Genomic DNA, 72,089 nt, shown 5'->3' with positions numbered 1-72,089 from the left:
ATGCACAATAATAAGGTGCCCAGGTGATGCAGCCCGATGCGATGCGATATCGAAATCGGAAAATCGGCGATATGCTGTCCATGTCATATATAATCCCTATGCAGCCCGACGCGATGTGATATCGGCTATCAGCGATCGGGGGTTTTAAACGGTGTCAATACAAGAGGTTAAAGCTCTCCCCGATGGCCGATTGTGATAAAGCGCAGTTTTCAAAAAAGCCGTTAAGTGGAGGAATATTATGATCCATTCATATTTAAAGCTTGATCTGTTAAGCAATCATTCACCTGCGCTCAACCGCCAAAACATCCATAGCACGCTTAAACAGATCATTCGGCCGATTAATGATATAATGTGCATTTAAGGGGTGGCAGGTTTTAAACGGCCATTTAATGTAATTGTAAGATCTTCCCATGGATTGTATCCGCGACCATTTTTAGAGTTAATCTCTCAACACGATTTGATCAATATATCTTTCCCATATTGGATTTTCATTGGCATATCTTTGCGTTATGTTTATTTTCGCCTCTGTGCAGAATTCATCCAAAGGAGAAAGCTCAAGCAAAATGGGGATTAAATCCAAGAAGACCACAGGCACTTCCGCTGCGCCAGCTGCAGGACAAGCTGTCGTGGACGAAAAGAAGAGATTGATATCTGATACTACATGTTCGGGTCTCGACAGAGTTACTTGGCAAGGTACCTACAACCTGATTGAAGCTGAAGAACCAACAGTGACAACAGTAGAAGCTACTACAGATTCTACTCGGAAATATGAGGGTACTCTCAAGGACTTAGCCGACTCCTTCCTTCACCGGATAGCAGCCAGGGAACAAATTCTCCCATACATAGATGTAGTGCGGTGGGCAATTGAAGAAATCACAATCCTGGATAGAACCTTCAGCACCAGAGATGGGAGAATTTTCGGATCGTTCAAAGCTAATGATTTGAGGCAAATGTATCATTTTCCTGAGCCAGAGAAGATATACAATAAGGCATTCCTGGAAAAATTCTCAAACGAGAACGAAGTTGAATCCGAACCCATCCGGGATTGGAGACAAAATCCAGCCAAGCACAAACATGAATCTTCCGGTAAGTACTCGGTTGATTCTCTGGATTCTCCTTATTGTTATGCTGGAATAATGATGTGTAGATTATGGGGATTACATGACTCTGCTAATTTTACCATAGAAATGGTTCCCTTAATGGAAGCAGCATGCAACAGTGTAATTATGGATTGGTCCACTATCCTCTCAGACAAATTAGCAATAGCTGTGCTTGAGTTTAGAAGCAAGACCCGTATTTCTGAAAGGGTAATTCCCCCATTCTACTACAGTGCCTATATTCTAGATACCCTGTGTTTTAACTCTGAATTCCCCATACTCGGCTGGAGGTGGACTGCACAAGACCCCACGCCTATTCATATATATCATCAGAAATTGTGGAAATCTTCTTATAAACATCATCTATACCAAGTCTGTAATGGCTTTATGTTGCCTATTTATTATTCCATTTTCGATAAACCTGCTCCCAAGATTTCTTATCAAGCTGGAATTGATTTAACCTCAATAGGTAGATGGTTTGGAGAGGAGAGGTTTACCTACATAAAAGTTTTTGGTAGCCAAGCCAAACCTCATGTCCTCCCTTTATACATACCGGATAAACTGCTGGCGAGGGAAATTTCTTACCAAATCATTGCTGAGAGTGTTACACAAACGCTCAAGAAAAATAAGAAGCAAGGTTGGCCCTCTTTTCCTTTGAGATGGGGTGTATATACCTTGCATGATATCAAACATGCAGAAAAGGAAGCTACAAAGATTCAATCCTTAACTCTGGCGACTCTCCCAAATAGGCAGTTTGATCGAAACAAAGTTGCCTAAACTGCACTAGAACAAGCTAAATTGACAAGATTTGACCATAAAGAAGATATGTTTTACGACCTGTTCTCTTCAGCTGAGACAATAAATTAGGTTAACGCATTCACTAAAGTGAAATATAATGATGAAGGGTTGACTGAATTTAATAAACTTAGAGAACAGAGGTTGCAAACCCTGCCTCTAGATTTACTAGCGACAACCCCAGCGACATCATCAAGCGAGCCTGATCAACACTAGTCAAAGGAACCTCCGGTTATAACAAAAGATCATAAGAAGGAACAGGAGGAAAAGCAGAGGAGAGAACAAGAAGAAAAACAAAGAAGAGAGAAAGAGGAAAAGAAAAAGAAAGAACAGGAGGAAAGACAAAAGAAAGAGCAAGAGGAACAACAGAAGAGAGAGCAGGAAAAAGTGTGGAAGGAGTCCCAAGCCGAAAAGAAAAAACAAACCACCATTGATGTCAATATAGATACTAGTATTGACCCTAAATTTCTCCAGGAATGGAAGTAATTTGATTCCATCATCAGTGGGTTGGAATGTTCAAAGGATACAAACACTTCCAAGACAACAGACACACCGGAAATCACTTCATCACAGGTTCTGAGTGGAACCAGCAGCCCACCCATTTCTAAAGAGGTTGAGATAATACCAAAAGACCCCTCCGACCAAATAATTTTGCAGGTAGAAGATATTCCTCCCTTGGATGTCTTCTACAGCCCAAGGCATAAAGCAGTGGTTAAACGATAAAGGAAAAGAAGAAGGACTGATCAACCTTCCCTTTTCCCAGAGCAAACTGTTATGGGCAATGTGGTTTGGAAGGAGGAATTTGACCCCTCCGATGACCTGACAAAACTGTCGCAGTATGCAGGAGCCTATTCGGCAGCGACAATTAATAAGGCATCGGAGGTAAGTCTTCTACTGAAAACCAAGGATCAAGAGATTTTCTCATTACAGGTAGAGTTAGTTGAAACAAAGCAAAAAGCGGAGCAGGAAAAGTAGTATTGTTGACGCAACAGCAAGTAAACGGTCAACTAACTCAGCAATTGCAAGCAGAAAAACAAAGAATCGACCAAAGCGCAATCCAGAAACAAAAAGAATTATCAGAGGCATTGGCACAATTGAAGGCAGCGAATGAGCAAATGATGAAAACAAAAGATGAGCAAATTGCTCAATTATCATCACAGCTCGAGAAAACAAAGGGCGTTCCACAAGTGGCTAAATTTAGAGCAGAAGCATTACAAATAAACATTGCATTAATATCCCAAATTAAGCTTCTTTGTCAACAAATCGCCCAGGCAGAGCCACTGTGTGAGTTAACAGCATCCATAAATAAGCAAGTAGAAAAGGCCATAACTGAATTGGATCAAGCCAAAGAAACCATAGCTGCATTTCTTGACTGGAAAGATTCTGATCAAGGACAAGCGGCGAATTTGCCCAGGATCCTAGAACCACATAAAGATATACTCTTCACAGAATGGCAGTCCCAGTTGATGAAAGCAGAGAGGGTGACTTTAAGGTGTAAATCAACTTCTAGCAATTTAGTTGAGTTAGTCAATAACAATCTCTACTTATCAAACATGATCTCCCAATGCACACCAGGAAAGTTGACAACAACGAACACATTGGAGCAATCATGTTATCCTGATTTAGAGGAAAAGGGGAGATTAATCGCTGGGATTAACAGTTTAACCTGGGACACATATTGGTTCTTCCTGGTAAAGCTGCATACACAGAGAGCCGCCCTTAAGTGCCTAACAGATGCGATCGGGTATATGATTCCCGATATTCAGGATGCCACCTATTCCACCCAGCTCAGCTCGCGCCTCAACAAACCTCCTGAAGTAGAGCCAATGCTTGCGATAAGTCAGCTCAGATATAAAGGCAAGCAGCCTACCTGATGAATCATGCCACCGACTGCCAGATCACTGAGAAAAATAGGATCAAAATTGATTGATGCCAATTAAGTAGGATTTCTGTTTTATAGATAGGTTGATTAATTAAGTATTTATAGACCCTTTCATTGTTTTGGAAAGGGTCGTAAAGTTTTGTACCAGACTTAAAGACTGAAGTTTGCACTATTGTGCTTCAATCAATATTCTTTTATGAAACTGGACCAGTTGTTCTTAATTCAACAAGGAGGCTTTTATGCAATTGTGCACTATTGTCTTTGTTGAAGGAAGAATTACAAGTAGTGATTGATATTGAAGTGTCAAGCAGCTCATATGGTATTTCTATCTATGTCTGAGTTCATTCCTTTCATATGAATTGTTACTTGATTATCCTTGCTATTATTGATTATATGCATGCACTTTAAACAACAGATCTATATTCCTTCCACTATTGGATGTTTTATGATGTGCCTTTATTTTAATCATGTATATGTCAATGTTATAAATGATGAGTGTGGTAATATTGCTTTAATCACTTTGCTTAACTATTTAAGCATAGTAATCATGAATGAAATAATGTCCGTGTCCGTTAAAGGGAGTCATCTATATGCTTGTTTATAGACATAGACCATCAAGCGCTGCACTTTAAAGCTCAATAAGTTCCCGGGATAGGTTATAGTTCTTGTATTCTTGTTAATAGATTTAGTTATTCGCCCATCATAAGCTTAGTTAGTAAATCATCCATTCATCCCATTTATCCACTTCTGGGAAACTGGTCCCATTATCCCCAGTCAGAGCCACCATCCCAAACGGAAAAGGAGTTGTACTAAGGTCCGGACAGGGTGGTTATCCCCAATGTTGTTGCAGTGATTTTCGAGGCTTCAACATGTACTTACCTCGCGGTCCTTTGAGGAAGCATGATTACGCCTTTGTATAGCTAACTGAAGTATCTACCATGAAATTCGGTAATGAATCATCCTATAATTTGATCGAGCCAATGATCAACAACGCATGTGATATTATCCTTTGATGCTTCCAATTTGTACACCAACTCTCGGGCCCACACAATAGGACTATTGAGCTTACGTCTTCCTTGGTTATCTACTAACTTTATAGCTATCCACTCATACAACTCAGTAGGGAAAGATGGGAAAATAATTTTGTGGATCTTTGTGTACAGGTAGCAATCTAACGACTCTTCTTTTTATATTCATGGATTCCTACTGTCTTGTGATACAAACTTGTGAATTATCTTGTCCAACCAACCTTCTATTTATTTATTAATTGGATTCCAATGATATAACATAAGACATCTCTACGAAGATTCCAGTCCTGGCAACGAAAACATTTGTTAGATTGTTGCGGCCTCACCTAGGATCAGAGTTAATTAGCCACACAAATACCTATACTAATAGCCCTTTCAAGAACACTCCACGAAGTCTGGACTGAGATCTCACCCAAAGGCACTATGGGGGGATGATGGAACAAGGTTTCTGCACCCTTGAGATATTTAGGGGTTGATTTAGTCCAACTGTGAATACCTTCGCACAAGTTACTTCACGCACTTCACTAACCTGTAAGGCCTTTGCGCCCTATTATATGTTCCTTCATGCAGCCCTAACTAGTGGCTAGGAGGATTCCATGCTACTAGAGCAACAATCTACACTATTTCCTCAAGTTGCACCATGGATCTTACTTATCTTCTTATAGCAATTAATTATCTTTGCATAACATATACCTTGTATTATATTCACTTACTCAACACATTTATATAAGTTCGCACAGTAAATAAATAGCAAACTTGCAATTCATACCCAGTAATACATAGAACATGAAAAGATACACATAAATATGATAAAACTTCTCCTTATTAATGGTTCCAATGGTTACAGACTCGACGTGCCGTGCACACTCAGCTATAGGAGTCTGTGCACTTAGTTGCGGACTACTACACCTCTGTGCACTTCGTTGTAGAGCCTTCTCCTACTCTACAACTTAAAGACACAACTCTACAATTTGTCTTACTGCTTCATTGATTCCTTAGATAAATGCCTCTTTACACTCAGAGGCTCGCTATATTTATACAATCCCATGGTCCGCGGACCATGGGTATATCTCCTAAACTGAAATTATATTACAAAAGTGAGGGCAGACAACCCTCTGACTCTATTATAGCTTCACGCTCCGTGGCCACAAATTGTGGAGTCTTTACAATATACTTAGTCAAAATTTGGCCTTTAGGCCCCAAAACCTTCCTAAGGGGGATCCCACACTCAACATTTCTTTGGTCATTAATTGGTTTCAAACGATGACTAAAATTTGCATATATATGACTACTAGTAGCTAATTTAGAGTATGTTATAGGATGACCAACATTTTGGTCATTAATTAGTTTTCGTGAGGATTCAAATAGTAATATATTTTGTTGTATATTTGGTCATTAATTTATGACCAAATTTATGACTAAATATATTACTAAATGTTAAAATTTAGGAAACTAATTCATGACTAAGCTAAAAATGAATAAAAGTTGGCCATGTTATAAGATATTATAGATTAGCTACTATTGGTCACCGAATAAAAAATGGCCATTTATATGAAAAGTTTAGTTCTTTATTTAGTGACTAATTAGTCATTTTGTACTAGTGTAGGTTGACATAGGTTTACTCAGTTGACTAGGTCTACATGTGTTTACTAAGTTGAGAATATTTACTATATTTACCTATGTTAGTTAGGTTTACTAGATTTACTTAGCTCACCTAGGTTTACTAGGTTGAAAACCACATTAAGGAAGTGGTTTTCTGGGTTTAATAGGTTGACAATCACATTAAATTATATCTATAGTCAAACATTGACAACCATGGTCAAATATGCATACCATGGTGAACTGTAGGACAACATGGTCAACAATTTCATCCATCGTAAAATTAAATCAAGAATGGACGCCCACAATTATTCATGGGCAACCATGTTCACTATGGTTAACATGATCAACCATAGTCATCATGGTTTCTGATATACATCTATAGCTACACGTTGATAACCATGGTTTAATAAGCCCAATAATGGTCAAACCAACTCCTCATTGATCAACCATCTTCAAACTAGCTCAATAATTTTAAACCATTGTAAGCCAACTCAATAATAGTCAACCATATTTATCTATAGTTAGACATTGAGAATCATGTTCAACCATATTAATTTATAGTTAAAAATTGAAAATCATAGTCAACCATTTTCACCTATAGTTACCCATGGTCAACCACGTTCTCCCATAGGCACCCAAGGTTGACTGTAGTTAACCATGGTCAAATATGGTCAAAGAATTTTATGTTGTTAATCTAATGAACATAAGTTCACTTGTAATGTGATTGAAAAATATTAACGATTCATTGTGATAAAGAAATTTTGACATTAAATGTTATGAAATCAGCTCACAAAAAGATATAAAAGATAGATCAATGCCTTAAGAATTCAGCCTCTTCAAGTTGCCAACCTCCTTTAAATTACACAAATGAACAATTCCTAGATGATTCAAATGACAAAACCTCCTTTATATATATAGAAGTCTAAGGGGTCACAATATAACCAAGCCTACCTAACAATAATAATATAAAGGTACAAAATAACAATAGTGGGATTCTATGGGGAACAATAATAATAATAAGGGATACAATGACAATTGTAATGGGGGAATCACTAGTATTATAAGGACCTAACATGCCCCTCTCAAAAAAATGTTTTCCTCAATTTCTGAGTAGTTCTGGATGCTTTTGTATAAAATTCTCATCCTCCCATGTGGAATCTTCAATGGGTAAGTTCTTCCACTTGATGAAATACTCTATAATTGATCGATTTCACAGCTATCGAGTTCTTGTTTCATTGAATGCTTCAGGTTCCAATATGATTTTTCCTTCCTCATCAAGTTTTGGAAATATTGTTTGAATGAGAATCTTGTCATCTATAATCTTTTTTAAGCATGAAACATGGAAAATTGGGTGCACTCGATAAGCTGCAGGAAGCTCCAATTTATATGCCATAGTACCTATCTTTTGCAACACCTTGTATGGACCATAATATTTTGGTGATAATTTAGTATCCTTCTTAGCTTGCTTGAGGGACATTTTTTTATATGGTTTTAGCCATAGGAATAACCAATCACCTACATCAAAACTTCTTTCACTACGATGTTGATCTTCCTTCTATTTTATTATATTCTTCACCAAGGTGAGGTTATCCTTTAAGAGTTGGAGAACTTGTAGTTGATGCTTGATGTGATATTCCACTACTTGAACCTTAGAATTTTCTCTTAAATATGATGTGATGGGTGGTGTATGATATCCATAAAGTGCCATAAATGGGGTCATTTTTGTTGTAGTATGGAAGTAAGTGTCATACCACCATTCAACCAGAGGTAACCATTTGACCCATTGTGTCCATTTATCAGATACAAAACAACGAAGATATCCTTCCAAACATTTGTTTACTATATCAGTTTGCTCGTTAGGTTGAGGATGCTAAGATGATCTATTAGGTAAAGGAGTAGCAAGACAAGAAAATTATTATGTCAAAGAATTTGCAGTGAAAATGGGATCTCTGTCGCTTACAATAATCTTTGGGTTTCCATGTAGCTTTTGAATTGTTTCCATCAATGCAGTAGAAACTATACTTAGTTTAAATGGATGAGATAATGAACAAAAGTGTGTATACTTGGTAATTCTGTCAACTACCACCCTGATAACACTCTTTCCTTCATACTTGGGTAAACTTGTGATAAAATCCATTGAAACCTCCTCCCAACGTTGGCTTGGAATCAATAAAGGTTGTAATAATCCTGGGGTCTTAATTGTTTCAAATTTATTTTGTTGGCAAAAAAAATTTCCACGACAAAATTATGAATATATGATTTAAGGCCATCCCAAAAAAAACCTTCTTAACCCTGTGGTAGGCTTTTAGAAATTCTGAGTGCCCTCTTAAGGGAGAGGTCTGCAATTCCATAAGAATCTTTTGTTTTAGTTCAGAATTTTTACATAGGCATAATCGATCCTTGTACCATAACAAATCATTTTTCCAGCTAAATGTATCATATGTATTTGGATCTTGTCGTATCTTTTGAATGAGTGCCCACACTTCCTCATCATTCTTCCATTCATCCCTTGCTTCATTTATCCAATCTGGTTGGATAATAGAAATGGCACAAAGAAATGCTTCCACATCCCCATTCTTTCTTGAGAGTGCATCTGCCACAATATTTTGTGTCCCTTTTTTTGTAGATGATTTCAAAGTCATAGCCCAACATCTTTGTAACCCATTTTTTCTTCTCTTACAAAGATAATCTTTGTTCTAAAAAGTATTTAAGACTATCATGATCTGTTTTTACCTTGAAGTGTCTTCCCATTAGGTAGGGTCACCATTACTTAAGTGCATGTAGTATTGCCAACATTTGCTTCTTGTAAATAGCTTTGTATAAATACTTTCCTTCGATTGGATGACATTTGAAAGAAATGGGTCTTTCTTCTTGCATTAAAATGTTACCAATTCCATTTTTTGAGGCATCACATTCCATAATAAAGGTTTTTGTGAAGTCCAGTGTAGTTAAGACTCGTGCTTGCAACATTGCCTCTTTAAGATGTTTGAAGGCCTTTGTTGCTTCTATAGTCCATGAGAATGCATCTTTCTTCAATAATGTTGTTAAAGGTGCTGCTATTCTCCCATAATTATTAACAAACTTGCGATAATATCCTGTCAACCTAGGAAATTCTCGTAGATGCTTTATGGATGTGGGAATTTTCCATTCCTTAATGGTTTAATTTTTCTAGGGTCTACCTTAACACCTTCATGAGATACAATATGACCTAGATATTCCACCTCTTGCAATCCAAAGGAACATTTGGAGATTTTTCGATATAATTATCTCTCCTCCAATGATTTGAGCACCATGTCAACATGTTGGACATGATCCTTCCAAGACTTGCTGTAGATTAGTATATCATCAAAAAATACTAACACAAGTTTTCTAAGGAAGGGTTCGAAAATTGAATTTATCAAACCTTTAAATGAAGAAGGTGCATTAGTAAGGCCAAAAGGCATGACAAAAAACTCATAATGACCCTCATGAGTCTAAATGTTTCTTTTGTAATGTCTTTAGTCTTCATTCTGATTTGATGTTATCCTGAATGAAGATCCAACCTAGTGAAGTAAATTGATCCATGCAATTCTTCCAATAATTCATCAATGATAGGAATAGGAAATTTATCTTTAATAGTGAGCTTGTTGAGCTCCCTATAATCTGGACACATGCCCCATGATCCATCCTACTTGTGAACCAATATTACTAGAGCATAGAAAGAACTTTGACTAGGTTGAATTATACCAGCCTATAGAATTTCTGCAACCATACGTTCAATTTCACTCTTTTGGAGATAGGGATATATGTAAGGCCTGATGTTTAGAGGAAGACTTCCTAGAATCAAATTGATAGCATGATCATGATCAAGAATAGGTGGGAGGCCTTTGAGAGTCTCAAATACCTTGGAATGATTGTCCAAGGCTTTTTGGAGATCTGGAGAAATGGGTGATTTCAATGTGGGAAGCTCTAGTGGACATAATTGTGCAATTATTCCTCGTTGTTCTTTCCTTAGAATCTTTGTCATTCCATTAGAGCTTATTATATTTCTCAGTTTCCATGCGATACTCATTAATTCAACTTCCTTTCCTTCTGCAGAGAATTTCATGAAAAGTTCTTGAAAATTAAAAGCTATTGTACCCACGGATTGTAGCCATTGGACTAATAGTACAACATCAAGACCATCAATTGGAATGGAAACAATTGGGCTATTCAATACATATTCTACCATCAATAGCTTGATATTATGGCACTCTCCTAAACAATTTATGGTTCCTCCACTTGCAACCATCACTTGACATTCTGGTTCTGGATATAGGAAGCAATTCAATTCCTTGGCTATCTTACAATGAATAAAATTATGGGTACTTCCTGAATCAATCAACACTATTACCTTTTTCTTCTTGATATGCCCTTCTTTCTTGGTAGTTTGAGGAGTGGTAATTCCATCCAATTTATTACAAGATATGATCAGACTCATTTCTTCTTTTTCGAGGGTCTGTTCCTCGTGTATATCCTCTTCTTTTGAAATTTCTTGTTCCTTTTCTTCCTCCTCTTCACAAGCTATGTAAATTAATTTCTTCTCGGCACACTTATGACCTTTAGTGTATTTGCTATCACAACTGTAACAAAGTCCATTTTCTCTCTTTTCTTCCAATTTTTGTGGTGTCAACCTTGTAGGTTTTGGATGGCTAGGGATAGAAACACTTCCATCTTTATGATTGTGAGTGGTAGGCTTCCTTGTTGCCATAATTTTTCTTTCCAGTTTTCTTGCCAACCTGAATGCCTTCTCCAATGAATCTGGTTTCCAATGGTGAAACTCGTGTTAGATGCTATATTTTAAAGCCCATATGAAGACATCAATCCTATGATCCTATGGCATATCTTTTACCCTTATATTCAATTTTTGGATGTCCTCAATGTGCTCCATCATTGAAGCCTTTTGTTTGAGAATTATCAATTGGCTAAAAAAAGTGTTGCTTTTTGTAACCTCATAATGTGCTATCATTTCATCCATAAAAATAGCATAAGTAACAGTTTGTTTATAAGAGCAAAGCGATTGATACCATACAAACTGATTTGGTTCCAATTATAAAGTTCCAATGTGTACCTTTTGTGTGTTTTGCACATTATGGAGGTCGAAAACTTGCTCTATCTATAGTATCCATGTTTCGGGATCCTCCATCAAACTTCCTCATATCAATCTTGGAACATGGTGGTTCTTCAATTGAATTTTAGAGTCTATGAAATCATGATTAACATTTATTTTGTTCTCATCATGAGTTTCCATTACTACCCTTTTACCATTAGTAAGCATTTCTTGTAGAAACTTTGTCAAATCTATCTTCAAATCTTTCTTCAAATCTTCCATGCTTGTCTTCAAATATGTCTTCAAATCTGTCTTCAAATCATCCATCTTAGCTTCCACGCTGTCCATCTTAGCTTCCACGCCATTCATCTTAGATTCTACGCCTTTCTTTAAACCATCCATCTTAGCTTCCATGCCTTTCTTTAAACCATCCATCTTAGCTTCCATGCCATGCATCTTAGCTTCTATCTGTTTTTTTAAAACATCCACCTTAGGTTCTATTACTTTTTGTGTGAGTGAAATTTATTGCAGTTGGTCTCCTAATTTTGATATATCATGTTGCATTTCTTCCTCTTCTTTGTGAGTCATGCTAGAACTTTTAAGTTTCTTACTAGGTGTTTCCATTTTCTTTCTTCGGGGCATCAATTACTGATAATAATACTTCACTATTCCCTTTAAATTCCTTCAAACTAATTTTTCAAACCAAGCTTATGAACAAATTTTAAAAAAACTACACACATTTTTTTCCCACTTTGTAGTAGATTGATATTGAATCTAATGTATTTCTGTAATTTTGGATCTCCAAGGTCTGAAATTTCATCTTTCGGTAGCCCTCTGAGTAATATTTCCAACTCCGTAAGTTTGATCAAGATTGGATTCTCCAATGAAGAGATATGGCAAATATCCCATGATTACCTGAGTATAAACTTGTTCGGTAGGGAGAACTTGTATGACATGTCGCAGGTCACTGTTTCAAGCATGGGTTCTAAAAATGGTATCCAAAAAACTATAGTGAGACCTCTTTTTGAACCTTCTGACAAAAATTCAATCTGATGCTCAAAGAGAATGTTATGACTATTTTCCCAAGGTGACCTATTTGGAATGTAATTCGGGGTCTGCAAAAACCCTAACTTCCTCAATTATATCTCTAAAAATATAGCGAGACATGATCTAGAATTTGGAGCCAAGATTCAGATCGATTTCTTCACAAATGGGTTTTTTCTTAAAGTTCTGAAACTTCGTAGAGAAATCATTATAGTGAACATTCCATGATGACCTATTTTACATGAAATTATGGAGCTTGCAAAAACGCTAAATTCCTCAAATCATATCTCCAAAAATATAGCGAGAAAAGATATGAAATTTGAACACGTGGTTAAGAATGGTTTTGTCTCAAATTGGACTTTTTTTCACTTATGAAATGTCGAAGAAAAAACATATAGCAAAAATTCCACAATGACCTGTTTGGAGCAGTGAACCCCTAGAATCCAAATCTCTAATACCAAATATTATGATACGAGCCCACAAAAAGATAGAAGAGATAGATCAACGCCTTAGAAATCAGGCTCTTTGAGGGGGAAACCTCCTTTACATTAAACAAATGAACAATTCTTCGATGATTCAAATGAAAAAACCTCCTTTCTATATATAGGAGTCTAAGGGGTAACAATATAACCAAGATGACCTAACAATAATAATATAAAGGCACAAAAATAACAATAGTGGGATTCTATGGGGCACAATAATAACAATAAGGGATACAATTCCAATAGTAATGGGGGAATCACTAGTATTATAGGGACCTAACATTACAATGCCACAAACAAGTAGTGATCACATTCTAATGAAAAAAGTAGACATCGAAATATATTAACTAAAAGTATCACTAGTGCATGTCATGAAAAAACACATCATTTAAATGTGAGAAACAAATATGGGTGTTGTAATGTGATATGCAAGGGTTGACATCTCAAGTGATGAACAAAAATTGATATCGCATTGTAACAAACAACTAGATCAATGTCACAATGTAATGAACAAAAATTAATGTCACACTACGATAAACAAAAATTAGCATCACAATGCATTAGGCAACATGCACAACACATGAAAATTTCGATGTCAATGTTAGTCAACTTAGTCAACATGATAAATTCCATGTCAATGCTAGTCATCTTGCTCAACATGAAAAATTGAATTCCAATGATAGTCAGCAATGGAAATACTTAGTTAAATGTTCTTCCTTGGTCAACCATAGTGAACCTTAGACATAAATGTCAACCACAATGAACTTGGTCAAACATGCTAACCCATGGAAAACATGCAAAACAAAATAAACACTTGCCACACATGGTCAACTATTGCACATGATCAACCATGCTAAAACATGATTAACCATAGTCAACGGTGTAAGCCAAAGTCATCAGTTAAACATTGAAAACCATTTTCACCATAGTAAACAATTTTCATATATGCTGAACCATGGAAAACATGCTTACCATGGCCAAACATATTCATCAAGTTCAACCATAATCAAGCATGCTTAAACAATCTTAAATATACTAAAAAATGGTCAGTGTGGTCACATATGCTTTACCTAGTCCAGGATGGTCAACAACATTCATCCATGGTTAAACATTTTCATCCATTATCAATCATAAAAAACCATGGAAAACATGGTTAATCACGATGAACATGGCTAAATAATGTTTTTCGATGGTCAACATGGCTAACATAATTAACCATTCCCAAATATGGTTTGGTAGTACTGTCTACATGGTCAACCATAGGTGACATGGTAAATCATAGTCATTTATAGTCAAATGTTGACAACTGTGTTTAACCATGTTATCTCATGGTCATCCATAGCTTACCATAGTCAACGTGTGTCAAACAAGCTCAAACATGGTCAACACTAATCACCACAGCCAAACATGGTCACGAAGCTAAACATGATCAACATTGTCATCCATGGTGACATTTATTCGACCATAATTTGTCATCTATATACCTAGTCAACAATGTTAATCAAGGCCAATAATGGTTGACCTTGGTTAAATAAGGCCAACCATAGTAATCCTAGGTCAACCATAACCAACCACAATCAATCAAGGTCAAAATTAGTCAACGAAAGTCTATCTCAACCAATTATTCTCAACCTTATCAACCCTCTTCAACCATTAATGTAACAATTAATATAACGTAAATGTAGCAATAATATTAACATTATTGTAGCATCAACCACGGTCAACATTAATGTAACATGAATGTAACAATGTAACGAACATGAATGTTAATTTAACATTATAAGATTAATGTAACATGAATACATTGTTAGATTAATGGTTGACCACGATCAATCTTCATTAACTATGGTCAACCATTGTCTACCCTCAACAACCATTTTAACCATAGTTAGCTACCATGAACCATAGTTAATAATAGTCTATGAATTTTTCCCATGCATGTTGGCCATCAACTTGCATAAGCACATTAGTAAATTGTGCTTGATAATGCCAATCAATAACATTTTCCACCTTTATATGTCAATTGACATATATCATTGACATTTACTACTGTTGTTATTATACTTTATTATTGGCTATGTTTCAATAAATAAATAGTATTGTTGTATATCAAGAGAACTCATATATAATCTTTAACCACTTTCACTATAATATCTAGTTGAAGATTAAGCACATAGGACATCCATAAAGTTTCAAACCAATAACCATTACAAAAAAAAATGTTTTAACAAAGCAGAAATTCCAATTATTTTACAACAAGTATGTTACATAATATTTTGATTTCCATATTATATTATAAATATTTAACAACAAAAGCCTTATCAAAATGTTCAATGCACATTTTTATGATAATTTAAATAAACCATTTTAATATAGTAACCAAATCTATTATTTATAATACTATTTCTTACTTGAAAATAGAGTTCATTTTCTATTATTTAATTGTTAAATTCAAAAATTACATATTTTATCTACTACTTAAATCTAATATTTATATTTATATCCAATTTAATTAATTTATAGTCATACATAAAAATATCAATATCATGTGCTACCCAGTAACTGATTAGTACTCTATGTTGAAAATGTGTATTGAGATTTATGTAATTTGTGCAATAAGTTATTAAAACAATTGTAGTCTATGCAACGCAACATAGTCCATGCCTCTAACACTAATTAATTGATTAAGTCCGTGATTCATTCTGCGGGATCCAAATTTTCTCGTTATTTCATAATTTTTGCATTTCCATAATATACCGTTACTTACATTATCTCCACACATAAGGGAAATCCACGTGTAAGAAGTGTGGAGTGTGGATGGGCAGTGGACATTTTTATTTTGTGGAGTGTGTAGGTGGAGTTGAAGTTTTTATTGTGTGAAATGAATTTCCATATTCCGTTGTCATTTCACATACCCATTGTCTCCACACAATTTCTTCGCACACCCTTTCTCTCACACTTTCCAGACTCCCTTCCACTACGAAACTACTTCCACATGTTTCTTCAAATAGTCCAAAGTGCATATTGGAAGTGAACATTTTCATTCTGGAAAGTGGCGAGGTAGAGTCAAATTTTTTATTATGTGAAGTTATTTTACATATTTCCTTATCTCTGCACATATCCATTCTTTGAACACCCTTTATCACACACATCCCTCACACACTTTCACTGCATAACCCGCTTCCACATATTTCTTCAACCCCCTGGGCTTACGTAAGGCACTTGGAATCCCCATCAACTTTGGCATCAATAGGTAGAGCAGTGAAAAATCAAGGATAAAACTATCAAAGAACTCACCAACAAAATCATTACTTATAAAATTAGCCCTTTTTTTCCATTCCTCAACTCTTCATGCTAAATTAGTTTTATGTGCACTGTGCAGCAAAAACTATTGATTTGACATAGTCCATGTTGTTTAACAGATTACTCCATACTCAATTTCTTTGCACACCCTTTTTGCAGCAATGTCTACATGAATAAATATTGACTGTATATGGTTCCTTCTCTTTAACGAACTCCCTCAAACAAAATTTCTCCACACATCCTTTGTCTAACACTTCCCATACACCTTTGGTTACACAACAAAATAGTATCAATTAGCACACCCCCTCCTGCTCTCAGTTTTGGAATAATTGGACAAAGAAATGTCTCGAAACTAACCGATAGTCAACAAAATTTGACTTTGAGGTATAAAAGTAAATAACAATTTGGATGCTTTTATGATTTTGGATTCTATTTCCTACAAAACAAAGAGAATTGGCACAAGTCATTTTTTGTTGTAGGTTATTTACTTCGGCCTTTGTGACAATCTTTTGAGTTCATCTATGAATTTATATTATTGAATCCTTTGAATTTAGATATTGTTTTCATTGTGTAGAGTGTGAAGGCGGAGTCAAAGTCTTTATTTTGTGAAGTGCCTTTCTCTATTCCCTTATCTCTGAACAAAATTTCTACACACATCCTTTCTCTTGTACTTATAGTAAATGCTTTCACCACACATTTACTTCATCATATTTATTTACCCCCCCGCTTACGTAGGGTACCTGGAATCACCATCACCTTTGGAATGATTGGGCATAGGAGTATAAATATTAAGGATATTAGTGTTATAGAACTCACTGAAGAAATCACCACTCACAAAATTAGATTTTTTTTCCATGCCTTGACTCCGCATACTAAGTAAGTTTTATGCACATTACGAAGGAAAAAATATTGACTCCATATAGTCCCTAATGTTTAATAGACTCCCCCAGACTGAATTTCATTGCACAACATTTTTGCAGTGGAGACTACAAGAAGAAAGTTCAACTTAATATAGTCCCTACTATTTAACAAAATGTCCCAAAACTAATCTATAGTCAATGTATTTTAACCGTGAGTTACAAAAATAAATAAATAATTGGATTCTTTAATGCTTTTAGATTCTATTTCCTAGAAAACAATTAGAATTGGAAAAAATCATATTTCCTTAGGTTTTTCTCTCAATTTTATGATTTTATCTATAAATCTGGATATTGTTGAATCCTTTGAATTTAGATATTATTTCATTGTGTGGATTGCATAACTTCGCATATAGATGTGGTACTCTAGATTTTACCTAGCACCTCAATCCCACACAATGAAAGCTACTTTGAGAGATGTGATATTGTGCTTTGAACTAACATGCGGTTTGGGTGAATTCATTTTTTTAAAAACTAGTATTGTGCAGAATGGATTTATACAAGAGAACTGTGCGGAGGGAGAATGCATGTGGAAGTGCAAAACAATGTGGAAAAAAAAATGTATTTCCATTGCACACACTTGTTTTTTCGCACAAATCACAAATGGAAAACACATTTCATTTAATGTTGGGGAATAAGTGAAGATTTCATGAACGTAAATCTAATTTTAACAAGTAACGAGTTCATATCTTCTATAGCGAGGTGTTCATCATGCATTTTTGACATGTACATTTCTAATGCATACTTGATTAGTTCCAGAGGGGTATAGTTACAAATGGGTTTTCCCAAAGTGTTTTTCTATGTTCTCTACTAAGTTGTCATTTTGTGAGTTGTCGAAAATGTGAACATTTGAAATGTTGAGATAAGGATCAAGATTTCATTATGGAGTGCACAAGTCTGGACAAATATATGAAAATTTTTCTTTCATTGTGCAATATTAAGTTGCTTTGTAAGAGCTAGACAACCACGTCTATAAGAAAAGATCTGCACTATGCACAATGAAACCTTCTTCCAATATATGTTTACCTATCTCTTTGCGTGATATCCTTAAAAAGGGACAAGTTCAGTTCAGGATTTATCTATTCAAATGATTTAACAATATCTAAATTCATAGACGAACTTAGAAAAGTGATATGAAAGCCTAAGTAAATAACCTACAAGGAAAAATAAGCTATGCTAATTATAATTGTTTTGTTGGAAATATAATTCAAAAGTATAAAAGCGTCTAATTATTTATTTATTTTTACACCTCACGGTCAAAGTTTGTTGACTAGCGGTTAGTTTTGAGACATTTCTATGTCCAATAATGCTATAACTATTTCGTTGTTCGGAGAAAGGTTGTATGGCAAGTGCGCAAGAAGGGATGTGTGTAGAAATTGTGGCGGGGGAGTTTATTAAACATAAGGGACTATATCAATTCAATTTTTTCTCCTCTGCACTTCACTGCATAATGAAGGTCATCCTCACATAGCTTCATTTTGACTTGCACACTAGATAATGAAAGCTTGATCTTCATCTTTGCATTAGGAATGTCTACATGTCCAACAACTACCCAAATTAAAATTTAGAAGAGCATGTAGAAAATCACTTTTGGAAAAATGATTTGTAACAAGCCCCCTCAAGAACTGGTCGAGTATGCATTGGCAATGTACATGTGAAAAAAAGGCATGTTGAACACTAAGCTACTGAAGCTAAAGACACGTTACTTGTTAAAATTGGATTTATGTTCATGAAAGTTTTGCTTATTGTCCAACATTAAACAAAATGCATTTTTAATTTCCGATTTGTGAAATAGAACAAGTGTGCACAGTAAGAAACACAATTTTCCTACTACAATGTTGTACACTTTGGCATGCATTCTCTCTCTGCATAGTTCTCCTAGACGCCTCCCTTTGACACAATACCAGTTTTCAAAATATTGAATCCACTGAAACTACATGCCATGTTAAAACACATTAACACATCTCTCAAAGTGAATATTGTTGAAACAAAGAACTCCATTATTGTGCGAATATTTCTTTGTGTGGATCTTACAATGAAATATTTCATTGTGTAAATGAAGACTTCTTTGCACTCTACATTTGTATGAGGCTCTTCACATTATCAAATGCACTAAATAATAAATATTTCACTTAAACATAATGTTTTATTAAGGAGAAGTCTCTTTATTATTCGAAGAGTTAGTGTGGATGTTTATCAGATTAACATATATCACTATTAGAGTAGCCAAATGCAAGCATGTTGTCCATATCATTTGTACACGTCAAACCATATACCGATAGAACCAAGGATTAATGGCAAACATTTTTTTTTTATAACCGATTATATTAGTAAAACTCTAAAGAGAGAACATGTAATGTACAAATTGTTGAAAGGATTTAGTACCAGAGGATGTAAAAAATGACAAGTGTGCAGGGAAGCCATATATGGAAAAACTATGTCGAGACAGAAATGTAGGAAAATATAATGAAAAATATTGACTACAGTTCAGAAAACTGTACAGATAGAATTGATGAATTAAGTAAGGCTTATAATTACTTAAGGGGTGGTTAGAAATGATGTCGTCATTCAAGTGCTTAATATATTTCAGAATCTAATGCATTATGTAATGACTATTGGCTACACAAGTATCAATAAAATCATATCTATCAATATTATAAAATACTCTTTTTGAAATTTATTTGGTGAATCGATGCATAATCAACACATCATTTGAGTGTTTAATAAAATTTACAATTTGTAAAGAATTCAATAGTATGCACATGTCTCTACAGCTAGTATGCATCATAGAAATTGAAATAATGAGTGAATCTCCTTCACATAATTATATTCACATATTTCTTCTGCACAATGGCAACTTCCTCTACATCTTCACACTCCACACATGTATAATGATTATTCATTGTAAACATATCAATAATATAATGTCTATCAATATTACAAGTCAATAATACACAACCAATATGTGTTACAATAGATTGAAACGATATGCTTCACACAGTTCTTGTGCACATTTCGTTGTTGGTTGGCAACATGTTGGTAAACATTAGATATAAAAGAATAATCAGTATGTAATCAAACATCACAAAGAACAAGTAAAGGCTTAATTATATGGTTAACATATATCCTTTAGTATATTAATGGAAAGTATTCTTGAGATCATAAGAAATTGTAGAAAAGTAATGGTAAAATCATGATATATTTACAAATTATAATAGTTCTCCTTTATTGGTATTATAGAGTTATCATGTTTTTATTTTATTTTATAGTAAGAATAAATTGTAACATATACTTATCCTCTAGAGATTGTCCAGGTCAAAATGATCAGGGGAAGATAGACGAATGAAATATGGTCAATTGTTCAGAATCTATAAATGAAATGGAGGATGAAGTTTATGGATTCACGTTTAAGAATTTCATAAAGAATAATCATATAATATACATCACTCACTTTACCTTAATCTTTATGATACCAAGGATCAAAGTTTAGTATACAGAAAGTAATAAAGAAATCTGAATTGACATTTTTGAGAAACTCATAGCTTATAGATGTACTATTTATGGCAAGGGAATTTATAGTACTGTTTGTTTTCTCTACTTAATTATCTTTTTTTTTGTGAACGAGGATGATGAATAAGTTGAAAGACCTATGTAATGCAATACAAAAGGATGAAATTGTTTCTAATTGTAGTTTGTTCAATGGTCAAACATAATAGCCTAAAGATCACAAATTAGAGAATGGGGTGAACACAACTCTAGGATTTGTCACGAAGAATACATATATGTAAAGGTATGATATTTGTGTTTAGTTAGATTATTTAATATGAAATGACGTTTCTGAAAAAATGTAGCCATGCATAAATCTCTATTTTATATATTGGTTACTTAGACAAAATCACATTGAATATATCAAAGCGTCAACTATTATTTGTCCAAATTGCATGAATGATGGACTTTGTTATGATTGAACATAATCTGGTTACTACTTACTAAATTTGATATTAACAACAAAACATGAATGGTACATTGCTTTAACTAATTAATCTTACATATCTTCACTTTGTAAATTACAATGTGAGGCATAACCATTTCATTATTAACCTTAATTAAATTTCCAAAATTTTATAATGTACACTCCATAAAGTTGATTATATGCGAAGGGGTAAGATACATGGAAGTATACAAAGGGGGAATGAAATTTCTAACACACATATTGTTTTATGCACATCCTTTCAGTCTGCTAGAATGTGCAATGATTAAGGATCCATTTTTATTCATGCATTCACTCAATAAATGCCAAAAAGACTATTTTATAATATCAATTGATTTGTTAGAAAACAAAAATCATTATACAATGCTTTAAAGTAAGTGTTATTAAGCATTGAAATGATCTCCTCATTATGTGTCGATTCACTAAATAAATGCTTACGTGAACTCAAAAGGGAAATGGACAAATACAAAGATTAAGTAGTGGAAAATTTTAAGAGGGAAATATTATTTTGGTTTGCGAAAATATGGGGAAAATAAGATTTTACACATGAAGTAGAGCAACGACTAAATTGGTGATGATCTACGTTGATGTAGGCTATAACCAATGACACAAAGAGAAGCTTATAGATAAATGTTACACATGGAAATTAACCATTACTTATTCATAAAATATAAGTATATGTTATTTTAATATTTCTGAATTCAATAACAAAGTAAGGTAGAACGCTTATACGCTTCGATTTTCGTATTTTGTGTTATTTTTAGATACAATTCTACAATTTTCTTTTGTAGTCTATGAATATTCATTTAAATAGTTCCTTTTCGGGCTAGGTCTTGGTTAAGTGCAATGGAAGTCTAAGTGGGCTTTTTTTGTTTGAGTTGTTCGTTTTAATGTAAAATATTTTGTTAGTTCAACCCATCCATAACATTATTATATTCAAGTATTCTTTGTTTGCTGGTGAAACAAAATATGCCATGTAAATGAGGAAGAGTGAGGTGTCTATTTAGTGATGATGATGTTTAAGTTGATGTCATTTAGAGATAATTAGTTAGGTGGACTATATAGATCCTAATCTTATCAACAAATCTAATGCTAACGACTCTAAATTTAGTCAATGTAACTTTGGTAATGATGTTCCATACCTATATATTCTTGTAGAATAGCTCATAAGAAACAAACATGATCATGTGAATATTATCATCTCATTAATGAATATCTCTAACAAAACCATTGGTAGATGAAGGAAAAACTAAAAAATCTGTAGAGGGGTGAGAGGTGTTTACAGGAAAAACTAAAATGCTTTCATGCCATATTGGCTCACACATAGAAACAAGCACACTGCAAGTTTCAGCTTCCAACATCAACAAGTTTAGGAACAAAGAATCATATTCCATAACAAACTCTCCATTAGGGAAAATTTGAGGTCTAAAATGGACGCCCTAAGGATATTATAAAATAATAGTGGAAATAATAAAATAAGATTAGATTACATCATCAAATTTTAGAGGAAAAAAGGAAAAAACTACATTTTCAACTTGTTTTTTCAACTTATCTCCCTATGGGTTTACACAAATTTCAAGAAGGAGCACTCATTGGGTGAAAATTTTAATTCTTCATACAAGGATTATCCATGTCGTATACTTTTGAAGGACTATGTTATACGAAAAATGAGTAATACATGAAAGGACGTGATTGAAATCACGTTTTTCATGTATTTCTTACTTTCTATGTAGCGAGCTTCATCAAAAGTAAGAAACATGGGTACTCTTTAGATGAATAATTAAATTATGCATCCAACAACTAATCACAATCTAAATTCAAGTAAAAATGGAGGGACATAAGTTGAAAATACGAGTTGAAAAAGTAGTTTTTTTTTTTTTACTTTAATCTTTTTACCATTTTACTTCAAAAGGTGGAATCGTCCCCCATGGTTGACATCATCATATTGAATTCTATTAGTTCTTATAAAATTCATTTTGGTTGTACATTTTTGTTTTGAGGCCTATTTTAGACATCAAAATTTCTTAATTCATATTTAATAGTTTTGGGTGTGTACTGATCCTCATAGCTTTCTGGATCTATGTTTATTTTCCTTCTTTGGTAGTGGAGAAATTTTTTTCAAGTTGTTATCAATGCTGTAATATTTTATTTTTTTCATAAAATGATACTTAACTTCATATACAAACACTTGTAACATTTTTTATCATTCAAGATTTTACTTTTCCTGCTATGAAATCCACATATTCTTTTATTTAAAGTTTGAACAGATCATTGTTTTGTTCCATTGGGATGTGGTATTTAATCCCATGTGTTGGAATTAATTTTTAGTCTTTAATATATTATGCTTTAGGTTTTATTGTTCTTTATCGATTTCTTCAATGAATTATTTTTATTTTATTTAACATGTCAAAGAAGTGATGAAATGTAGAGTGTTATCCTAGGGTTCACTCATAAATCATCACATTTTGGCAAATTGGAAGAAATGCTAAAATATAATAATGGATGAATAAATATTTTTAAAAACACATTTCTTTTTTTCTCCTAAATCAATTTATTTAAATAAATTAAATAGATTGAAAAATTATATTATTAAAACTTCGGAAAACCCTAAAATATATAAATGATATATGGAGAGCATAGATGAAGCCTTTATTTTGCTTCATACACATTCCTATATGTTTGCATTGTGAAACATACACATTTCATTATTAAGGTAATGTAAGCATGATTATGAAACCAATTTGTGAAGATAACATAGTTGCTAGATTTGTTTTACCAATAAAAACATTGTTTTGCAAAAAGAAAATATTTGTATCAAATAACAAAAAAAAGGACGATTTGTTGTTTTCAAAAGGAAATGTATTGAAGAGGAAATTGATTATAAAGATTTTAATTCTAATTTTTGTGACATTTTATCTATTGTATGGAGTTGAGTGGCCTAATATCTATTATGAAAAGCTTTTCTGGTTGTGCAAAGTTCCATACCTCTGCACTTATTTTGTATCAAGTCTCAAGTCTAAATATTGGGACCAAAAATTATATAATTATACATAGTCAAATTATACCACATTTAAGAACAAATGCACTCAATATTTACGTAACTAAAACTCTTATATCCCAAACTTTAGTAATGCCAAACTACTAATTATTTGATTAATATGTAATATGCATAAACATATATGGAGATACAATATACAACAAGGGAAACTATGTGTTCCTTGCTCCGTGTAGCCATTTTCCTGCAAAACGATTTTGGTAAATGCAAAAGGATTGTGCGGGGAGTGTCGCATCAATTGTGTGTGGGTAATGTGCCTACAAATCAAGGAACACAAACATCTCCACAAATTCTAACTCCGCACACTCTTTCTTTGTGCAGCAAAATCTCTTATTTTTATGTGCATAGAAGGAAAAGTTTATGCTAATTGATTCACATGCTAAAATATAAAAAAATCAAACATAGGTGTTGGACAATATTTATGTTTATGTGTAAATAAAACTTTTACTTTTTATTTATAGAAACCTTTAGGTATGATAAATGGTTAAATATTTTAATTAATTGTTTTAGACATTTAAATACATAAATGCATAAATTAATATAGCTTAAATTTATAAATATTTAATTTTATATGCTTTATATTTGTAAATTGATATAACTTATATGCAAATTGTTAACTCATATACACTCTTTGCATGACTGGGCATGCTTAACACCATTATTGTTCTCCAAGAAAGCATGCATCAGCTACAATGGAAGTTATAGTTATAATGTTCATTTTCGGAAAGAGCTAATGTCTAATCCATTTAGAATAATAAACTTTCCCAATTTATTTTCAAATTTATAATTTTTCATTACGTATGTTATTTTAATAATTAATATTGCCATATACACTCTTTGCATGACTGGGCATGCTTAACACCATTATTGTTCTCCAAGAAAGCATGCATCAGCTACAATGGAAGTTATAGTTATAATGTTCATTTTCGGAAAGAGCTAATGTCTAATCCATTTAGAATAATAAACTTTCCCAATTTATTTTCAAATTTATAATTTTTCATTACGTATGTTATTTTAATAATTAATATTGCCATATATCTCGTATGCCATTATCTTGCATGAAAAATTTTTCATTGTGCAGAATGTGTAGGTGTAGAGAAAACTACATACAATGATGATCATATAATGGAGAGAAATAAAACTCATTCTGTAATGATAATAATTTTGAAATACTAGTTTTTAGCTTATTTCAAAGCTTAAAAACCATATCAAGATAGGATATGATATTTCCTTGCAATTACACTGAAGAATCTGTACATACTCCACATCTGATATACACATAAAGGAAACTTTTCATGCCACAAACACAAACAAGCTGAAACTACTACTTAATTGATTTATGAGTAGTATGCTCCCCATATCCGTTCTCGCACACAAAACTTCTTCCTCACACGGATTAAAAATATAGCTCATTTAATATTGGATAATAGTTGTTTAATTGACAAATGTGAATTCACTAATGAACTTAGTATTCGACAAACTTCAATACCATGGTTCGTTCACTCCATTTTGAAAGAAAGAAATTGGTTGACAAAACAACAAGATAACAAAGTAAATTTTGTGAATATACATTGGTTCGCTGAATAAATGCCAGAAGGACTTTTCTTTATTGACATGAGCAATTTAGTTAATTAAATTTGAATGAGATTTCATATATTAATAAAATATTTTGTTGGTATCAATTTCTAAAGTATGGAAAATGGGGTAATCATGAAACACAATCCTATCAATTGAACCATCTCAAATTCGAATTTAATGAAAATATATATGGTTGAAGGTAACAAATTTTAGAATAATATTTTCTAATCACAAATCAAAAAAATTAGCATTAGCTAGATTGATGATGATCATTGGTTAATGAATACCACTAAAATTGAGATTTGTTAAATGTCCTTTCACAACTTTGATGCTAATTCATGATTTAAATTACTTATCCACTAGTAGAAAATGAAACATTAGTGACTAAGTGACTAAAATCGTTATTCACCACCACTTTTCCAAGTGAAATGATACAAAAAATGAAAAATATTAAGTGACCCAAATAAAATCAACTAACATAAATGATTAATTTCGTCCCAAGTTGAAATATGCAACTAACTAATAAGTAATACAACTATAAATGACTAATGTGAATGAATACTTTAGTCTAGGAACAAAAATACGACTACCTAATAAGTACTACAATAATATGAATCAATCATTTATATTAGTCATTTTAATATGAATTGATACCCTTATTTTACATCAACTCAAATTGTTACATAAGCCATAATGTATAAAAAGTAAAACTATTTTAATGATTATCCTAGGATGGCTTTCGTTCTTTAGTTCCGACCTTACCTCTATAATGATGAGCCTACTCTCTCTGTAGCCTTTCATAATTTTTTGGCTGCAACTTGTGCCATTTAATAAAACATTTCAAGAATATATATATATATATATATAAGGAATTCTTGGGGCCTTGAGATAGTGATGTATGTACCCTTGGGGCCTCTCTTGGAGATGAATTTTATGCTAGATTTAGAAAAATTCATTAGTATGTATGGGTGAAAATTTTGACACTGCTATACTCCAATAGTTTGGTCACACCGTTAGATTTTTCTTCAATCCTTTTTTAAAATCCCCAATTTTTATCAGATATCTCATAAACATAATTATCGTTGAAAATCCAATGATACATTAATCAGATATATGACACTGATTATCTTCATTGAATATTTGATGACAATTGAATGTTTGCAAGATATCAAACAAAAATTCACATTTTTATCAAATATATGAAATTTGATCGGATCAATTATCAAATGACCTTAAATTAACAAACTTAATACATATAACACTTTTTAAGTCAATACAACTTTAAACTTGAATTTAATTCATTTATACTTACACCCTGCCCATTTATTTTTTCTTAATCATCCTTTAATTTGTGAGCTTAATGATCTGATCTATGAAATTGTGATAGAAGTTACCCAACAATAAGAGCACAAGCATATGGTCATGGGAACTACTAGGCTAAGACTGGAAAAGGTGTTGGGAGATCAATTTCAATAGGGTGGGTGCTACCTTGAACTCGAAAGTTTTTGAAAACGTATCCTACTATAGAAGAGTCCTTTAGGTATGTGTGAAGTCAATGATTTTCAAATTGAAGTGTTAAAATTATAAAACATTGGGAAGCCTACTTGATGATCCCTATCCCATTGACCGCAAGTTTTGTATTCATTATTTATTTCATTGCAACACCTCTAGTAGATATTGAAGACGTTCATGAGTTTATTTTTGGTTCTCTTCTTTATGGAAACAATTTTATATTTGACACCATTATTCCTACCTTTTAAACTATTTGTTTTTACTTCTATCCCATGGGGGAAGCTCCTTTCATCGATGAATGGCTACATAATATGGAACCTATGAGCCAATGATTGATGTTCTTAAATTAGCGTCCACACACCGCAAACATTTTATGGTATATCATATCCAAAAACTCTGTGATGGGTTTCATAGATACCCAACCTATGACAACGAGTTGTATTCTATTGTTGAAGCCTATAGCAATGGATGAATTATATTTAAGCCTACAATGACATGTTGCAGTCATATTCTTATCCAAGTTCTGAGAAGCATAATTTCTTCACACTTTCTTTGATCCTTTCCTTAAATTATCACCTTAGAAGAACACTTCAACCCTATTTCTGAGGTGAGAGATTGATATCCTTCCACCAAAGACAAAAGGTATATTTTATATCCTAGTTAGATTTATATTTTCCCTCATTTTTCTCATTTCCTTTTATTATATGTATGTGTGGAGATGTAAATACTGTTGTTCTCCTTTATAGGAGGATCATGACATTGTAGGTGAGTAGGGAGGCCTAACCCCTTTTAATTTGTTTCCATATTGTTTGATCTATTTTGACATATTCTAATAACATTGTTTCTCATAGATCTCACATAATCATGACCACTTATGCTCCTAGGAGTTCAATCATTTTTCATTCTACTACCTTAAATTTAACAATGAACACAATTGGTAATACCATTCAAATGCTTGACCATTAAGCAAAATTGGAAATATAAAATTTAAAAATAATTTTAAGTTGAAAACATAATCTAGAATTATTTTTAGTTGATTGAATATTCTTAATTTTTAATATAAAAATGTTGATGAACTATTGAAAATCTAAAGATATCTAAGAAAGTTAAGCTGACTTCCTTATGCATCACCATTATTATTTTTTCATTTGCTAAGTTGTGTGAGTCTTGAGATGATTGCACACTTAACCTTTGGCTTGATTAATTGAGACCTAGGGGCATCTAAGCCATTAAAATCACTAGGAGATAGCACTTCGGTTGGGCCACACTATCTCTTAAGTACATGACTAGACTTTTTCCTACAGATTTTCGAACAATACACCATGCCATTTTCTATTCTATGCCCATGGGCATAAATTACCACTAATTATTTTAGATAATTTACTTCTAATTAAAATTTTATAAAATTTAATTATTATAAATGTTTACCTAAGAATTATTAGTTCAATACCATCATATCCCCTCCCTACTTTAATCAATGGTGTATGAAAAGTCCTAATTTAAATTAAAAGAAATGGTCCAATTTTACCAATTTCCCTCAACCCGCCCTCCAACCCATTTTATGTGGATAAAAAAAAACCCAATAACTTTTGTGGCTTACACAATGAACCCAAAAAAACCAAAACCAACCCCAAACAAAGAAAATGAAAATTAGTGTAATTGGGCTAAAAGGTTATTGAAATTTAACTGGAAACCTAACATAGATTTAAACTTGTAGGAGAGGTTTACAAAATCCGATACCATGGGCATATGAAATCTCATCATTCAGAGATGTATGAGGATCTAAAACCCACTTACCCAGAGAAAATTTTCTCAAGCAACAAAAATAGCAATTGAAGAGGATTCCAGGCATCCCATTATTGATTAATATCCAAAGCCTAATAAACGATATGCATAATTCATAGGGGCACAACCCAGGGAATGTTTAGGAAGGATCATGGTTGCAAAGATCATGAAGAAAGGAAGGATTTCCAACAATGTCTTTGGGTGTGAGAATGGATAAGGTGGTAACAAGAAGCTCATAAGTGTTGAAACCAAGTGGATGAGGAATGTATTGGGGAAAGTGGGTGAGAGCTCCCTTCTATCAAGGAAATTTGATCTAGAGGTCAAAGTTTCTCGTGATTCTAAGGAGATAGTGGAGAAGGGTAGAGTGTTTCCTCACCTGATTCACATTAATAGATCCACTGATGAAATTGTTAATGTCACATTCCTTCGAGCCCCTCCACATGCTCTGTTGAAGCTTGATGTGCCACTTTTGTATAGAGGAGGAGATGCATGTCAGGAATTATGAAAGGTGGGTATATCAATATTACAAGGAGAACTGTCAAATTTCTTTGACTAGCTAGTATTATTCCACCATACGTTGCTGTTTACTTGAGTGAATTAGATATTGGACATCAATTGTAAATGCATGATCTGAAAGTCCACCCTTTGTTAAATTTGTTGAAAACAGACCATGATTGGCCTATATGTAAGATAATGGGATCAAATTTGAAGGCTCACAACATGGATCCTAAGTTGACTTGTAACTCGTCGAACTCTTTGTAGAAGCTGGTGGTGGCTTTTGATATTTGGAATATGTGGTTCTTTTGAATAAAAAAATGAGGGGTTTATAAAAACCCTATTCTTCGATTTTCAACCCTAATAATGCACCTCATGAGAAATGATAATGATAAGAGAGGGAGGTGGAGGTGTTGTTCAAAATTTGCAAGGAGAAGCACCTGGATGCTCTGGCCTTGAAACTTGTTCATGTCAAACAATCGTGGGTGTATGTTGAAATACAGGCTATGGCTATGATTCTCATGAGGAAGTAAATCACATGTGACGAGACATACATATGGCCATGGTTAGAACTAACCACATAGACTACCATCAAAGCCCACCTCATTTGCATTTATAGGGAGGAGGCCAAGAAAATCATGAAGAATTTCTATGATACTATTGTCGAGGTTGCAATCTCCATCATGGAACAGGGACAATGGCCGCAATTCAATGTGTCTCAAGGAGATCATGTTTCTCATGTTCAGGAACCAAGAGCTAACCTGTTGTAGCATATTGATCTTGGCGGAATTCCTCACATTGTTTTCATGGTATCCTCTACTAATTGCCTCGCTCAAATCGAGCCCCTGATGTCATGGGAGAAGGCTCTTATGATAGATGGATTTTATGACTCGTATAATGAATGCATCACCTTCAAAGTAAGTATTTACTAAGCCACTACTTCTACATTGTGTATATTTCAATATTTCGTTATGTTTTTTATGTTGTTGCTCCAGTCGAGTGCTGCGATGAGGTGACATATGTCTTGAATGTTGATAAATCAATGGGAGGGGAATAATGGCTTCGATTTGAAAGTAATTTTTCATGTCTTTCACAATGGAGGAGGGGGGGAGGTAAGGTGGAGCCCCCCCTTACACTCCCATCTCTTCACATTGCACAGTGTCTTCCACTAGTGTCTCTCGCCAGCCTCCTCATGATGATGACCAACTTTGTCTACATGATCAAGACCCAGTAAGATTGTGAGAGATTCTAGTACATATTCCCTCCCATGAATCTCAGTCACTCAATAATAATGAGGAGGCAATGGCCCAAGACGCTCTCGAGATTTTTATCGAGTTGGTCGACACCATGCCATAGTTCCTCCACTAGTAGATCGTTAATGTGGGAAAAACATAATATATGTAGAAGCGTTTTTTGGAATTTATGATCTTGCTTCTATAGGTTTTCAATGCGACTACTTGCGAGGTACAATTAGATCCTAAGGCATATCCATGAGCAAATTAAAATGGTATATTTTTATCATTGTTATTCATTATGCAACTTTACATTTTTGGTGTTGTTTTAGATTCCCATGCAAATCTTATATATCATGCTAAGGATGTTTCATGGTTTGATAAATGGCTTTATCTCTAAGACTTCATAACTTTTTATGGTAGTTAACATTGATTTTTTTTCCTTGCGTGAAAGAGAATCATTACAAGTGGCCTTTCCCTTTTGTGTAGGCAAAACATCCCTAAAGTGTTTAACCACCCGACATGATATTCTTTTGTTTTCCTAAGCTACCATTGTAGGGGTACTTTTTTGATAAAATCATCTTGGCTTTCTCTTTCCCATAGTTCTTTAGTTGTTTCTTAGGGACAATTGAACCTTGAGATGTGTTCTAACATATAACTATATTCACCTTTGATCCATATCACATTTAACAACTATTTTCGTTATTGAAAAACACAAGGGTAAATAATAATATTAAGTATACTTCTATTGTTTTGGAAAGGATGGGTATTACAGTGGGAAGGTTCAGGTCGTATTTCCAATTTTTATGATGAGTAAATATTATGACTAGTTTGTTAGAGGTAATTTTCTAACAGATCCATATGCACCATTTTCCATTGTTTTATATTTCTTACCTTGCAGAGTCACCCCCACACTTCCCTCCCCTAGAATATGTGGGTGGCGAGTAACTCAACTTCTAGTCACAATAGTGGGTGGTAACCGAGAGTGATTTTTTTAGAGTTTAACCTTAGATGGATTAGAATTGGAGATGTCCATCTTGAAAAGACCCATTTTGTTTACGTATTTGTTCAATGTTATTTATAAATAGGAAGATTGATTGTGTTAAAAGATACCTCAAAGCATAATGTTCCACTTTGTAGTGCTAATTACCATGTTAATATTTATAACTTAGATGTGCGGATATAGATGATAAAAATACATTATAATTTAAACTTAACCTGGAGTATTTGATTTGGAAGTTCTTTCTTTAGTATTTGGGAAATATTTCAGTTGGCCTAAAGATTTCCATCAACACAAGTCTCTTGCTTGTGCAAACATGGAATGGTCTTGGAAGGGAAAATAATTGAATGTAAGGGACTTTGCTTATCAAAAATTTTTCAATAGGAAGTACTCTACTAGTCATGGATGTTTCTTTATTTATTTTATAAGGGTCATGAAGGTTGTGGCCTTTTAAAGTTTCTTTTGACCAATAAGAAGCATGAAAAACATGTTTTGATAAGAAAAATAAAAAGAATAATTTTCTTTTTTCATTTTTATATCAAATACACATCGATATAATGATATTTATGACGACTCAACCTAGTTACAATTCCAACAAATGAAACACAAGCTTCCTAGAGAGATAAATGTAAATATGATCATAGTGTATCACCATTGACCCCGTCTGCAAATCAAATAATCCTACAAGCAACTTACAAAGCCATGTTGTCTCACAACTCACCATACTCACTACCATGTACTCTACCTCTACAGAACTCAATGCCATTGTCTGTTTCTCCATGTTGAACCACGAGACCATGATTGATCCCAAGTTCAAAGGAAAACTAGATTAAAGATCGTAATTTAGTATGATAGTCCCAACACCATAACAATCACTTCCTAATGATAGATCAAATATTGAGAAATAACCCTAGATTAATATTCTAACATTCCTACCTCTTTTGTTGATATATAGGTTTTATGGGATGCATGTTTAGTCCCTTATTACACTACTTTCTCAACTCCATTGCATCGTTCCACCATTTTTTTTCTATAAAAAATATTTTTCTCTCTTATAATCTTACACCCCTAACATAGGACTCAATGACGAAGAATAAAAAATGGAAAATTTTCTATTCTAACCAATGTTTTAAATCTTGGGGTATGACATGGAATTGGTGGATGGTTCACTTGGACTTCGCCTGATCAAATATCAATGATTTAGTTACTAAAATAATATATATTTTTAGGATTCCAACCCATTTCCAAATCATAGTTTAAAATTTGAAACAAAGCATTATGAACAACTTAGAAAGAACATTTAAATGATAACCACAATTGACAAACAATGTTCTACCATTACTTATATTGAAATCATCATCATTAGTATAAATTTCTGCCTTCTTTAGCCTTTTCCTCTACCTCAATCCTCTAGCGATGTCAGTTAACACTACCCTATTTTGATGAAATTTTCTAATCCAACATAGCTTAAGTAAAATATTGCAGGTGACCACCATAATAATTCCATTAAGTGTTCACTCTAGATCGTCACTAACATGTGTAAAGGAGAATGTTGTAAAGTTTTAGAAACCTTCATACTTCACAATCTTTGATATTCATCCTTTAATTCATTTATAATATATTCATCACCCAAATGCCACTATACAACTTAAATCAATTACTCAATCAATAATTCCACGTGTAGTCACCCAAGAACAAGATAGCATGGAGGGTAACATGATCACCACTCGTCAAATTTAAGGCTCACAGGATGTAGCTGTTGTAAGGAAAACAATACAAAGTTTCCATTCATAGACATTGTCTATAATTTCTTCCTTAAATTTTTCTATAGAAATGGAAACTGTGATGCAAGTATCTCTCACCCGATCAACTCGACCTTTTAGTTAAATCAATTATCAAAATTATTTACTTGTTCATGATGGACTTGGGAGAAGCAATCAGTTTATGCATGTAAATAGAACTTGTCTATACAAAGGAGTTCTAATCAGGATCTAGAAGAGTCTCAATAAAACTTTCCACATCATCTACCAAGACCTTCTGGAAGGCCTTAGATAGTTGAGTTTTGAAAGCTACTTCATGCCCTCAAAACTACTTTGGAAAATCTGAAAAGGATGACAATGAGAGCTAAGAGGAAATTTCCAAATAGATTTGCCTCATTTCAAACATAAATTGGTAGATCTAAAAATAATTTACATCCCTATATGTCATGTTTGTATAGTTAGATGAAATTCGACATGCTAGGAAAGCCAGTAGATTTATTTCATGGCCAAATCGTTAGACAATCTATAATTAATTCTTAGTAGCCACCCTCCATGGGAGTGTTCTAAAAAAAGAATGTTGATTTCAGTAGATGGCTTCTAATACAATTGAATTGAGTGCAAGTCCTAGTAATCAAACCTTACTAATGGGTATGCCAGTAGAAACAACCACATTTCCACTTTAGACATTTCGGGCAAGTCCTCAGTTTTCTATGTTACAGTCTCAAGAGAAAAATCAAAGGCAATTTTTACTGTCAATTCATTTAGAAACAACTACATATGTTTCTTCCCTTTTTGATTCAAGTATTTGTGCTCATAAGTAAGAGCAAAGAAATCCCACCTCTAGGAGAGATTCCTAGTCATAAGTAAATCATTATGCTACATGTCCACATGCCCAACAACATAGTGATTTTTGTAGTGATGATCATGTTGAGAACCAAGTCTCTCAATAAGTTAATGCTCCTCACCATAAATATATTTCTTTTAGCAGGATGTCAACAATGACAACCATGTAAATTGATTTTGATAGACAAGCAGTGAAAAAGATACAAATTTCAGATGCTAGATGTTGGGACTACGCAGAGGACAACAAAACAACATTATATTTTCCAGTCAATTGTGAGGATGCTTCCTTTATATCGAAGAATCAAAGAGAGATGTGAAGAAGTTTCCAATCAAACCATGACTTCAATTATGTATTATTGGTTACAAATTCAAGGCTACAATCATAATATTATGGATCTTCACAGTCATATTCAGGAGTGGGTGATATAAATCATTTCAATAAAAAATAAATAAATAAATTCCAAATTAATGTAGTTTGGGCCTCATACTAGTAAGAAGATCTTACCCTTGCAAGTTTATACCATGTATAAGAGGTTGGGTGAATATGGAAGGTCTCAAACTTTAAACTCTCAACAGATTCCTTCGGGGAGAAATATTTTGCATTTCTTCCCTGGCTAAGGATTAATACAAGTAATTAAAAACCACACTAGTCAGTCAGACATGGAAGACATTGAATCTGTAGTAACTATGTGAACCAAAATAGTTTTTTCATTGGCAATGATGGAGGGCCACACTGCATATCAACATCAATACTATTTATCTAAAGGAAACATTGGAGATCTAGTTGCAACTTTTCCTAGTAAACATAAGAAACAAGTGTGAAAACTAATTCCCTAGCATGTAGATACTACTCAAGCTTAAGGGCATCTTCCCACTACAAGGTTTTGAGCTACTACCTAGAAAATTCACTTCCTTTTATATTGTTATTATTCTATGAATTTATATCAATGCTTTTATTTTTCTTTATTTCTTGTAGTTTGAAATGGTTTATGTTTGTTTATGAAAACTAAGCCAATGTTCATGCCACGAAAAAAAGTTTTAACTATAGTTTACCATTTATTTTCAGTGATGTTTTTCTAGCGTGGGAAAACTGCTTCATAAAAATGGTGTGGGTATATTTAAGGTATTCCTACCAATTTTTTACTAGTAGTTTGTTGGAATAATGATGTATTTGTTGTACTTGATGGCAACCCACTTGCAGCAGAACAACTCACTTGTATATGTAACTAGATGAATCTACAGAAGAGATATCAAATGTGATAGAATGCATGACAATAGTTTTTACAGATGTGATGAAATGTAGGGCAGCTTCAATGGATCAGTTCAGAAGGAAACTCACTCAGATGACAGATCATAGTACAACAGGTTAACAGCATAGAGTTATGGATTAGACATCACTGACCAAAAAAAGAGAGGTATGCACAGGTTCACCATTCGCCAAGCCCCGTATACACGCAGGTTCACTGTATACAAGTCGCGTATACATAGACATGTACATTCAAAAACAGAAAAGCTCATATACCATGGAAAACTAAGTTTTGGTCTGAAGTATTTGGTCCATGGTATTTGGTCTAAGGTATTGACCCTAGGTATTTGATCCAAGGTATTTCTCCTAAGTTGTTTTGGTCCATGGTATTGTGAAGGCCCTAAATCTATAAAAGGAGGAGAAGATCATTAGGCTGGCATACACAAGCATTAAATATCTCATGAAGTGAGAGATCTATTATGTAGGTTATTGGGTTATGATGCATTGTTGGATGAGAACCAAGGACAAACCTTAGTGGTTGATGGAATATAATATCAAATGATGGATTGAGATCTTAAGGCGTAAAATGAACTATCAGTATGTGCTTTTGTGCATCAGTATTCTAGATCTAAATATTGACGCATATATTATTATGTAAATGATATGATCTAGGTATAACTCAAGTCTTGTATAGCTACAAAATTATGAAGTAATATTTTCAAATGTATACACTGGTTGGCTTTGAGGAAAGCATGTATACACGCAGGTTTAGCACATGAAAGTGGCGTATACCTTATAAAATATGTTTTAGTTGATGTTGTTTGCTGTTGCAGAGTTCTTGTAGGAATTTACAGGGTAAGTTCCACAGAAGAATACCAAAAGGACACCGCTCACAACCAGATCTCAAATCAATACACCAGTATTTTTGACGTGGTTAAAACCCTCAGAGTGCAAGGAGGGAAACAGTCCACGGCCTGTCCCAACGTGGGTACAGACAATTTATTAATCAAAGAATGAAAATTTACATAAGCTTCTCTCATGCACGGATAACCCGAACAATGACCCTCCATGCGCTTTAAATAGAACTCATGGACCAATCGGGTGTCAAGCCACGGATCAAGTGTCGGTAATACCGAGGTGAGAGTGAACCGTCGGATCACTACATATCGTGACCGTCGGATTGTAAGTTACAAAATGTACAACGGTAAAGAAACACACTTTACCTAACTCTAACCTAACTCTATACTAGACCAAGTTGAACTTAACTATATCCTATGTGTCGGAATATCCTAACATCCCCCCTTAAGAACAACTTGGGATAGGATTGAAGGATTTACAAATATGACACAATAGGAGAAGGAAGGAGGCACTAGAGCCTATCCCCCCTTAGTGACAACTTCCTGAACTCCAAGCATATATCGAAGTTTAGTGAACTTCGCCTCTGTGAGAGCCTTTGTGAAGATGTCTGCAACCTGATCATCTGTTGGACAATATTGCACTTCAAGAACATGGTCAAGAATGAGCTTTCTGATGAAGTGCATGTGTAGTTCAATGTGTTTGCTGCGCTGATGCTGGACTGGATCTTTGCATAGCTGAATGGCACTTTGATTATCACACCAAAGTGTGGTTGGATGCTGCTGCTCAAAGCCAAACTCTGATAGGATCTGACGAAGCCACAAGGCTTCCTTACTAGCTTCCACGGCACCACGATACTCTGCTTCTGCTGACGAAAGAGAAATGGCAGCCTGTTTCTTACAAGCCCATGTAATAGGTCCTGAACCAAGAGTGAAGACATAACCGGCAGTAGACTTCCGATCATCAAGGTCACCAGCCCAATCAGAATCAGTGAAACCAACTAACAGAGGAGCTGCTTTGGCACTGTAATGAATCCCAAACTGTATTGTACCTCGAACATAACGAAGTATTCTTTTAGCTGCTTTCCAATGACTTTCACGGGGGTTTTGCATAAAACGAGCAACAAGGCCAACAACAAAGGAAAGATCAGGACGAGTATGGGTTAAATACAAGAGTTTTCCGACAAGTTGACGGTATAAGGTAGCATCAACTTCAGGAGAAGTACAAGAGACTGAAAGTTTGACTCCAGACTGAAAGGGAGAAGGGGCTGGCTTACAGTCTTCCATGTGAAAATGACGAAGAATATCACAAGCATACTTGGACTGGGAAAGGAAAATACCCTCTTGGGATTGCAAGACTTGAAGACCGAGAAAATAGTGTAAGTGTCCTAAGTCTGTCATTTCAAATTTCTTTTTAAGGCTGGACTTCACATGGTTTATAAGGTTGGGATCACTACCAGTAAGAATAAGATCATCAACATAAAGAACAAGGATGATGAGAGAGTTGCCCACTTTCTTGGTGTAGACAGTATTGTCAGAATGACACCTAGAAAAGCCAGATTCTAAAAGAAAGCTATCCATTTTGGCATACCAAGCTCGAGGAGCTTGCTTGAGGCCATAAAGGGATTTCTTAAGTCGACAAACTAGGCTGGAGTCTGTTTGTATGAAGCCAATGGGTTGTTCCATATAGATTTCTTCCTGCAAGTCCCCATGCAAGAAGGCAGATTTAACATCCATTTGATGTACTTCCCATTTTAAAGAGGCAGCAAGGGAAAGAACAAGGCGGATAGAGTTCATTTTGGCAACTGGAGAGAAGGTTTCAGTGTAGTCAATGCCTTCAACCTGTGAAAAGCCCTTAGCAACTAGACGAGCTTTATGTTTATCAACTTTCCCATCTGGTCCATACTTGGTTCTGTAAACCCATTTGCATCTAACAAGTTTGCGTCCCTTTGGTAGAGGAACAAGATCCCATGTATCATTTGTCATCAATGAATGATATTCTTCATTCATAGCTGTTTCCCAATGTGGATGGCCTGAAGCTTCTGCAAAAGTGTCAGGATCATGATTTACTGGAGCTTGAGCCAGTAAAGAAGAGGCTCTTTCAAACTGAGAACGTGTACGTCGCTGATCTGTAGGATCACCGGCAAGATCACCTGCTGCATCCCGAGTAGCACGGACCCATCTTGGAAGTTGAGGATCCTGAGAAGGTGGGAAGGATTATCATCCTCGCTTTCATCATCAGAAGAAGAAATGTTCTCAAAGATAGAAGAGATAGGAAGAGGTGGCACATCCGCCGGACTAGGCTCGCAGGCCGATTTATTTTCATCAAATTTTACATCTCTTCTAATGATAACATTTTTGGACTTAAATGGAATAAGTCTATAGCCTTTTACATCTTCAGAATATCCAACAAAAGTACATTTCTCACTCTTAGGTTCTAAAGCTTTATGCTTTTCATCTGGAATATGGGCCCATGCTTCACTTCCAAACACACGAAAGTGACTTACATCTGGTTTAATGGAACTCCAAGCTTCTTCTGGAGTGATATTCTCTAGAACCTTAGTAGGAGTGCGATTGATTATATAATTTGCACAATTAATTGCTTCGGCCCAAAAACTAAGACTGAGTCCTTTAGATTGCAGCATACAATTAGCCATTTCCTTTAAAGTGCGATTTTTCCTTTCAGCTACACCATTTTGTTGTGGAGTGTATGGAACAGTATGTTGCATTTGAATTCCATTTTCGGTGCAAAAGGTGATGAATGCATTTTTAACATATTCTCCACCATTATCAGTTCTTAGCTTAAGAATTTGATGTCCAGATTGTTTTTCAACGAATGCTTTGAAGGCCAAAAAGGTGGTAAATACTTCGCTCTTGAGTTTTAAGAAGTATACCCAAGTGCGTCTAGAGAAATCATCAATGAAAGTTAAGAAGTACTTGCAGCCAGAGAATGAAGCAACAGGAAGAGGACCACATAAATCACTGTGCACAAGCTGTAAAGGGGCTGAGGCGTGCCAAGAGGCACGTTTGTCAAAACTGTCCCGATGATGTTTTCCGAGTACACATCCGGAACAAACACCATCTTTGCAAGATACCATAGGAAGACCTGTCACCATGTTTTCTTTACATAGATGCTGAAGGGAGCGATAGTTTAAGTGACCATACCGCTCATGCCAAAGTTTGCTCACTTCATCATTATGAGCAACAAATACTGAGGGAAGATGGGATGACCCAAAGTTGTGAAACTTATACAACCTTTTGGAATCATCAGCAAGACCAGTAGCTAGAATCTGTTTAGGATCTTTTAGATCCTTGATTACAACATCATGAGGTGAAAATTCAACGATTTTACCTTCACCTGAATGAGTTATCTGATAGACAGATAGAAGGTTGCAGGATAAGTTTGGAACACATAATACATCATTGAACTGACCATTGTCTAGATGAACAGTTCCAGTCCCTACAACATTAAGAGATCTATCATCACCAACATATATATTTTTGGTGTTACAATCATTTAAAGAAGAAAACATGGCTTGGTTTTTGGCCATGTGACAAGAGGCTCCAGAATCAATGAGCCACTCATGAGAATGAGAAGAAGAAGAAGATACATTTAATGCATAACCAGACTGAGATGATTGACGATGACATGCAGAAAATGCCGTTCCGGAAGTTGAAGTTGAAGTAGGCTCCAGATGGATGTTATGTTTCTTCATTGCGGCTTCCAAGGCTTCCATCTTCTTAAAGCATTTAGATTCTAAGTGGCCATCTCGATTACAAAAGTTACAATGTCTATCAGTCTTCTTCCATTTGTTTTTATTGGGCTTATCATATTGCTGAAATGATCTTTCATCTTGAGGCTGAGTTGGTTTAGGACCATTCCTTTGAGGATAAGACTTCTTAGGATTCTTTGAATTTGGATACTGCTGGGCGGCTAACGCTTTTGTGGAAGAGTTTCCAAGATTAAGAAGACCAAGGTGTAAGAGTTTTTCTTGTTCTCTTATTAAGGAATCACAAAAGGAGTCAAAGGAAGGGGGCTTGTAGTCTTTGCCTTGACAAATGAAAGCTTCCCTGGTAGAATGGAAAGTGGAAACAAACACAGAGTAGGCTGGTCCTAACTTAGTGAGGATGGAATAAATAAGGTTACCATCATCTTTCTTAACTTTAACACCTTCCAAGAGATATCTAAGGTTCTTGAATTTTGACAAGAAATCTTCAATGCAAGAAAAATTATTAGGATCCAAAGTAAGCAGCTCATTTTCAAGTTGATGGGATCTAATTTCATTTTTAATCCCAAAAACTTTAGCAAGTTTTTCTAATGCTTCATGAGGAGTTTCAATTTCTGCAATGTGGAATCTAAGATCAGGAGAAACAGACATTCCTATCAAGCCTCGTGCTTGATCTTGTCGATTTTCCCATTTTTCGGCCTTGTCTTCATCTTTGGGTTTCTTCTCTTGGTCTGTGGCTATTCTGAAGAGACCTTTACTTCTAAGTAAATCTCCCATGTAGGCTACCCATTGGAAGTAGTTAGTGCTGTCAAGAATGACTTGGCATGGACTTTCCATTTTTGAAAAACAACTGAAGCTGAAGATGCTGAAAGTAAGTGGTCCAATGGATAGATCTCGAAAAAATAGGCGGTTTTAAAAAAAACGGCTCTGAAAAAGGCTTCCGGATGAAGAAGTTATGGCTTTTTGAAAAAAATTTGTTGACGTTGCCGGCAAAGTGCGCGAATGTGCGGGAATGAAAAAATCCGCCCCCACAAAATGGAGACTTGAACCCAAGACCTCTACTCTCTTAAAAGGTCTTTGAACCAATTGATCTATACAAAATATTTGAGAGAGAGAGAGAGAGAGAGAGAGAGAGAGAGAGAGAGAGAGGGGGGGGGGGGGGGGGCCGCGATTTGCGTGCTTGCCTTGGGAAGACTCTTTTCCCTACAAAACACAAAACACAAAACCCAACACGAATATCCAAAGAAAAACGAACCTTACGGCTCGAAGTTAGCTTTAGCCAAAAAACTAGAAATTTAAAAAAAATCTCAAAGTTAGCTTTTAGCCGAAAAACTAAATATTTTCCTCAATGTTTCTGATTTTCCGAGATCACACTAAGGTGCAGGGAAAAGAGCATACGCATGAGAAAAATCCTTTCTTTCTGTTTCTGATTTGCCCAGATCGCACAGAGTCGCAGGGCAAAGAGCATACGCAGAAATGAAAGGTATAGATCCGGGAAAAAAAAAAGGTTAAATAAACCGAAACCGAAATAAGCAGAGAGAAAATGACAGTAAACTGCAAAAAAAAACACTGTATACCTCCCGATCTGAAAAATGACGCAGCTAGGGCTACCGGAAACCTTTTCGCGTGAAACGAAAGGGGTTCCTCACTGAAACAGATGCTCCGAATGCAACAGAGCAGTCCTCTCGGCCCGAAAGCAGTCAGAAACAGCAGATCTAGGAAACGACAGCCGCATGCAGTTCTACCGGCTTCAGATTTGGATCACCAACGGACGCGGCCCTCAAATAGCTCTGATACCATGTAGGAATTTACAGGGTAAGTTCCACAGAAGAATACCAAAAGGACACCGCTCACAACCAGATCTCAAATCAATACACCAGTATTTTTGACGTGGTTAAAACCCTCAGAGTGCAAGGAGGGAAACAGTCCACGGCCTGTCCCAACGTGGGTACAGACAATTTATTAATCAAAGAATGAAAATTTACATAAGCTTCTCTCATGCACGGATAACCCGAACAATGACCCTCCATGCGCTTTAAATAGAACTCATGGACCAATCGGGTGTCAAGCCACGGATCAAGTGTCGGTAATACCGAGGTGAGAGTGAACCGTCGGATCACTACATATCGTGACCGTCGGATTGTAAGTTACAAAATGTACAACGGTAAAGAAACACACTTTACCTAACTCTAACCTAACTCTATACTAGACCAAGTTGAACTTAACTATATCCTATGTGTCGGAATATCCTAACAGTTCTAGGCTCTAGTCTGGAATCTGGTTACTATATTCTGGTGACAATATTCTAAATGATATGATTGATGGGTTGTCAAGTTGATTGATTGATTCGGTTGTGGTTTTTTCAAAATTTGATTGGTTGACGCAAATATATTTGATGATAGAATTACACTTATGATGTTGTTGATGGATCCAGTCTGAAAATTTATGAAATGTGGTCCCTAGAAGAAAAGAAGAAGGTCGTAGCCTTCTGTAGGTCGGCACCTATGTAATAAGCAAACGTAACGGCTAGTACAAGAGCTAGGGGGTTGTATCTCCCTTCCAATAGAAGCTGGAGAAGTAGAGAAGGTTGTAACCTTTTGTAGCTAGAAGCCTACCTACTGGTATAAGACTGCACCAGTACAAAAATTGTAAACAGAATTTTCTTATTATTAAAAGAAGATAGAGACGACAACAACAGGTGGTTTTCAGCCACATTGGGTTTCCACCTTATATCTTGGTGTTCATGTGTGTTGCTTATGTGTGATTATTTAATCTTTTTTACTGCACTATCTAATGAATTATCGATATACTGATTAAAGTTCAATACATGATAATTTGGGTAAATCAAAAAATCTCTGCAATATACCCTGGTTGCATTAAGTAAAGTTGTGTATGCACGCTAGTTTACTAAGCTGAAGTAGCGTATACAAATCAGTTTTGAAAATTAAATTATTGATCTGATAATATTGATTCACCCCCCCCCCCCGCCCTCTCAATATTATTTCCAACATAGTTAAATAATCTAATTGCATCCTTTCAAATTTGAAGACATCATATTAGTATTTTAATTCTTCTTGAACCCAAATTTTTCATATGTTGGCTATAGCAAAAACATGAGATTGATAACCAAGAAGAAGGGGAAGGATCAATCCCTCAAGTAAAGAGAAACCTAAAGCTCACAACTTAGCTGATGTAGTAACTGGTTTCTCCAATACCTGTTGTGATTGTTCATGGAAAAGTAAGTGCAAAATATTAGAATGCGACATATACTCTTGCTAAAACAACCTTGTGAGATAAATGCAAGTTAGCTTCCACCTCCAATAAAGATATGGGAAAGCAAGACGAAAATGAAAACTTGTATGTATCTAGTTGGCTTCACTTAGAATAATTAATCAACTGTATTACAGTTATCATTTTTATAGTTCTAGTTGTAGTTTTATATCTAGTGTATTGTTTTTTAATATCAACCATCTCTATTAAGCTTCTTTTTCTATCCGAAATATGCAATTTTTCCTCTTAACATGAAGTCTTCTAAGAAATATTGAAGACATGTTTTTACTTTCTTGCTTGAATTGTCTATAACATGGTCAAAATATATATTTTTCAATACCAGAAATTTTTTATGAAAATAAATGAAATTCACTACTTGATTTGGTAGGGCCTTTGGGCAACTTTAGAAACCTAAAATATTGAATGTGAATTATGTTTTGATGATATCAGAAAGGTTCATTGATAGAGAAAAAAACTTGGAAGATGAGTTCTTTAGGTAGTATTTCTCTTTGAACAAGCCCACTAGTTGTAGTGGATTGTCAATATTTATAGTGTTTATCAAGCTTTAGCAAAAAATTACGCTTTTTGATTGATCGTTAATTGATGGATTTGTTATTTATACTTTTTGATATTTCTTGAAGTTTTTGTGATAACTATTTTGAACTAATTAAGGATAAAGCATTGGTGGTATTGTTGTAGTATGTTAAATACTTGTTTGTATTGAATCAAGTTTTTGTTGTAAAAGATCAATCAATAGTTACATATTGTAAATTAAAAGTATGGTAAATATGGGAAACCTATTAGTGCCTTTCATGTAAATTTTCAAAATAGATCAAAATTACTCTTATTTTATCTTTTCATTATAATGATCACGGATGTTTTGAGTTCAGTGATTAACTTTTTAAATCAATATAGAGGTCTTGGCTCAAGTGAGTGAATTATCTAGCCTCCAAAATACACTAGGATGGCCATAACTGTTACCTAAAATTGCAAGTTTAGTGTTGGAATTTGGTGTGGATTATCCATTCAAGAATCATATAGCAACTAGAATTTGAAAGTTACATTAAAAAGTGATCCTATTTGGCATATTACTAGTGGTGATTGCTACATATTTTCGATGTTAAAAAATTACTCTAAATCAAACCTAATATATTGTACCACAGGTTAGGAACACAATTGGAAGGGAATTTTCTTTGAAATTTATCCACTTATATTGTAGTGATCCATAAATATAATAAAAACATTAATAATTTCATATGTGATAATGGACCGAAATAATAGTTCTTATTTGAATAAATGTCCATCAGACTTGGGCATTCTTGACATCGTCTACCTCCAGCCCTAGACTTATTCAATTAGCCTTCTACATTATACACTTATATACATGTATACGAGGCTATTGTAGTATTGTATCATTTTTACTTCATTTTGTTTTATTCTAGACTTAGGTTTGGCATTCTCTAGGAGTTTTGTTTGCACTCCCACATTGTGTAAGTAATATACAACTAAATATTTTTAGCATGGAACTTAGTTGGCATGATTTTGTGTAAGCTTTCCTTGAACGTTGAATATTAAGTTTACTAAGGTGTTCTTTTCTAAGGTGACATTTTATTTTCTTTGTTTATACATGCCATTTGGCCACATAGTGACCACTATCACCCAACTGAAGAAATTTTTTTTGAGTTTCTTGCTGTTATGGGAAAGATAGCATTAAAATTACTAACTTCGACATATATGTTCTATAAATCCTTTATGGTCTACATTAATTTATATTTTAGTGTTCATCAATTTTCATGTCTTATACTATGCATTATATCTTCTATCTTTTTCAGAAAAGGAACTCACTACTGATGGTAAGAAGCAAGAATTGAAGAAAGAGGATAACAATAACACTAAGTGAAAAATGGAAAGAGAGAGAAAGAAGAGAACGTGTATACCCATAGAGCTAATATACCACATAAGACACATACATAGATATTGATGGTCAAGTCTTGAGAGTTAGTGAATTCACTTGTCATGCCTTGGAAACACAATGATAATATTTTGAAATGACGAAACAATATTTCATATGTAAGTTGTAGTCCAACAAATATTAAGTTGGAAACTCAGATTGTAATACTTGACATTTTATATAATACAATTTATGTGCTTAAAATTATTTATAGTTGCACTTGATATTATTTAGTATTGTGACTAACATATATGTAACATTGTGTTTTCATATTAGAACAACCTAAACTTTGAAACATGAACTAATACTATTACCCGTTTCGTAGAGATATCAAAAAAGCGACCCGATTTTGAAAAGGGGCAATGCAGGACACACTTTTTTTACAGCATAGTTTTTGGTACTTTAAATAACCAATACGATTACCCGTTTCGTACGGGTAGTAAAAACGTGACCCGATTTTGAAAAGTGGTGATGTAGAATACACTTCTTGTTTTTGGAACATATGTTTGACACTTTAAATTTTATTATGTATCAAATATAAATATTTGTTTTTAAATGTTAGTGATCTTCATGCTGTTTTTGGAACGTGTTGATGCAATGTGTCGATGCAGCATACCTTTTTTTAGAGAACTTATTTTTCGCACTTTAAAATTCATTATGTCTAATTTTTTTGAAATTATGATTACTTAACAAATTTTCAAGTTGTTTTGTTTTTCTTTTTCTAAATGTTGATTACATAGAAAAACAAATATAAAATACATAAATAAATAAAAGCAACAAAAAAAAATGTTTAAAAAAAATCTCTCATAAACCATAAAAGAAATTGGAAAAAAAATGTATAAAGTTAAGTAAAAATAGAAACATTTAAAAAAAAATTAAAAAACTAGTAAACTTAATGTTAAAAACATTAAAAAAAATTTAAAAAAACAAAAATAAATTCAAATTAAAAAAAAAAAAAACAAAAAAAAAAAGCAAAAAAATATGAAAATTATATATATATATATATATATATTTGAAATTTTTTTTCTTAAGCCCTAAAAAATTTTTTTAAACACACACAAAAAAAAATTATAATTTTTTTAAAATAATTTATCTTTTATTTAAAAAATTAAATATTTGACCCCTACCCATGGTGGCGCGGCCTTGGGTGGAGGGTCTACATTCAAACCTGTCCACCCACGGTCGCGCCACCCCATGCAGGGGTCAAATTTTTTTATTTCTATTAAGTAAAAAAAAATGTTTAAATTTATTTTATTTTTATTTTTTTGTGTTTAAATAAAAATTCTAAGGGTTAATAATTTTTTTTTAATAAAAAATATTACCTTTTAAATTGTTTTGATTTTTTTTAATAATATATATATTTAATAAAAATATATATTTCATTTTAAATTTAATTGTTTTTTGTTTTCATATTTTTTAATTTGAGTATATTTCTGGTTTTTAGGTTTTTTTTTTTTTTTTTTTTATCTTAATTTTAGTAGTTTTTCTTTTGGTTTTCTTGGTTTTCTTGGTTAGTTTTCTTTTTTTTTTTTTTTTTTAATTCTAGTTTGTTTTTAATTTTCATTCTTTCTTTAGTTTTTGTTAATGTTTTTTTTAATTTTTCTATTTTTACCTACTTAATTTTATACTTTATTTCCTTTTTTTTCTCTTTTCCATATTTTTCTTTTTTTCTCTTTTGCCAAATTTTTTGATGGTTTACAAGATAATTTTTTTTTTCCATTTTTTTTGTTTAAATATGTTTTTCTTATTAGTTATTTGTTTACAATTTTTGAGGTTTTTTTCTAGATTTTTATTCTTATCTTGTATAGCTTAAATTTGTTTTTTTTTAGTATTTCTATGATTGATTTTTTTTTTTGTTAATTTTTTTTAATGTTTTCTTTTTTTCTCTTTTTTTTATATATTTGATTTTTTTTTTTGTTTTTTATTTTTATTTTATGTTTTGTTTGTAGTATATATTTAAATTTATGTTTTGTTATTTTTTTTAACTTTATTTTTTGTTTTGTGTTTTTTCATTCTTTTAACTTTTTAATTTTTCATTTACTTTATGTTTTCGTTATTCTTTTGAAATTTTAATTTTTTCAAGGTCATGATATTTTTTGCCATTATTTCTAAATGTTAAAATTTTACCTTTGAAAACAAAAGTGTTATTCCAGTGTCAACACTTTTCGTTTTGAGGGTGTTTTTTGCACAAAATTTACCATTGAAAAAAAAAATGTTGTTCGAGCACCAACACTTTTCATTTTGAGGGCATTTTTTGGACAAATTTTTCACAAAAAAATTGATTTTCAACACCATTTTTAAAACATGTTGAAAATTTATCCTAGAAGAAAGAAGGTCTTATTCAAAAATTTACTATTTTTGATATTTATACAGGGTTTTTTGCCTGAGTTCCCATTTTGAGTTCATAGTTCCCATTTCAAAGTTTACGTTATTTTAGATGGACATGGACATTGTATAATTTTTTTTTTATAATTTATTCACAAGATATAGAAATTAATTTATGTTGATTAGTAATGAACACATAAAATAAATCTAAAACTACTAACGTATTAGTTTATATTGATTAATTATGAAGACAAATAAAATGAATTTACGACTAAATTATTTTTTTATAATCATTATTAATGAAAGTAAATGATATGAATATAAACTACTAAATTAGTCATTTATATAATGAATATGAAACTACAAAGAAAGATAATTGACTACTGCAAATGATAATTATTATTATTATTATATTTTTTTAAGTATTAAGGGGTTTTCAGAGTGCATTATATTAGATATCATTTTTTGGGATTCAACTGCATTAAGTCATTCATGTATGACCATTTCCATGAGAAGTGGTGATAACTAACTAATTTCTCATGATTTTTGAATAGTTCGCTTAGCACTCATTGCATCGGGTGATGCTCATAGGGGTGAAGAAGTGGGATTGAAACTAGTGAAATGAATCACATAGTGTCGATCATGACTTACGAGGCTTGCATCCAGTAACCAAGACTTCCCAGGAGGTCACCCATCTGAGGTCGCCTTTAGCTCAAGCACGCTTATCTATGGAGTTTTCCCCATAATCAAGCCCACTTAGCTTGTTACCCCATATATATGAAAAGTCCATAGTTAAGCGCACTTGAGCCAGAGGTGATCTCGGATGGGTGACCTCCTGAAGAATCTTGGTTACTGGGTGTAAGCTCTAGAAGTGATGATTAACGCTATGTGATTCATCACCAGTTTCAATCTCACTTCTTCACCCCTATGCACATTACCCGATGCAATGAGTGCTAAGTGGACTATTCAAAAATCACGAGAAATTAGAGAGTTACGATTACCTCTCATGGAAATGGTCATACATGAATGACTTACTTAACGCAGTTGAATCCCAAAAAATGATATCTGATAAATTTCTTATTACAAATGACGACTAAATTTTTCATATATACGACTATTAATAGCTTATTTACAGTATCTTATAACAAGATGAAAATTTAGTCATATTTCTTTGGTCATTAATTGGTTTCAAATAATGACTAAAGTTTTCATACATATTAACATTAGTAGCTAATTTACAGTAAGTTATAGCAAGACCAACATTTTAGTCATATTTCTTTGGTCATTAATTGGTTTTCTCAAGTGATTATATAGTAATATATTTTGTTATACATTTGGTAATTAATTGTGAAAATTAATGACTATATTAATCAACAAACTTATGACCAAATATTATATTATACAATAAAATTGAGACGACCAACTAATGAAGAAGACAAAAGCAACTAAAAGTTTGTCGTGTTATAAGATACTGTAAATTAGCTACTATTGGTCACCAACATAAAAGTGGTCGTTTATATGCAAATTTTAATCATTCTTTTAGTAACTAATCAGTCATTTCGTACTAGTGATCTCTTGTGACCCATTATATTTAGGTTTTTTGACTCTGAACTTCTTTCTAATAGCTCTAGGAAAAAGATTTTCCATTTTTCATCTTGTTGTTGAACCATTAGCACTAATTAGCCTCTAAAACTTATTTGAAACTAACTTGTTTCATTTATTTTTAAAATAATAAGTGATATTGGGATTTACTTTATCATTTATCTATTTCTTTCTAATTTTCAAAGCCTTGTTGGTATCATCGTTGTTAAAAGAGAGTGGGATGAGGATGGAGAGGGGGGGGTCTCTTCCACTCAGAATAATGCGATCTAGCTATTACTTTTCCAATACCATCAATAAGGAAAATGATAGAAAGAAACATTGAAAGAAGCATACAAGAAGAGGCATATGAAAAGAGCCGAGATATATTAATTCTCAACCAAGATATATTAATGATTAGCCAAAATATTTTAATGTCAATGGATAACATATGGGAACTTCAACAAACACTTAGGCAACTAGAAGATGAATTGAATGTCATAAGAATGTTAGTAGAAGAGATGTTGTACACCATGGAAAAGAAATTAGAACTCAATTCTTGCAGCATAATCAATAGAAACATGAATCTATGAGAACTATGGTTAATTAATAAAGAAACCATTACCAATTTTTGCTACTTGCTGGACTAATTTTAAAATTTAGTATATGGTAGATGGTACATATTGTAATTTTCTTAACAAAGTAAACAAACATATTTGAATATTGTGGAATACACACACACACACACACACACATACATTATATCTTTCTCTTTCATAGGTAATTTATTCAAATAAGCATTCAATTTACAAAATTTGTTTGAAAAATATATCATAATGATTTGTTTACAAATTTGTTTAAGTTTTGAGCAACAAATACTTTGTTTATAAAAATTAGTGATAACAAGTTATTAAAAATAAGTCAATGTAACCTTGGATCACCTATACACTCATGTGATCATGTCCATGGAACATAAATTTTGCAAATTATGCCAATTTGAATGGTTAAAAAAATGTGAATGTCATGTGTGAAAGTGCTTAATTTTATTTTCTAATGTAATCATATTGTACAATTTCAAACATATGAAAATATATTTTTGAATATTGTTTGACGAATTATAATATTTTCAAATCTTATAAATCAATAAGACAATGTAAGAAATCAGATTCCAAAAAAATAGACACGAAATACCACAATGACCTAGTTACACATTAAAATGAAAACATAGTAAATAATGTAAGTAAATAGAATAATGAAAACCTCAATAGTCGAATATGGGGAGGCATTGTGTAGAGTGTGGGGGAAGAAAAAACTGGGTGGATGGGGGAACAAATTTTCCACCGCACTTGCACATAATTTATTTGGTGGAATCATAATTACCATTATACCAAAACTTACAGGAATTAGTCTCTTCTACAATTTTCAGATTTAGGATCCACAAGAGTTAGTTAATCCATGTCACAAAACACACGAGGAGTTTTGAACCCAATGTCCAACAAACTCCCGCTCAACACATGTTGGGTGAGTTTTGAACTTGGGACATGTCTGTTTGATACCACCTATTGGAATCACAATTGCTATTAGAGAAAATGAGTAGGCATTAGTCTCTGATACAATTTCTGGAGTTAGGATCCATGAGAGGAATTTACTCCATGTTGCAAAACACATGGTGAGAACTGAAGCCAATGTTCAACAATATTAATTTTAACAATTTCGTGAACTATGCAAGGCTCTTTAAATGAGAAAGAATATTTCTTAACTTGACATGAATGAAGCTTGGAAATTATTTTATCCCACCTTGAAATGTAAAACCTGATTTCCAAACATTATTAACTGCAACATATTGTAGACTTTATTTACATGTTTTTTTAATTTTTATCTTGGGAAATTGAAAACAATATCACAATGTAACATTGGTAGCTCTGATTTTTCTATGTAAATTTCAGACACTTTGAATTAAACTTAAAATTATAATTATTGTTGTCAAATGTTATTAAACATAATATTTTCTTCCTAAAGACATTAAATAAGTATTGAGGATCCATATAATCTTAAAATATTCAAATATAGAGGCTCCTCACATATTGTTTTGCTGACATAAACTATGTGCACAAGAAATACACTTTGTAATATTGGTTAACTAATTACAAATTTATAAATTTTGATAAATCAATAAAACAATCTAATAAATAAAACCGTAACAAAAGCACATGACATAGCACAATGAACCATCTACACACTACAATTAAAACATAATAAATAATCTTAGTAAATAACATAGTACAAAACATAGAACTTAAACAAAGAAATTAATTGAAATGCACTTTTCTACAATGTTAATAGCTACAAATTACTAAATCACAAGATGAAACCATATGCCAACTCTCAAATGAACATAGAAAACTCTTTCTAAATGCTCAAATTTTTGAATCAGAAAGTAGAAGATGATGTTAAGATTATAATTACAAATATGCAAAAGTACGGAAACGCAGAAAAGCCCCCACCCCTCGCCAAAAGTGCATGGAAATCTAGTCTTACTAGTTACTGGTAAGAGAGATATCCGCACTTTCTTAAGAACACCTCTTGGTTTTTAAAACTTGACAATAATACTATCTCCATAATACCAATAATATATTTCTTGACAATAAAAGAAAGGAGAATAGTATATCAACTAACCATAACATGAAATCAGATCCCAATCATCCAAAAAACCACAAAATATGTCTGACAATAGTTAAATTCTTTAAGAAAATGTATAAGGTCATGTTAAGATTGGTACTACTAATATGAAATTGTGTAGAAATGCAGACACTTCCCCTACTCCTTGCCAGCCACAGATCAAGTATTAAAAAGATGAAATTCTATCCCAATAATCCAACAAATCAAAAAACATCTCAAAAAATGATCCAATTCTTCATGAAATAAGTAAAATGTAGTACTAACATTGAAAGTGTGGATATGCTGAGTTGCATAAACATCAATAGATTGCTTGACAATGCAAGCAAAGAGAACTAGAATAACATCACTAGTTTACTTGAAAATGCAAACAAAGAGAATGTGAATAGCATGAGTAGATTACTTGACAATGCAAGCAACAAGAATTGTACCATCACCATATTCCTCAAGATTATAAACAAAGTGAACTATCATTATATATTTATAATGACATTTTTTATATTGTAAATGTGCCATGTATCTCAAAACTTGAAAACAAATCAATAAAACCTAATTTTTCCTCACAATATTGCTCATTGGAAACTCTTCATAGATCATGTTAGTGTCCTATGTTCTAGTAGTCAATGTCAAGCTTAATATGTTTTATTATTATTGTAAATTTGTAGAGTGCTTTTATGACAAGTTGTCAATGTCTTAAATGGTCTAGTTTTAATAAGTATAGGGTAATATGTTATCCAAATGATGAGTGAAGATAGTAGTGGGTCTTTGTTTTCTCATCATTGGGACAAGTTAGTGGTGTATTTTCAAGTTAGTTGCAAAGTTACATAAGATAATTCATCATATCATTGTCACAAGAAGATGTTGTTTCACTTTTCCTTTGCTTTGCGCTTTCCTGTTGCACTTTCATAGTTGTTATGGTTTCTTACACCATAGTTGTTATGGTTTTTTCCCTTGTTGTGTTTTTAGTACCTCAAAATTCATCTCAAAATGTTTAGGAGAAATCTCATCGAGTCAATTCACATCTATTTCTCCACCGTTGTGCATTTATGTTGCGCTGTTGTGAAAGAATTTAACATATGAAGAAAATATATGATTTTGAACTTATTTTCATAATTAGAGTTTGGAAGAAGGTTCATGAGGTTGTAAAAGTCATCTACCAACTATTTTTATCGATTAGATATTTCAACACTTGGTCAACCCCATGAAAATGAAATTCGTTCTGCATTGTTGCTGCGCTTTTGTTGTAGGTGGTGATTTAGAAGGAGGTTTGAAATTTGGAAAAAAAAATTCTCATAGGCATTTGATAATCCGTGGGTTTTATTACACCTGTTTCACATATTCATAAGTACAGGAGATACACCAATCTATGCAAAGGATGAACTTGTTGCATTTTTCCTGTAGGGGATTTCCTGTGATTGTTGTTTTAGCAATTAACTTCAAAATTGGTTTCTGACAAAATGGAGATGAATATTGAAAAAAAAATATGTTTTTTTCAAAAATGAGTTACATACCAAAGAAATTCTTGTGTTTTGGCTGCAGGGGATTTTTTGTTTTTTTATTGTTTTAGTATTTTACTTCAAAATCAGTTTTTGACAAAATGGATATGAATATTCAAAAATAAAAAGAGGTTTTTGTCAAATCCGATCTATATAGAAAATTATTATTCAGTTTTGTAGGAGGTGTCATATAAGGGAAGATTCAAATGAATCTTTATAGCTTATTTTTAAGACTCGTCATTTCTTGTTTTAGTCATGCATTTTGGGTGTGGATTCTGAGGATAAGGAGAATATGTAACACCCTCCTCCTACATATACCTAAGTAACTAACCAACTGGTGTAAACATGTGATGAGAGGCTACTGTGTTTGGATTTGACCTCCTATGTGACCTTAAGGAAGTGGCATAGAGAGAAATATAACATAGAGACATTCAACATCAGCTTTAGGTCCCAGACGAACCAATCCAACAGTTTATACAACTTGCCCTTGGGTCCCACTAAGTTTTTCAAAAAAATAGGCCTCACTCTCTCTCATGCTATAGGCATGAAATCATCCAAAAACCCAGAGAATATGACATGCTTGCCTACTAGCGCCTAGAGACTTATTTTTCGAGTTCTCTACCAGTGTCCCAAAGATTTGAGCCACTTTTTCAGACCGATACCCAGGTCACTGCCTAGATTGGAATGATAAACTAATATTAGAAAAATAACAAGGAAACAATGATGTAGAAGAAATATGTTAAATATGACCTTAACTAGACCCCTACTAGCGATGGCAAACATTTCTTTAAACATATCATGAACATGTAACCTACAAGTTTAAACAACAAAATTAAGTGTAGGGATATAATACTTATCTAAAAATTCTAAGAACCATTGTTCCCTCATTTCATTTGTTGCATTATCATTTATTAGGTCATAGATATATTATCCATTCATTTACAAGTAAAATGATGTTGAGAGCCATACATAGTTGTTGTCATAAAACATACATATAATCGAAATGGTAAAAATATAAATACCATGAATATATTAGCCATAAAATTGACACATACATCATTACATTTAAACATGAAAACCAAGTGAATGAATTCTACATTAATGAAAGCATTAAACCACCTAGAGATGGGACTACCACATTCCACTTGACCATAAATTGGCTGAGCCAAGTCTCTCTCTATCCAATCAACCCTGTGCCATATTCAAAGCATGAATGTAGGACTCATAGATCACGCCAAAAACACCAAACAAGAATGGAATCCACCAGATTCATCCACCTACACCATGAGTAATTTGAGTGCCTCCTAGTCGCTTAGGCATTACCATAATCCATAGTCTGATCCAAGGATCACTAGGCCCTACACTGAGACACACTCTCTAGTATTTACCGTACTCACCATCCTAGGACTACTAGGAATAATGGAAAGAAATCCACCTCTTGGTTTTACTGTATATCCTGCCATTCACCGAAATGGATTACTACGCCCACCTAGGCTCACAATCCTAGCTTTATTGTAACCCATAGTCTGGTTCATGGGTTACTATGCCAGTGGATTTACCATGTTCCACAGTTCGATTCAGTGACCACTAGGTCATGTGTTTTTCATTTCATAGATCCACTCCACTTAGTTTGGAATCCATCTGACCATCCTGTATCAACTGAATACAAGAACCCATCTCATCAAAGATATCAAGAAATGGGAACACTGTCACACCTGCAAAAATCCATGCCATGATAGAAAATAAATACATGGAACACCCTGCATGCCAAATCCAGCAAGGAAAATACATATTCAAGTTGATACGTATAAGGAAGCCTATTGTAGCTACTTGATCCTGCCTTTCCCAACTTGATCTTTGCTTCCTCTTGCCTTTGTTTCCTTTCTTTCTCCAATGCCATAGTTCTCCTAGAAAACTAAGTGTCCAAGAGAGAGAGAGAGAGAGAGAGAGAGAGAGAGAGAGATAGAGAGAGAGAGTAATGAGATAGATCCAAAGCTAAAGTAACAAAATGTTAGACTGACCAAGCTTACCAACTGATCCTCAAAAGCATTTTTATGAATTAGGCCTCTATTTTCTTCATTTTCCATTATTTTCCTTCAATTTCCTCCTCACATGCAATCTATGACCTTTCACCTTATTTTTCTCCTAATTTTATTTATTTTCATAAATAAATGTGCCAAAAATTCCATCTTGCCATTCCAAAGCATTAGCCATTACTTTTTCCCATTTGCTTCACCATAAATACCCAAATGAACACCCCCTAGAATGTACTGACCAACATTCAGCTTCGAATACATGTCCAATCATCCATGGTATTTATATATATGTATATAACCTTTTAACGAGGGTTGTAATGGAACCCTCCCCCTTGGGGGAACACCGTCCTCGGTGTTCAATGACACCTATAACCAACAAGGCTGCTGAAAACAAATCATACTACCCTTGGAGATTTATAACACAACTCGTTGCAGTATTTACAATGATGACTGTTGAAACATGACAATCATACCATTTACTGGATCTTTATAACACATCTCATTACAATATCTACAATAACTACGTATACACATACACATTTTCCTCAATCAAAAAATAACCATACTATTTTTCAAGCTTTATAAACCATCTCGAAACAATATTTATAATTATACATGCATACACACATATGCACATTTTCTCGACCAAAAAATAAAAGTATACAATGTTGTCATCTGCAACAAGGGAATCCATGTTGAAGGAAATGTAACCAGGTTTAGTTTTCATTATGACTTGTAATTATAATATTATGAAGAAAGAAATTCATCCCTTGCGTCATGTATTTCATGAGCAAGATGCGTTTACCGTAGGTCAAAGGCTTATTCTTGATATCCTTAGGATTTTATGTTACATCATAAGTATTATGAAAGTCATAGGGTCAAAGGCTAACACTCGAAGGCAAGTATCACTATCCTCATTCAAATATGCTATATGAAAATAAAGTAATCTCCTTGATGATATGTCGGCCTAAATGCAAGGCACTCCTCTCGGTCCCAAGATACATTGTTGACTCATATATATGGAAGGAGTAACGTTGAGTCAAATAAGAAAACTTCTTTGAAATAGTTTTTATCACAATCAAGGAAGAAAAGAAACTCATTCGTAGTGAGCGGAGTAATATCTCAGAAGTCTACAATACTTAGTGTCTCAAGAACCTCAGAAGCTTGTGATATAACTCATAGGTATCTCTGAAATCAATACGTTGTGATAACTCTAGGAAGGTATCAAAGGACTTATATATATATATATATATATATATATATACATAGAGTGACATCCCTCAGTGGGACCTATGTATATATGTATAGAAACAACTCTAAGTGGTGGCCTATACTGTGACTACAGATCTTGGTTGTGTCTACAACTCTCGGTGGTGGCACATCTAATTAGTATCATAACCAATCAAGAGTGTGCAAGTTTATCTAGATATCAACAGAAAAAAAGGATTGTGGCACTGAAGAAAAGGAGGAATCCTAGACAATGATTAGACAACGAGGACATAAGGAGAAGGAGTGTAGAGAATTGTGAAGTAAATAGAGGAGAGGATAGTGACAAGCATCTTGGAGATAACCTAGTGTCTATTTTTTCAAGGGTCTTGGTATTCTTGATCTAAACATCTATAATAAGAGATTCAAGGGTTTACTCTTAAGATAAGAGGTTTGTTGTCTTGGATCCAACATCTTGTGTACTTGTCCTACTGTTGATCTTCTATTTTTGATAATTTTTTAATAATTCAAGAACACACCAATATAATAAAGTGAATTTGAAGAAGGCTACATAAACTACTATCAATAAGTTTATGAAGAATCACTAGGCCATGAATTTCCCTAGATTATTCAACATGGTATCAGAGCTATGGTTCATGAAGGGCGTGAAGGAGATCAACTATATTATGGAAAATATTGAGAAGTGTTCATCCTAGTGAAGGATCATGATACCTATATATCACAATTTTGATTAGAAGTGTCTCAGTCTTATCAAGGTCAAGAGTGTCTCAGAAGAAGTGTTTATATCATAGTCATAGAGGAAACATCTACAATATAGATATGTCTATATCACAACCTTGGTCTCGAGAATATCACACTCGTGTAAGAATCACAATATGTCACAATACTGAGAATGATGAAAACAAAATGCCAATCCAATCTTGAGGTAGTCATGATGACGTGGTATCGATAAAAAGAATTCCAGTGCAAATTCAAAAATAAGAAATATGCCACCTCAAAAAAATAAACTTGACTTAATTCATAACATGACAAAAATCTTAGAAATCTCCTTCTCTAGTATACCACAGTTTTTATAATGCTTTAGTCTCATGCCATGATGATGGTCTTTTCTCAGCCTATGGTGATGCTATAATATTTTCCTAATGTGGATCTCCCATAGTAAGAAAGGTCTCAGTGATTGAATGTAATCATAGTTAGATGAAATGATCCTCTAAAGATCTGAAGTAACCAAGTCAATATTAAAGTAACCAAGTGAAATGCCACTATTAACTATTCTAAGGAAAGACTTGCTAAAAGATCAAGGATTGTGAAGGAAGGCATAAAAAAAGGTTTGTCAAAAGTCATAGGTATGTCTCTATTATAATTTTTTTTTTGTTATCTTTTCGAAATCATGTCTACACTACTAATGCTCATCTTGTTTAGCTCTAATGAATCATAAAAGATTCATGTTTGAGGTAATTCATCATATGATGAATCTACCACCCTCTTCACCTCTAAATTGTTTGAATGAAAAGAAACTAGAAAGGTTATATTGAACACTAACCTAAGGACATATTGATAGGATGTCAATCCAGAAACCTTCTGAAGGATATTAATGATAAAAATTTCTACACTCATTGACATAAATTGATGATGTGTGAATCTTTAAACCTACATAGGGTTATGAATGAATACACTACTATACTGGTTGATTTATTGGTAATGTCATATTCAAGTTTTTTATATCATCATGGAAGTTCTAACATATTAAGGCTGAAATCTTGAACCCTTGAATTTCTTATAAAATAAGAATTTTCTTTGACAATGAATCAAAAACCTAAGTTTTGGTTAGGTCAAGAAGCAATATCTGCGCCATGAAAAGTGCTTGGAATGAAAACCTAGGTACATGCTTGTTTTGCTAGCTTAGTCTTGGTCAATGTATTCTCTAGCTATATAATGTGTCCATACATTATGGCTATCTCCTAGAAATATGTGCTGATGAAATTTTCTAAAAATTATGGGATCTAGGGTTTAATAGTCAAGCCCTAGTCAAAGTTTGAAATTTCTAGGATGATGATTGAAATCTACAGTTTCTAACTTAATCCTAGTAATGATTAAATGCTCTAGTATGTGTATTCATTAGAATCCATAAATTTTGCGTTGAGAATATATAGATGGAAAATCTAGGGTTTACCTCAAACCCTAAGAAGGAGCTCTTTATATATGTTGATAATTAAATTAAAATCTAGGGTTTACATCAAAATCTAGTAGAAGCAATTCATGTTGATAGAGACTAAGGTTTATCGAGAACTGTAGTAGATAGTATATCATATGGTTTCTCAAGTTATCTAATCATGATTGAATTTTTGATATGACTTAGGGTTCGTATCAAACATGGTCTAGATGATTCAAGTAATTAAGAGTGTAATCTCGTGCTAATTATGAAAATTATAAATTCTTCTTCTACTACAATGTTTTTTTTATGACAAATTCATGCTTCTACATAATTGGTTTGTACTTGTTCTAAGTGGTGCAGGTACATCATATTGGTAAAGAAGCTAGTAAAACAAGTTGACATGATCAACACGATATCAAGGAATCTAGTTGAAGAAGCCTATATGACCTAATGCTAAAATGAGGTTTGTTTTCTTGTATTTAATTTTATAATGTCACGGTGTATGGCTGCAGGTGACATGGATCACTACTTCTATATTAAGAAGCATGATCAAGAGAAAAAGGATCTCCTCATATGAAAATATGTAGAAAAGCATAAGTTGCAGTAGATGAGATGAACATAATATGTCCTCATATAATGTATGAGGTGGTTGACTACGATTACAAGAAATCTAATTAAAACCCGTAAGAATGGAATGAGTGAGGAAGGAAGAGATCATGATCTATGCATCCATGACGAAGGCAATAAATATCTAGAAGACCAAGACGAGTTGGCTAGGAAATCTTTGGGAAAGATATGAAGACTTTGATGAAAGCCTGCAAAATATGGAGACCCTTGAGAACATATATCATTGAGAAATGTGTTAACAAATATGAAAGATGTTGATACCTACTACAAATATGTCATGATAAAAATCCATCTCGAAACGTACGATTTGATTTACTGTTATGTTATGATTTCCTGAATAATATTTCGATGAAGTTCATGCAAGGCTACTAGAACAACATTTGTAATTACAAGTACATCCAACATATATGCAATGGATGTATACTCCTAAAATAAGCACGAAGAGAAAGAAGTAGTCATATGAATAAGGTTTTAGATATATAATAGGAAGGCCACTTTCCATGAAGAAAGGAATGACATGACAAAATGAGAAGGAAAGTGATCGATGGTGATTACCCTACAAGGAAGAAGCTCGACTAAATTTGATGACATCAAGGAAAGAAGTTGATCAACCAACTGAAGGACCCATGAAGAAGAAGTTGTTTATGAATGGGCAATTCCCTAGCAACAATGTAAACTTTGAAATGGGAACTATAAACTCAAAACAGGAACTCTAGCCAAAAAACCTTGAAAAAACATAAAAAACAGTGCTCAAAACGAAAAGTGTGTATACTAGAATGATGATTTTTGTTTTTTGGGGTCAGTTTTGAACATGTTTTAAAGTTGGCAGTGAAAAAAAAAATGTCATGAAAAATATAGCTTGAAAACAAAAGGGCGATGATACTAGAATGATGATGTTATTTTAAGGTCAATCTACAAAATTTTTAAAAAATGCTAGTAAAACCAAATTTTTATGTGCCAAACAAAGTTGTTTATGTGGAAAAAAACACATTAATGTTTTTGGTAGAAAATCATTTTTCTTTCCTAAGTATAAATTCAACATGTTGTCAACCATAACATGCTAGATGCAAAATAAATTGAAATTTTTTCAAGTATAAAATTAAAAAACCATGACATTATGAACAAATTACATCACTAAATGAATTCAAAAGTCATTATTTGTATATTGAATAAAACATACATTATATTCCTAATTTAATATATCATTGTAGATATTTTAAATAATAAAAATTATCATAATTAAGACATATAATCCAACAACATAAAAATGCCTCATAACTTGTCATTTAACACCATATGGAAATCATAAATTTTATTTCAAGATACGATGCATACATCAGTTATATAGAATGTCTTAAAGAATTATTCAAAATCACTCATATTTTCTTGCACACCATCAGAATTCACATATTCAGATGAGTGATTGGATGATGATGAAGATGTTCCATATTCTTCTCTTTCATCAACTAGTGCTGCATCTGAGTCCACATGCATGCCCATCATTTTAGGTTTCAAAATTATTCTAGATCTATGATTGGTTTTAGCAGACTTCCATCTCAACATTGTTCCTTCTAGTAACAACCTTTTCAGAATCTCTATCATCTTGAAGTGAAGAGTTCCTCTCTCTGTTAAATTGAAGTCATAAAAAAGTATGTCAACATCCTCCAATTTTAATATGTCTATGCGGAGGCGATTTATATTTGTACCCTTTCTTTTTCTCTTTCCGCCATTTTTTTTGTCAACTACCATCTCTGGCTTACACACACCATTCAATGGGTGTGTATTTGTGGCATACCAATGTACTTCAACACTTGTAACATCCTCATTTTCTGTAAAGACCTTTATAACTTTAGCAAACAAGAATGGATAGCCATTGGGATCTCCATCTGCTAACACTGTGATCATGCAACCCTCCTTAATATCCTGTACTAAACCCCTGTAAAGGTCTTTCATGGCTTCACATTGTGCACGAGATCTTCTAGAACCAATATACATCTCTCTTTCCTCTACACGTGAAGAATTAATAATACCTTGAGATTGTCCGTATTCATGGAGAATTAGCCCAGTTAGGAATACGAACATTGTTGAATTCTTTCTTACATACCTTCACAAAATAATTATATGTAATATACCGGCCATGTCCCTTAGCACGTTCAACGTATTCTTTGTATAAGTTGTAGATTTCTCGTCTTGAAAAATTATCTGGAATATGTATTGTGTCTCTATTTGGCATACACTCTCCATGCTTTGAAAAGAAATCTTTCATCCATGACATTGCAATATTTGATAATGGCTCAAACTATCTTTTACAACGTACTTCTGAATAAAATGTGGGATCCTTTTCTAAATTTTCTTGAATTCTCGAGAGAGAAAAATTCCCAATCGAATGAAACATTTTGAAAGATTTTCTACAGATAAAAAAATTCCTAATATTATAATCATAACGTGACAATGTGGATTGCATGCACCCAACTAAACATCAATTTTGCATGCTTCTATTCATTGACAAATATCTCTTCCTGCTCTCTAATGAAAATTTGAAATCCATATGTTTCAAGCAATATTTTTGGCAACATTCACTTGAAATGAGAGCACGGATAGAACTTATTCTTGTCAAATATTCTTCTCTACCCCTTGTATGACTAGAACAACTTGCATTGATATGAAAAGGTCTGCTCCTACTCCTCGATACAATATTTCCTGGCAACATCTCCATCATTGGATCATCATTTGTATAACAATTTTCATCATCATTAAGAGGAATGTTATCCACACTATGATCAGCTCTGATTTTCAAATATTGACTTGGAGGATATTCTTCATCTTCCCCTTCTTTAGTGCTACTGTCATAGTCCTTAGAATTCGGACTGAATGGAAAATTTGACTTGATGTTTAATGGATATTTTTCCTCAGGTGCATTGTGAGTGCTGCTCTCATAGTCCATAGAATTAGGACTATGTCGAAAATGTGATTGTTTACTTATTGAAGATGATACATCCTGTCCTTTGTCACTACTACCTTTATACTCATTAGAATTAGGACTAAGTACATCATCATGTCCTTCATCACTGCTGCTCTCATAGTCTTTAGAATTAGGACTAAGAGGACACTGTGACACTCCATTCCTTTGAAATTCATCATCATGTTCTTCATCACTTTTGCTCTCATAGTCCTTAGAATTAGGACTAAGTGGACACCATGACACTCCAATCTTTTGAAACTCATCATCCCACTCTTCATCATTGCTGCTCTCACAGTCCTTAGAATTAGGACTAACTGGACAACGTGACACTCCATTCTTTTGAAATTCATCATCATGCTCTTCATCACTATTGCTCTCATAGTCCTTAGAATTAGGACTAAATGAACACTTTAACACTCCATTCTTGTGAAATTCGTTATCACGCTCTTCGTCATTGCTACTCTCATAGTCCTTTGAATTAGGACTAAGTGGACACCGTGACACTCCATTCTTTTGAAATTTGCCATCATGCTCTTCAACACTACTGCTCTCATAGCCCTTAGAATTAGGACTAAGTGGACAATGTGACACTCCATTCTTTTGAAAGTTGCCATCATACTCTTCAACACTACTGCTCTCATATTCCTCAGAATTAGGACTAAGTGGACACCATGGCATTCCATTCTTTTGAAACTTGTCATCAAGCTCATCATCATTGTTGCTTTCATATTCCTTAGAATTAGGACTAAGTGGAATCTATGACTCTTTATTTATTTGAAATTCTCCATCCCTTCTTTCACCAGTGTTGCTCTCATAGTCCTTAGAATCAGGACTAAGTGGAAGAATTGACTTTCTATTCATAATGGAAGAATTCCCACTATATTCATTAATATGAATAGAGTTGTTACGCAATGAAGATGTTGATGATGTATAAATTGAAACTTCACTATGAGGACAATCCATCCTTTTCAAATAGAAGATGTTGAATGATACAATTGGAGAGTCTCCTAAAGATATTATATAGCTTAGAGAATGAAATTTTCCCTCCAAAAAGTTTCGTGAAAATATTTCCCTCCAAAAAGTTTGTTAAATTTATTTCCCTTCATTATTTTATTTTACAATTTATTGAACAATATAAACTAATTTTTTTTTATTATGTAAAACATTATAGTTAAAATTGTAAAGTACAACTTCTACATTAATTATTCTAATAGTTAAAGTATATAATATTTACGAAACAATTAAATGTTTTTTTTAATTTTTATAATACATTCTAAAACAAATTAATCCCGCATTCACCCCACTGTAAAACAGTTCTATAATATTTGCTTTATCATATTTTGCTTCGTCGCCATAAAAATATTAACATGTCAAATTTTTTGAAAACAAATTATCCCACATTAACTGTATGGTAAAACATCTCCGAATTTTCACCTCTGAATTCCATTATCACTATTACTCACATCACATCAAGGTTTTCTAAAGTTCGTTGAAAGACTTGTGAATTTGTGGAGTAGCTACATTGCTATCAACAACATATTAAACGAAGAATTCTTGCAATTGAAATGTAAGTTAAATTTTTTTCCTTGAAAATTTTCATATTAAATTAGTTTAATGAAGTAGATTTTTTTTTAAATTAATAGTTTTACTAAGCCAAATTAACCAATATGTCCAACGTGAGAATCGTGGGCCCTACAAAATTCATGATGGCAACCCACCCCGCGGCACCATGGAAGCCTGCCCGCGATTGTTGGGTGATGCTCAAAATCGCCCAATAGCCACCTTGGGTGGGCCGCTGGGGTGGGCACTGCAGCCCCACCCGCCCGCCTACCCCCTTCCGCCCTCACTTGCCTGCCTACCCCCTTCCACCCTCACTCACCTGCTGGCACCCGCCCACCCTCACACCCTGCCGGTCTGATATGCACCTACCCTCGCTCGCCCCACCCTCATCTGCCAACCCCACTCCCACCCCCTCTCCCCACCCTCACCCGCAAGCCCTGCCCACCAGTCCCATACCCACATGCCCAACCTGCGGATCCCCTACCCTCCCACTTGCCCTACCCATCTCCTCCCCTCCCACACGGCTTTATACCATGCCCGGCCCACCCGTACCCACCAGCCCCCCCCCACCCTCGTCCACCCCCTCCCAACCCCTCTCCCTAGGCTCACCCCCCACCCCCGCCTGCCCACCCCACTCGCCGGTCCCATACCCACTCACCCACACATCCTCTCCCACCTTCCCATCCTCTCCCTACCCTCACCGCCAACCCCCATCCGCATGCCCCGCTTGACGATCCCATACCCATCTGCCCAGCCATTCCCTCCCACCACGCCCGACCCATCCCCTCCCACCCACCCTGCCCGACCCTTCCCCTCCCATCCACCCTACCTGTCCCCTCCCATCCCACCCCGCCTGCCTCCTCCCCTCCCACCTGCCCCGCCCATCCTCTCCCCTCCCACTCGCACTCATACCCGGCCTGGCCCCCCCCGTACCGACTCATCCCCCCAATCCACCCCCTCCTAACCACCCACCGCCTCCCACCAACCCAACTCGCCCACCCCCACCAGCCCTGCCTGCACGCCCCACCCGCCCACCCCACCCCACTAGTCCCACCAACCCCACCAGCCCTGCCTGCCCGCCCCACCCCGCGCCAGCCTGGCAGCCTACCCGCCCGCTTGGGGTGGCCGGGCGATTCTCAGAATTGCTTGGCGACCCCAGGCAGGTAGTCGAGCTACAGAGGTGGTGCGGGGTGGGATGCTGCCCCTCACCCCCCAACACACAGGCAGCCCGAGCGGGTGGGCGGGCTGCCATGGTGGTACTGGGTGTGGCGGCACCACCCACCCCGTGCCACCCTAATAGCCTACTCGCCCAGCAAGGGTGGGAATTTCCTGGCCACCCCGAGTTGGCAGGTGAGCCACAAGGGTCGCACAAGGTGAGGGGTGCACCCCAACCCGTGCAACCCCGGTGGCCCGCTTGCCTGCCCGGGGTGGTCGGGCGATTCTCAAGATCGCCTGGCCACCCCAGGCGGGCGGGTGGGTAGCCAGGGTGGCGTTGGGTGGAGCGGCACTACCCACCCCTTGCCACCCGGGCAACCCGCTCGCCCACCTGGGATGGCCGGTAGATTCTCAGAATCGATCAAGCCCTCAACTCCCTCCCCACCCCTACCATCCACCCCCACCAGCATGCCCCCCATATTGGTCCCATACCCACCTGGCCACCCATGCCCTCCCACCCGCCTCGCTTGCCCATCCCCTCCCATCACCCCACCGGTCACATACCCACCCGCCCCGCCTTCCCATGCCCTCCCACCACCTTTCCCACCCTGTATCCACCCATCCCCACCCCGCCTGGGCATCCCCTGCCGCCCGCCCACCCCTGCACCCATCCATCTCATCCCATCCGCCCCACACGGCCATCCCCTCCCCTCCCACCTACCCTCATACCCCGCTCAGCCACCCCACACCCACCAGCCCTTATACCCCGCTCGATACCCCCCTACCCACCCGCCCATCCCCTCCCCTCCCACCCATCATCATACCCCACCTTCCCCCCGCCATACTCACCCGCCCATCCCCTCCAACCCGCTCGGCCCACCTACCCACTCTCGCCCACCCTGCCCACACCCTCCCACCCGCCTCGCCCACAGGGCTGCCACACCCCGCACCACCCTAGGAGCCCGCCCGGTTCCCCAAGGTGGCTGGGAAATTCTGAGAACCGCCTGACCACCCTGGCCAGGAGGGCCGACCGCTAGGGTGGCACGGGGCGGGTGGCTGGGCCACACTGCACGCCATCTCAGCAACCCGCACCGCCACCTCGAGCGGGCAGGCAGGCCGTCGGGGTAGGGCGGGGTGGGGTGCCGCATGTCACCCCGTGCCACCCCGACGGACTACCCGCCCACCCGGGGTGGTCTGGTGATTCTCAGAATCGCCTAGCCACCATTGGCGAGTAGGCAGGCTGCCAGGGTTATACACGGTGGGGCAGGCCCGCAGGCGAGTCTAGGCAATGGTGTGTGGGGCGGGCGTTGAGAGAACAGGCGAGAGCAGGTGAAAGGGTGGGCGAGGATGGGTGGGGTAGGTGGGCGAGGGTGGGTGGGGCAGGTGGGGCGAGGGGGTGAGAGGGCAGGTGGGGCTGGTGGGTGAGAGTGCGGGCACAAGCAGGTGAGGGTGGGCGGGTGCGGGCAGGAGAGGGTGGGTGAGGGAGGGTGGGGGGGGGGGGAGGAGGGAGGGTGGGTGGGTAAAGGGTGTGAGGGTGAGTAGGGTGGCTAGGGGAGGTGGGTGAGGGAGGGAGGCTGGGTACGAGGTGAGGGTGGGTAGGGCGGGCGAGTATAGGATATGAGGGCAGGCGGGACGAGGTGGATCATCAGGGCCTGAGGAGTGGGCGGGGGTGAGGCACAGGTGTGGGCGGGTGAGAGGGTGGGTGTCGATGGGGTGGTCGAGGGCGAGTGTGGGTGGGGCAGGTGAGGGTGGGTGTGGGTGGGGCGGGCGAGGGCGGGTGTGGGTGGGGCAAGTGAGGGTAGGGCGGGCGAGAGGATAAGGGTGGGCGGGAGGGCGCGAGTGGGTGGGGTGTGAGGGCCGATGGGAGGGGGCGGGTGGGGTGTGGCTGGTGGGAGGGTGGATGGGAGGGGGTGGACGAGCAGGGCATGTGGGCTGGGATACGGGGCAATGGGTGGGGGGGGGCAGGGGGCGGCGTAGGGTGTCGACGATGACGGATGAGGATCGGGTGGAAAGGGGTGGATGAGGGTGGGGCGAGTGGGGGTGGGTGAGGGTGGGGCGAGTGGGGGTGGGTGAGGGTGGTGCGGGTGGGTGAGAGTGCAGGCGAGGGGGCACAGGTGGGCAAGAGGGTGAGGGCAGGTGGGGGGGGTGCGTGGGTGGGAGGGGTGAGTGGGGTGGGAGGGGGGTGGTGCGGGTGGGCATGCGGGTGAGAGGGTGGGCGAGGGCATGTGTGGGTGGGAGGTTGAGGGTGGGTGGGCGAGTGGGAGGGTGTGCATGGGTAGGTACTGAATTGGCGGGGTGTGAGGGCAAGGAGGTGAGGGTGGGGCGAGGTGGGTGGGGTGAGCGGGGTGTGTGGGTGGGCCAGAGAGAGTGGGAGTGGGTGTGAGGGCAGGTAGGGGGGTGTGAGGGCAATCGAGGAGGGTATGAGGGTAGAGGGGTGTGAGGGCAGGTGGGGAGGGTGTGAGGGCAGGTGGGGAGGAGGGCCTCCCACTCACTCACACAATCTCCCACCCGTCTGGCGACCCTCCCACCCATGCGATTTTCTTGGTGTTAATATTTTTCTAATTTCAATTATCTTATTATACAAATAAAAAATTTATGATATATTTTTGTTGTTAATTTAAGTTAATATGTTTTTGTTATTTATTGATTTATGTGTTTCTGTTTTTTAGAAAAATGGCATCAAAGAAAATTTCTATGAATCTTTCTAGAACGAAGACACTTAAAGGTGCGTCTTCAAAAAACATTGGTGAATGAACTCCACCTGAGCTCATGGCTACAAATCCTTGAGTGCCTAAACTGATAAGAATATGATTTCATACTGGAAGAAATCGAAAGAGTTGAAATTTCCATCAAGGATCTAGTATGTGAAAGAAAGAGAAAGAAAAAGTGTGAATATATATCTATATATTGATATATCGAATGATAATGGAATTTATGAGGTGATGGGAAGAGTCATAGATATGTGTTCGGTACCAGACACTGAAGTTGTTTATATACTTACAAAAGCTCCCAAGTCACATGAAAGGATTAAATACTTACTATCATATTCATTGTATGACACAGGAGAAGTATCTACAAAGTTGTGTAAACAAATCATAAACGAGATGAAACAAAACATCGTAAGTATTGTTATTTATATTTGATTTCGCGTTCTTGAAAGTGTCTCGCTATATTCTTTTAACTTTGTTTTTATTGACATATGATATTTTGTTGGGTAGAATTTTGTTGAAAGTTGTTCAATTAGGTTGGGAGGCATTCATTTCATAGAGCATAATATCATGAAAGTTCTTAGTAGTTTTTACTCAGTGTCAGAAGAAGATATCGAAAACAAGCAAAATGTAGTAATTGATGATGCTACAAAACTACATCGAAAGGATCAGAAAAAAGGGCCTCTCCTGGATAAATCTAGCAAGGGTAGACAAGTTACTGTTGAGGACGATGAAGTTGAAACTGACAGTGAAGCATATGTTTTCATTACTGAAGATGACATTGGGACTGAGAAGAGCCGTAAAAGACCAAAGGTAACAATGCCCAAGAATAAATCTGTTGAGAATGTTATGACGAAGAAAAGTAAAGTTGAAGATTTGAAGTAGTAATTACCAATAGTCAAGAACCTAGAGAAACTTCAAAAGAAAGTAGAGAAATCATTCTACCCGGAGCTGATTTAGAGGATGGCATTTTCAAAACAAAACAAAATGCCATTCGACAGAATTTTGCAAACAGAAACTTAATTGATGGTGGTCATACATTTCAACTTAATGTCAGACAAACCTATAACGCAAGTGAAGGACAATGTCAATATCAAGTTAGAAAGCGACATCATCTACATGTTCACAACTTGAAGACATTGATGAGGTACAATCCATATGCTCATGTGGTTAGTTATGTGCTTCTTGTTGACCCACTTCAAGTTCACAACAAAAAATCATTTGATAAGTCAAAATGTTTTGAATATAATTATTATGTGCTTGGGGGAACCATTCTGTAGAAGCTCAAAGACAATTGATGGAGGAATATCCTAATAACCCATGTTTTGAAACAATGAAATGTATCATTGATGCTGGTTTATCAGATACAGAAGCAAATTTAGTGGCATGGGATCATAATTCAGATAATGAATATAGGATGTTTATGACTTTCATCTGAAGTGTTATATTTATTCATAGTGAATTTCAAGAAAAATTTGCTGGGGATAGGATAAATGTTACTACAGATTTCTGAAAGGAATGTTATATGGAAATCAACTATCAAATTGAAGAGAAAACCAATTCAAAAGTTGGAAGAAACAACAAAATTAGTGATATATTCAGAAGTTTTGGTAACATTTTTCAATTGGCATTTAGAACTTGAGATGTATGGGGGTTGATTGATGACATTTTTGGCATGTGTGAAAACATTGGCATTAAAAACTAGAAGGTCAAAAAGTCTAAGCCATTCGTATGTAGTAGCAGTAAATCAGGTCTTTAAATGAAGCAGCTTCCAGAAGATATGACTATCACACCTTCGAGAGCAATGCGAGTGAAAGACAAAAAAATTGTCAAAACAATATTATCTCGTGTGCGGTTAGGGTAATTATCATTGGAGGAAATGTCTGAGGAATTTCAAAAGTAAGTTTATTGAATTATTTTTATTGATTTCTAGATTATAATTTTATTTTAAATAAAACATGTTGTTCTCGGTAGTATTTGTTATACATTTCATTCTATTAACTTTTTGTTACTTTATGTATGTAGTGAAAAAGTTTACATGAAAATTCATGAACAAATGGTTAAATTATTGAATGAAGATAGTGGGGGTGATGTTGTATGCAACTATCCAGATTCAAATTCGACATGAACAATAAAAGCTTTTTATCTTCCATTTAGAAAGGTATCTTGATTTATACATTCATTTTTATTCATCTCTGTACTATTCTCAATTTATAACATACACATATATTTGTTTATTTTATAAAAGATGAAGAATGATGATAATGGAGCACCAGATAGCTTCATAACATTTATTGAAAAAATAAAGATCGAAAGACTGGAGAAGCAACATATTGAGAATGTTGAACTTAATCCAACTCTTACTCATTTCATTTGGAATGGGCTAGACACTATTCAATATCAAGTAATACAAGGTGACTATGAAGACATTGCTAAACTCATACCTAAAAGGGATTATGCCCTAGTTATTGCAGATATTCCCCATGTTTTCAATATTCCAAACATTGACTGTGATAGTGACCCTTATACTTATCAAGATCTTAGTAAAGTTGTTATGAAACCAGCTCAAGAAAAGATAGAAAAGATAGATCAACGCCTTAAAATTCAGCTTCTTCGAGGGGGCAACCTCATTTACATTACATAAATGAACAATTCTTGGATGATTGAAATGGCAAAACCTCCTTTCTATATATAGGAGTCTAAGGAGTCACAGTATAATCCAGCCGACCTAACAATAATAATATAAAGCCACAAAAATAATAATAGAGGGATTCTCTGGGGCACAGTAATAACAATATGGGGGAAATAGGGGAACAACAATATTAATAAGGGGTGTAACTACAATAGTGATGGGGTAATCACTAGCATTATGGGGACCCAACATGCCCCTCTCCTTCAAAAACGTTGTCCTCAACGCTTGAGTAGTTCTGCATACTTTTGCATAAAATTCTCATCCTCCCATGTGGAATCTTCAGTGGATAAGTTCTTCCACTTGATAAGATACTCTGAAATTGATCGATTTCATAGCTGTCGAGTTCTTGTTTTTGTGACTGCTTCTGGTTCCAATATAATTTTTCCTTCCTCGTCAAGTTCTGGCAATATTGTTTGAACTGGGAGCTTGTCGCCTATAACCTTCTTTAAACATGAAACATGGAAAACTATGTGCAATCGAGAAGCTACAGGAAGCTCCAATTTGTATGCCACAGTACCAATCTTTTGCAACACCTTGTACGAACCATAATACTTTGGTGATAATGTATTATCCTTCTTAGCTTGCTTGAGGGACATTTTCTTATATGGTTGCAGACGTAGGAATACCCAATCACCTACACCAAAACTTCTTTCACTGTGATGTTGATCTGCCTGTTGTTTCATTCTATTATGTGCCAACACGACGTTATCCTTTAAGAGTTGGAGGACTTGTTGTTGATGTTCAATGTGATGTTCCACTGCCTGAACCTTAGAATTTTCTCTTAAATATGATGTGATGGATGATGGTTGATACCCATAAAGTTCCATAAATGGAGTCATTTTTGTTGCTGTGTGGAAGGAAGTGTTATACCACCATTCAGCCAGAGGCAACCATTTGACCCATTGTGTCTGTTTATTAGATACAAAGCAACGAAGATATCCTTCCAAACATTTTTTTACTATCTTTGTTTTCCCATCAGATTGAGGGTGATAAGATGAGCTATGAGCTAACTCACTACCGAGACAAAAAAATAATTTTGTCCAAAAATTTCTAGTGAAAATGGGATCTCTGTCACTTACAATAATCTTTGGGTTTCCATGTAGCTTTTGAATTGTTTCCATAAATGCAGTAGAAATTGTATTGACTTTAAATGGATGTGATAATGCACAAAAGTGTGCATACTTGGTAAGTCTGTCAACTACCACCACGATGACACTCTTTCCCTCAGACTTGGGTAAACCTGTGATAAAATCCATTGAAACCTCCTCCCAACGTTGGCTTGGAATGGATAAAGGTTGTAATAGACCTGGTGTCTTAATTGTTTCAACTTTATTTTGTTTGCAAACCAAACATTCCGCCACAAAATTTTGAATA

The sequence above is a fragment of the Pinus tabuliformis genome, chromosome 6, assembly GCF_031772625.1.
Source record: "Pinus tabuliformis cultivar Carrire ecotype Pingquan chromosome 6, CPIR1, whole genome shotgun sequence".
Taxonomy (NCBI): domain Eukaryota; kingdom Viridiplantae; phylum Streptophyta; class Pinopsida; order Pinales; family Pinaceae; genus Pinus; species Pinus tabuliformis.
Note: the sequence above shows the minus strand (reverse complement) of the source record.